At 48.5% G+C, this 71,852-nt stretch overlaps 1 long non-coding RNA gene across 2 annotated transcripts; it reads left to right on the plus strand.

Annotated features, from left to right (window-relative positions):
* Nucleotides 1-7,811: 7,811 nt before the first annotated feature.
* LOC118352659 (uncharacterized) lies at nt 7,812-38,683 on the plus strand. 2 transcript variants are annotated; one of them, XR_007406790.1, is made up of 3 exons: nt 7,812-7,925; nt 37,127-37,204; nt 37,420-38,683. It is a non-coding gene; the product is annotated as an uncharacterized LOC118352659 (long non-coding RNA). The 2 variants fall into 2 exon arrangements; XR_004810146.1 differs by lacking the exon at nt 7,812-7,925 and adding an exon at nt 35,627-36,002.
* Nucleotides 38,684-71,852: the final 33,169 nt, after the last annotated feature.

The following is a 71,852-nucleotide window of genomic DNA, read 5'->3' on the forward strand; positions in this document are numbered from 1 at the left end:
GGCTCCATGTACCGGGAGCCCGACGTGGGATTCGATCCCAGGTCTCCAGGATCGCGCCCTGGGCCAAAGGCAGGCACCAAACCGCTGCGCCACCCAGGGATCCCTATATATATTCCTTTAATCTCATATATAATATATATAAAATAATACTTATATATAAATATATTTTTATATATGGCACAAAATATCCATGATTAAATATATATACTACATACAGGGATTATAGATATTTCAGTGTATATATTAAAGTATATTTATTTGTATGTATAGATATGTGTGTGTGTGTTTGTGTAATGAGTGACATGTCTTAACGGTGCTTATCTCTCGGTACAAGGATTCTACAATTCTTTAATATACATACATCACTGACCCCCGATGCTACAGTACCTGGCACATCATGAGCACTCCAGGTATGATTAGCTGTTACTATGATGGTCTCTATTTTTTATGTCGGAACTTGTCCTTCTTCTGCTCAAACTCCTGTAGCACTTTCCTGTCTCCCTTAGAGTAAAAGGTAGCCCCTCACACAGCCCTCAGACACCCTGGGGTCTGGCCCTGCTGCCTCTTGGACAAACCTCACCTTCAAGCACTTTCCCCTTTGGCTCACCCTGCTCGGGACCCTCTGACTCCGACCTATCCTCAGACAACCTGGTATATTCCACCCTAGGCCCTTTGCATGTGCTGTTTCTTTTATTCTTTTTTATAGCTTAATATATATATATATATATATATGCTCTATTATTATATATTATTGTACATAATAATATATAATATATATATCAACTGAATCTAAATATATATTTATATATATTTTAAAATATATATAATAAAGTAATATTCTATTTATTATTAAAATAATATTTTAAATATATATCTAAATTCATATAATAAACTATATGAATTTAATATATAAATAATATATATTATATATAATTTATATATAAATAAATTAAATATATATTTAAATTCATATAATATATATATTTAAATTCAATTGATAAACATATATATTATTCAATTGAATAATATATATTATTCAATTAATAAACATATAATTTATATATATAAATTTAATATATATTTAAATTCATATATATTTAAATTCAATTAATAAACATATGTCATTGATTTCAGATGTAAAGGTCAGTGATTTATCAGTCTTTTTTTTTTATCAATCTTAAATAAACCCAGTGCTCATTATATCACGTGCCCTCCTTCATGCCCATCACCCATTTACCCCATCCTCCCTCCCCTCCTCTCCTCCAGTGACCCTCAGTTTGATTCCTATGATGAAGAGTCTCTCTCATGGTTTGTCTCCCTCTCTAATTTCATCTTGTCTTATTTTTTCCTCTCTTCCCCTGTGCTCCTCTGTTTTGTTCTTCATGTGCTGTTTCTGCTGAACCTTACATGTCAGCTCAGCCCCCTGCTCAGCATCACCTTATCAGAGACACCTTCCCCAGACCACCAACTTAAGAGTGCCTCCCTCCGTCTCGCTCTCTCTAGGCTATCCTGCAGAGCATTTGGAGCATATTGCCATACGACCTAGTGCTCTTGTACTCTTGAGTTCCTACATTGAAATGCAAGTTCCACAAGCCACGTAGTGACACTTTGGTGTCCAACACATAGTGTGTCCAATACGTAAAAGAGTGTTGAGCGTTTAGAGGAGCCACGGCAGGGATTTATGTAGTGAATGCGATGTGCCAACGGTGCTTGTCTCTGGGTATGATCTGTTTTTTTTCACTTACTTGGTTTGTATGCACTTTACTTATTCTTAACAATGAACATAAAGCAATAATAGGTACCTTTAAAAATCAGTTGAAGAATGAGGACGACCTGAGAGCCGGTAGGAGTCATCTGAACGTAGCACCTTAAATTTCAGAGCCAGTTATTCTTATGAATCTACCTAATGATAGACGCGAGTTACAAAGTGGGTCTTTCTTTTTCTTTTTATTTTTTAGAGAGAGAGAGAAAGAGTATGTGCATGAGCAGGGAGAGGACAGAGGGAGAGGGGGAGAGTCTCAAGCAGATTCCCTGCTGAGCATGGAGCTGGAAGCAGGGCTGGATCCCAGGGCCCCAAGATCATGACCTGAGCCGAAACCAAGAGTTGGACACTCAACCGACTGAGCCCCCCACGTGCCTCATGTGTGTGTTTCTTATTTTGAGGCTATTTCTGCCCTCAAATGGACGTGTCCTTATAGACCATGCTTTTTCACTATATATTTAAATAACCAGATTCTCTCTTCCTTCCTACATGCAAACTCTCTCTTGAAAGTAGAGACAGTTAACAAAGATGGCCAAGATACTTAATTTATTTTCATGTTTAGTTGTTTGGACCATGAGGCACGGGTGCTGTGCATAGAGTGGGAGTGAGGTTAGGAGAAAAGAAGGAAGACAAGGGGAGGGATCACAGTTGAGAGCTAGAGAAATTGCACTTGCTTAGAGCGTGGTTAATTTTGGAGAATGTTAGAAATTCTTTGCAAGAGCTGCTATGTAATTTTCTGGACCCCTGTTAAATAATTATCAACAATTTCAAGACAGTGGCAGGAGAGCAGACTTTTCTAAGTTGGGGGATCCTGCACAATCCCAGATTGCTGGCAGATTGAAATGAAGTGGCATCCGACCCTTGGCTGATAGTGAAGATGGTAGACATGGACCCGGCATATTGAGGCTTTCAGAATGTTCTAAGAAAAGGAATTGCCTCTGACATTTGGATGGAATCCATTCATTATCCTGACTTGTGGAAAGGGATGGGGCTGAATGTTGCTTGCTGGAGGCACAGCCCCTCCTGGCTGGTGACTAGAGGGAGGTGGTGCTGGTCAAGGCTGGGCGGCTTGTAGGGCCCCAGGCAGGACTGTGGGGGGCATGGCCTGTGTTCACCGCCAAGCCCACTCAGGGATGGAAGGAGGCAGAACCAGGTATATTGTGTGTGGCCCTCAAGCCAGATGCCAGGAATACAAGAAAGGACAGGATAGTGCAGGGAACATCGGGGAAGTGGTGCAAGCCCGTCTGCACGGCGGGATTCATGGCTGCTGGGGGAGGAACACATGGATTCCAAGAAACTCATGGAAAAATCATTTGGGGTGGCCCTTGCCTTCAACACTTCCTGCGACCCCAGCACAGTCTCCATCTTTCAGGAGTTTGGCTACACTATTGTTTGACTCTCTGTCTCCCTCCACCCCCCATTTTCATCTGTTCTCTTTAATTCCTGCATTTGGCTTCTCCTGGTTTAATTGCGTGGTGTCTGTCATGGGTGGCATCTCATTAATAGGACGCATTCTTCGGTTCTTATTTAGCAAAAGATGATCCATGACCCACTCTCAGCGTGCGGCTCTGCAGAGCTGGCTTCTGTTCCAGATGACTTGCTGAGTTAGCGGTCTTGGCTGGGCTAGTGAGCAGTCCTCCCGAGCTCCATATGCACACGGATGCTAATTAATGAGGAGGACCCTCCACAAGCTCACACGGGGCAACATCAAAGTTTCTGTGCTTCTCTCCAAAGCACTGGATCTTTCAAAAGCCCCTTTCATTCCTTCTTTCCCTCTGCCTTCTTGAGAGATCTTTCTCCCCCTCTCACCTGGTTCCCTAATCCACTCTCCTCCTAGCCACATAGTGGCCAACGCTTCCATCTGTCACCAAGTCATCACCTCACTCCTTAGACACCAAGGCATCTGTATAAAGTGACCACTTCAATGCCAGGCCTGAAGACTCCCCTGTGAGGAACGATCCCTGCTCTTGAGGTTGCTGTGTGGTTCCCATTATCATTAGGCAGATGGAATTCACCTGTGGAAAACTTATGAATGATCAACATTTTTTTTTTTTGAATTTGTAAAAGGCAGTCTGACCACAATGAGACCTGGCCTCACCCATGTTAGGATGGTGACTATATAAAAACAAAACAAAATAAAACCAAAACGACAGGTGTTGGTGAGGATGTGGAGAAGTTGGAACCCTTGTGCACTGTTGATGGGGATGTAAATTGGTACCGTGGCTGTGGAAAATGATACGGAGGCCCCACAAAAAACTAAAAGATACAATTACTATATGATCCAGCAATTCTACTTCTGGGTGTATACCTGAAAGGATTGAAAGCAGGGATTGAACAGATATTTGTACAATTGTATTCACAGCAGCATTATTCATAAGAATCAAAAACTGGAATCAAACCCAGTGTCTGTCGAAGGATGGACAAATAAACCTAATGAGGTTAGGTACATACATTGAACATTATTCAGCTTAAAAAGGATGAAAATTCTAAAAATGCTCCAACAAGGATTGATACTGAGGATACTATGCTCAGCGAAATCAGCCAGTCACAAAATGACAAATACTGTATTATTCCCCTTACACAAGATTCCTGGAGTTGTCAAATTCACAAGGACAGAGAGAAGAATGGTGGTTGCCAGGGTTGGAGGGTGGGGAGTGTGGCCAGGGAGTTATGGTTTAATGGGTATGGGGTTTAGGTTTGCAAAATGAAGAGTTTTAGGGATGGATGGTTGCACATACTCTACTTCATGCCCCTGAACCGGGCACTTAAACATGATTAAGATGGCAAATTGTATGTTTAGCGCATTTTACCACAATTGAAAAAAAAAAAGAAACCTGAATTTCCAGACAAAATCCTCACAAGAAATATATTTGTTATTTTTAAAAGATTTTATTTATTTGAGAGAGAGAGAAAGAGAGAGAGAGAGAGAGAACAGGAGGAGGAACAGAGGGAGAAGGAGAAGCCAACTCCGTGCTGAGCGCAGAGCCTGATGCAGGGCCCCATCCCAGGTCTCTGAGATCATGACCTGAGCTGAAATCACGAGTCGGTGGCTTAACCAACTGAGCCCCCCAGGGCCCCCATAGGAGATATTCTAAACGAATATAAATTAGAATGAATTCCCGAATGGCGGGCTGCCACCGTGTCCTGATCACGCCCCGTCCCTCACGCCAGCGCCTCTCGGTTATTAACCCAATCTCTCAGATGGTCTGTTCGTGACTGAGAGGCAGCCGAGGCTCTCCTGGTGAGGGTCAGGGGCTGTCTGGAGTTGTCAGGACAAAGTGTCCCTGGGCCCTGCCCAGGACAGTGCCTGGAGCTGGCGGCTGGCCTCCCCGCGGCTCGCCGAGGGCTCCTGGCACCGGCCTTGTGCCCCGCCGGGGGTGCAGGCGGTCACGGAGATTCATCTTCATTCTGGCACCTGCTGTGATGCGCCCAGCCAGCCCCACACTTGGTCAGCTCTGGTCGGGAAGCCAACCTGGTTCCGTTTTCAATTTTGGAAGCGTTGTTGCGGATTAAAAACCGGTCAAATGATGGGAAAGAGTCAGAGCAAACAGCTGCTCTGTACCCATCATCCTGCCAAGGCCTAAATGAGCCTTCCGGAAGCTTGAGAGAAATGAGGGTCCAGCTCCCAGCAGGAGCGATGCATGGCCCGGGCCCGGCAAGTGTCGCCCTGGGGAGGCCATTCCGCACGCAGCGGACTCCCTCCTTTCGCCCACGGAGACCTGTGGAAACCGGGTTGGTCTAGTTTCTGATCAAAATTTAAGGACGGTAAAAATAAAGACATGACAAGCTTGACTCTTCCTAATTAGCTGGCTAATCTACTTAGCTCTTTGTAAAGAGCTACCCAAGGACACAGAACACAAAACAATCCGTCATTTTCTCTTGCATGCGTCTTGGTACATTTTCTTCACTTCGTGTTCATCCCTGTGAAAACCGTCTTCACGTGAACAGCTTGAAAAGCCCCTGAACTCTCTGGTATGAGTCAAGCGTGGAATTTCAAGATGGTCTTTTCCTGATCCACTTTGGGGGCGGGGGAGGGCCAATTGATAAGAAAAAAAAAAAAAGTGGAAAACCAAAAATGCCCTATTCTTGGTTGTCCAACATGGGCCAGTCTCAAAGCAAGAGCTCGGGGAGGGAGGGGCGTCTGTTCTGCTGTGGAGGGAATAGTAAGCGCACCACAATCTCAGCTGGGCCTCTGTGGAGTCTGGTGTGGAACGGAAACTCCCTTCCCAGGCATCCTCAAGGGACGTTCTGTAAACTCGCTCTTTCCAAGACTGTGTAGAGTTCAGTGCGAGTCTCTTTTGATGGGGGGAACCATGTGCTTAAGCGGGTCTTGCAGACAGAGAAAGAAGCCCAAGTTCCAAGGATAGAGTGTGGAGAGGGGCACTGTGGTGCCCACCTCCCTCCAAGCGGGGCTTCTGTGTGTGGAGTGGCCACTGCATGCAAGGGTGGCAGGCCTGCAAGAGACAACAGGGTGAGGGAAGAAGGAAAGTCACCGAGGGTTTGGGGGAAACAGGTGGAGCTGGGAGCCATTGGCATCTGCAACCAGCAGTGACAAATGCTTTTGGATATGGAGATCCGGATAGAATTTTCGGTGCTATTCAACTTCATGCATTTGTCATTCAAGGATAATTTAAAAGTATTTTTTTTCTGTTCTTTCCCACAAAGATGTTAATGCTGGGTGTTTGTTCCTTAGAGTCCTTATTCATGGATCTGTGCATGGTGGCATAAATGTTTTGTAGACTGTGCTTGTCATGCTTTCTTACTTAATATGAACAAATGATCAATAATAATTGTTAGGATATATCTTAGGATATATCCTAACATCCTTTAGATATTACAAAAAAATATCTTAGGATACAGATGTAATTTCAAATAGCTGCAAACATTCCTTCCAGTCAGCATGCTATATTTAACAGTTCCCTCTTTGTTGAATATTTTAGGTTATTTTTCATCTATAGTTGTTATGAAAACATGGGAAATGTGTGTATCTTTGTAAAAGCAGTTTTGTTTTTTTGAATTAATTCCCGGTACCAAATAATTGTTACTGGGCCACAGGTGTCGTGCTGCTTTCTGCCACTATCAGCAATGAGTTTATTTCTCTCTTCCTGCAGCCTCATCACCATGGGTTTTAGGATTAACACTTACTTTCTAATTGATTTTTATGCCTATCAATTTAATGAGCACTTCCTTGCGAGGTAGCGGACTGGAGCAGTGACCCATGTGTTTGCAATCCTTGTATCATTTTTGCTGCGTGACTATCTGTTTCTGCTAGCGTTTGGAGCCCTGTGCTGGACTCAGCTTGGGCTCTTTCCTTATGAGCTCAATCTAAGAGTCAGAAACTAGAGAGGTAAGTACATAAACAATGACACAGTTATAAATCATGATGTGTTCCACAAAGGAAAAGAGTCTGTGTCGCATGAGGGAATATCAAGGTGGATCTGGTCCAAATGGGATTTTAGGGAAGGGCCCTCGGAGGGAAGGAGAATTAGGCTGAGGCCTGACAAGGAGGAATTGACCACAAAGGGCGAGAGGGGCAGGAAGACCTGAGGGCTGGGAGGTGGACGAGGGCCAGGCACACTGGGGGCCAAGGGATGAGTGAGGGAGGAGCAGTCTGTGGGACCAGATTATGGCCCTGCAGGTTGGCTTGTGTTGGGGGTCCCTTGGGAAGCACTAGTATCACCGGAGCACAGGAGTTTGAAGCTTAGTCTGAGTGGTTCCAGCCTACTTGAGTGGTGGCTGGATGGTTACTTGAGGAGCTCAGATGCTCCAGGCCTCAAGAATGGCTTTCTACTTGAGATGGTGGCATTGCATGGCTAGGACGTGGTCAGTTTTAAACCCTTCATGCCAAGCTGTAGACCTACTTAGACAAGGCTTGCAGGTGATCAGATTGATCTCTTGCTATACTTGCAGACAGCCACAAGGCAATTTAGAGCGCTGCTGTAGAAGTGGAAGTCCCAGGGACGTTGCTGGGTCCCCTCTTCAATTACCCAGATAGTGTTATTCTGCCAAAGATTCCTGAAGAGATTTTCTCTAGACTTTAAAAATAATTCCTCCCTCTCTCTGGGAAGTTCACTTAGTGTGATCTTCTGCTTTTTTACTCCCACCTGTGTATCCACCTTAGGACTAGACTCCCGTTATAGAGGACAGACACCAGGCCTTTCTGGTAAGTGTGCCAAACCTCTTCTGCCCGTGGGTCTGCAAAATGACTCATTTCTCCATGCTTTGGGCTTATCACCCTGTGTGATTATAGAAGTTATCCTGAAAAAGAGCCTGGGCTGGAAAAACAGCTGTCACATGAATTACGAGTTATTATAAACCTCTCACTGAGCACTCCTTGGTTATCTGCTACCTGCCTAAGCTTCGTAGGTGAAAAATACTAGCTGTGTATCAGTATGGGCTTGGAGAGCCACATCGACAAACAACTGTGTTTAGAATCTCGGACGGCTGATTTCAATCAACATTTATATTTCGTATTATATTATTGTCCTCAGGTCTAACTTTGAATTTTAGTTTGTTAATCAGGTATAACACACATGCCACAGAACGCGTACAGGGGACAACTAACCTTCAGTGTACAGTCTGATGATGTTTTGCATGTGTCTACACCAGATCGAGATGTAGGACATTTCCAGCCCCCAAGGGTTGTCTTCGTTCTCATTTCTACTCAATACAGTCCTCCCCAAGGGAATCGCGGTCCTGAATTGTCCCTCCATCCATTAGTTTTTCTTGTTCCCGACTTTCATATGAATAGAATCACGCAAGGTATAGTCTTTTGTGTTTGGCTTCTTCTTTTCAACATGAGAACTGAGACTCAGCCTTGTTGTTGTATGTACCAGCAGCTCATTCTTTGTTAAATCCCACAATTTGTTTATCACCCTGTTGATAGACACTTGGACTGTTCCCAGTTCAGAGCTATTATAAGCAGTGCTGCCTTGGATATTCTTGTATGATTCTTTTTTGAACATATAAACTCATTTCTCTTGGGTGTACCTCTGAGTGGAATTGCTGGGTCATAGGGTAGATATATTTTAGTTTTAGTAGACCCTGCCAAATCCTGTTCTAAAAGTGGCTGCACTAATTTTCCCTCCTGTATGCAGTGTATTTATAGCTTCAGTTGCTCTGCATCCTTGCCAACACTTGGCTTTGTCTCACATTTAATTTAATGTTGGTGTGTGTGTGTGTGTGTGTGTGTGTGTGTGTGTGTGTATGTTTGTGTGTGCTTTCAGGGCAACTAGGAAGAATAGGACAGTAAGTATTGAGATTAAACTGGGTGCCTTTCTGAAACAATGGTCAGAGTTTATGGGTGGGGTTAATCTGGAAGGTAGAGTTAGCAGAGGGCTCACAACTCATCTAGAGAGTGAGACCAGAGGGTGGTGCAATCCTTGAGGACAGTGAGGCAAGGAGGTTTCACGTGCCATTTTGGAAACTTTCATAAGGAAACCAAATACGTATAGAAGATATTTGAAGAAATTGTGGCTCAAGTAGTCTAATCAGTCAAAGAACTGGTAGAAACTAACTAGACTGGACACTTTAACTGAGTATTTTGAAGAGAATTAAATAAAGGACTATTTGCAGAGATGTGAGGAAGTTGAAGGGAAATCATCTGAAGGGAAGTGTTACTTGATTTAGAGAAGACAGTTGTGTGACAAGATCCTCCTAACAACGTGGCCTTCAGTGGAGGCCAGTCAACCCATGAGACCTGATAGGAAGGGACCCACGGCAAAACAGGTCCAGATCTTACTTTCTTTGCTCTGTTCCTCTGATCTCCTTCCAATAATCTCATGGATGAGCCCCTCCAGAAGCCAAAGGGTGAGAATGCCTACTTATGTAGATATCTAAGCCCATATCCTTGGGCAGAGCTTGCATGGAGAAGGGAGGACAGTGGATAGTACCCAAAGAGGCAAAAGAAAAATACATAGTTCATTGTGTTTGCATAAAGTTCATCATTTCCCATTAGAGTTTGTTGTAAAACACTGACCAACCAATACCATAAATCCTGTATCTGTGGAATGACACTGAGCTAAGGAGTATTTCTTTCATTATCTATTTGCCTTTCTAAAACTTGTTATTTGGTTTCTACCCATTTATAGAGAGTCACATAGGACTGGAAAGGACAAATAGATATCCCTTTTGTCTCAGATCATTTAGTAGCTGACGTGAAGTCCTTCTCTACAACCTGACTTCCTTGAAGGTGGGCACTGGTTCTTACTCACTTCTGGATGCCCAGAGCTTAGCGCAGTACCTGGGCTGCAGCAGGTGTGAGGGGAATATTGGCTGAATAGTGATGGGGGAATGATGATCAGGACAAATGGGCTTTGGTGAGATACACGATCGGGAAATGTACACAGGACTAATTTGTGTTTGGAGATGACAAAATGTAACAAGAATGTCACGTAGAAACCACAGTGCTCTCTGTTCCACAATGTGGTCCTGAAGCTAACAGGGCTTTGTGGGGAAGCTGAGAATCAAGAGAATCCAGGGAAGGGGGACTGAGAAAGGCATCCCAGCGGTATCAGCCAAGCCCAGGGCCAGCCACCTGTATCTCTGGACCCTCTGCTACATGAGATGATTCTTCCTTTGTTTTGGCTCAAGTCAATTTCCATTGTGTAATCTGTGCTTTGTGATCAGAAGAGTTGTACTTAATGTAGATGTGGTTGGAAGTTAGACGGTAGATGATGCCTGTATTCTCTCATTCTCATGTTTCATGATCTTAATTAAACACTGGGTACAAAATGTATGCTCCTCACCTCCTACTGGTGGGCTGGGGTTGCCCTGGTGATGGAAGATTTCACTTTTCCTCCATAACCACTCATCTAGCATCACAGATCAGTGGGCGACACACTTGTAAGAGCTTGGCTGTGGCCACAGATAAGAATAAAGATGGCTCCAGGGAAGCCAAGGCTCCAGTCACAAGCCATCGTCTACACCCAACATGACCAACCTCTCCTGTTGAAGACTGGCTTTAAATAGCATAGCTTATACTGCACATGGGGACAGAGAGAGCCAGAGCAGCCCATGAGAGGGGAGGGTGCAGCCTGCAGAGAGGCAGCCTGCGGTCCAATGAACGAGTCTACACATTGAGGCCAGGAAGTACGAGGCTCAGAGCCTTCCCAGCCTTCTGAGCTCCTGAAACCTCATTCAGTTCTTTCACCAGCAAATGAGCAATGATGCCCTTGTTTTTAACAGTTTGAGGATTATGAGAATTCAAGTCAAATGCGATCTATGGGAACCACGGGCACAGAGCAGATAGAAAAGTTTCCAAGGGGACTCTGGTACCACCTCTGTCTTGTGTGTGCGCACGCGTGTGCCTGGGTGCATGTGTGTGTTTTGTTTGTGTTTTTTGTTGTTTTGATTTCTCCTTCTCTCCTGTAGTTGACTTTGCTAGAGGGGCTAATACAGTTTCGTTTCCACTCCTCCCTGTCTCCATAATATTTTGCTGGGGATAAAGAGAACTCCTTGGTGAGACACAGGCTTTCTGGGTGAGAGAGAAGTCATAACAATATGCGTGAGGGTGGGGCTGGCTGGGACTTTCCCTTTACAGTCTTCATTGCTATTCCATCAGCATTGCTGAGGTGTAGACGGTCTGGCGCCCTGGCTGGAACAGCCCGATCCGTCTTCTTGCTTCAGTGTGGAATGTTTATCCACCTTTCAACTCAGTTGGGCTGCAGATGATGCGCCATTTGCCTATTAATCCTCATTGTGGTGGCGAAATGCAAATGAAGTTGCTTTTGATGTATTAGAAGCCTGATAGCAATTTCTGACTTTTTTTCCTGGAGCCAAAGTCTTCCCAAACCTCAGCGCCAGGGTGATCATCTTAGGAGTGGCGGGATCACGCAGGAGCCTGGCTGGTGAGCAGGCTGCCTTTTCTATGAGGGTGCATTCATTATCAAATTAGACTGTCAGTGAGTATCCTTGAAACTCCAGGAGGGAAAAGGAAATTTTATTTTATTTTATTTTTTTTTTTAGGCAGAGAGAAAGTTAGAAAGTAATTAGTATGCACTAATTAAGAATAATAGTAATAGCATTTTGAATTGGTGCCTGGAATGAGAGCTGATTCGGGCTCCTTGCCAGACTTGGTATCTATGGCTGCTATCTTTCAAAGTTGTCGTGCATCTATTTTGAGATATGACAGTGATGCTCTGTTTTGAAACATTGAATTGCTGGCATTGTTTGTTGAGAGAATTTCATAGCCGCGCTTAGGCGTCTAATTCCACACGGCACCTGCTATTGATGCCACTGATGTAGGTATCGAGAAAAGAGAGAGGAAAGTAGGTGAAGAAAATAAAAACAGTAATTCATTGCTCCAGGTAAGGGTGGAAGGGGGGAGAACAGAGCTTCGCTTGGACATTCAACACCTTAGAAGCCATCGTACCAGCAATCGAATGTGTGCCGTACTTTGCCAAGTATCCTGGGCAGGACACATCTGCCATTGCCACCTGTGATCATTTTCTTCCTCTTTTGCACTAAATAATCAATTACAAGATTCTGGGTTTTTCTCCCCTCACTCATTTATTGCTGGCTCAAGACCTTGCTTCCAGTGGTGCCAGCATGAGAACATAGCGCTTTCTGCTCCCGAGGACAGGGTGGGGATTCGCGTGAGCGTTCTTAGCTGGGCCAAGGCCAAACGTGGCCATTGGCAAAGCATGTGAATATCTCCCTTGAAAATGGTTTTTAAAATGTAAAAACTCATAAAGCTCAGAGCTTCTGAAGGAGTCGGGTTGAGCCGGGCTCTCTCGGGACTGTTGCTGGCTGCGTCAAATTGACACCAACGTCCTGAAGGGTGATGCACTATGTGCATCTCCTTACTATTTAGCTTGGAATTTCCTGACCTTGGAAGCCATCCTAAGAAAAAAAAAAGGAAAAAAAAAAGAAAAAAAAAAAAAAGATCAGTACCTGACTCAATGGAGAAGCTCAAACTCAGTGAACTGAATAAAATGTAAAGAGTGATACATCATAAAAAAGAAGCTCTACAGCATTAAACCCTGCCAAAGAAAGCAACCTAACTGTTGGGTGAAAAGGTGAATTATTCATTTATAATGGAATGCTATGTGGCCATCAAAACCGAGGTTTACTTAATTTCTAATGGGGCCAAGATACTGATAAAATATCAAGTTAAAAAAAGAAGGAAGGCTATAAAACCATGTACACTATGACCTCAAGATTTTTATGCATGACAATGAGGTGGATGGTGAAATTAGACATGATTTCTGACTTGTTTTTATCCTTCTGTATTTTTAAAAATTTCCACAATGAACACACATTGTATAGACTTGTGTTTGTGCATGTGTGATAATATAACATTTTAAATGTGTATGCAGAGTAAAATATTCTTCAAAAAGATCCCATTACGCAGGGCAGTATAAAGAGATATCAAGTCCTCTGTATTATTTTCAGATCTACCCTCATTAGCAGATGCTAGATTTTCTTTAGATCTTTCATAGGCAGGAGGCAGGCACCGTATCTGATGGTCCCTGCGGTATACCCTTGGTCCTAGTTATGTGTGAGGCAAATATGAAATAAGGTTGAAACCCTGTGTGGTCGTGTTGGGTATCTTAGTGGCTCAGCATGGAGTCACACGAATGTTCTCGTCGGGATGGTACAGCAGCACTGTTCAAAGGAGCGCTTGGCCTAAGATAAACTTGGGATTGAGGTTATCCGTGATTTCAGGTGTGGGTGTGCTATAGATCTCAGATCTTAGATGATGAAAATGTGGTCCATGGGCTAATAGCACCAGCATCACCAGGGGGCTTGTTAGAATTGCTGACTATGAGACCCCAGCCAGGGGTACTATATCCGGATCTGCTATCAGTAAGGCACCCGGAGGAGTCTTGGGTGTGCTCCAGGCAGAGAAACGCTGCCAGAGAATGTGTCCTGGGAGAGTGATGGCAGGACTTGGAAGCCTGGGGAGAGGGCGTCTGTTGACCGGCACCCCTTTTTGAGATGGCGGATTTGGTGGTGATGGTGGTTGGTTTTCTGTAGGTGAGAGGAAACGAGCTTCACCAAACATCGTAACCTGCATCAGGCCTTTGGGGATGATGTCAGAAACAGAACTCACTGATTGGTCACGAAGAAGCGAGGTTGGGCTCTTGTGGGGAGACCCTGGGGGGCTCGTGGGAGGTCCTGACCATCCCTTGCTGGAGAGTGTGACCTCAGGACCCAGGCTGCAAAGACAAGCTGCTCCGAGGGACGCATCCCTGAAACCCTTGGGGAGTCCTGCTTGCCTCAGAATGATGAAACTGGCTCATCTTTGTTGTTTTTTACCTGAAGAGAGAAATGGACAAAACACATGCCATGTAAGTTTTATGTATTTTCGGTTGTGGGGGCCATCCCTCGGTTTTGGGGTTTCTCTCTAGATAGCCCCCATCAGGTGCCCCTTGTCTCCCGGACCCAGTGTAGGAAACCCACGTATGACTCCAAGAGTATCCTGGTTGGTAGCAGACACCCGTCCTCAGACCTCCGTCAGTTCTGGGAGGAGAAACCTGGAAAACCAGGAAGGACGATGGTGAACTCAATGGATTCATTCTGCACGGCTGTCGTTTAGGAGATGCAGATCTTTTTTTTGGACATTTTTTTTTTTTTTAATGATAATGAACCACCTTTCGATGTTCCCCACCAAAGAAAAAAGTGTGAATTTGGTGCACCAGGACATTGAAGATTTTCCTGGAGATCTGATCCTGGCTCTAAGCACAAAACCCCTCACTTAGCTTGAGTGGACACTTTGCACACTCCGCCTCCCCACCCAGCATCCCCCAAGGTGTCATCAGCCAGAGACTCCTCCGTGGCCAGCGGAAACTTGACCCCCTTCTAACAGATTTAAACAGCATTATTGGAATCTCACAGCAGCAGGAGGCTGGCTACTCTGTGGGGTATCAGCAGTTACGTGTCTGAAAGTACCTCTGTTCCATGCCCGTTGGAAGCCCAAAGACTCTTCCAGAAGGATGGCAGCTGCCAGGGCTGGGGGTTTGGAGCTCAGCTCACTGGGTCACATCACTGTCGCACCCACAATTGTCTCTGTTCTGAGCCCCTCTGTCTCGTCTTGTCTGTTTTCTGTCCCCAGACAGACTCTTCAGAGCCTCTCATGCCCTGGGAGTCTCTTCTTCCCCTTAGGGGACTCACCAATGTCTTCTGGTGTCTTGTCAACCTGTCGCCAGCTGTTGAGATAACAGATTTCACCCCGCCACATGGCCACTAGCAAGAGGTGAGCTGTGGCACCTCACCCCTGATGGTGACGGGCTGGTAGACCAGGACCCTCCTGGGGCCCACGGTCCAGGACTGGTCCTCTGATTACCTGCTGTCATCTGTGCACCACAGGGGCCTGGGCCTAGCACCTGTGATCTCTGCGGGACTGGGGGGACCCGACCCTTCGGAGCCTTGACTTTGCCTTGAACTGAGTAGAGTGTGTGTGGCAGCATCAGAGCCCCGAGGCTTCTCAGACTTTCCCGTGTGGACATGGCTGGAATCATCATCCATGCGGGCTGCGTGTGGCTTCCCACAGATCTGGAAGGAGGCCTGGCTCCCACGCCAACTCGGCCTCAGCGTGTAGGCTCCGCTCAGCCGAGGACAGAGCTGCCGTCCTGCTGGCATTTGACCTGCTGCCAACAGCTGCTTGGGACCTTTCTCACTCGCGCAGGCTTCCATTTGAGGACCCTTCCCAGGCCTCAGTGTCCCTGTTATGGAGAGTAACGTCCTGCCCCAGCACATGGCCGGGCACCAGTGCGGGGCACTGGGAGTGACCCGAGGAGCTTGGCACAGCTGAGGCCGGCTTGGGCCTATTCCCGAGCATTCCGCAGCTTGTTCTCGCCATGGGCGCCTCTGGGCTCTGTGGGGCGGGTCGCGTTCCCCGTGTCTCCATTTTCTGCCACGCTTGTGGCACAGACAGACACAGAAGACACCTACAACTTGATGTTTCAAGGCAGAGCATGAACGTCTCTGAGGCTCCTGCCAAGACGGGAGATGATGCAGCTGGATGCGTTCTAACCGGTGGCCCCCGTGGTGCCCTAGAGGCCATTTTGCTGGGGCCCCGAGAAGGAGAGAGCAAGTGTCTGCTGCATCCCACCCTCCCTGAGGTCCTGGGGTAATATGATGGGTAAAGGCCAGGGGGATAGACACATAAGTATGTTTAGTGTGCAGCTTGCACAGAGAGAAGGGAGCGTGGTGAGTCTGGGTGCGTGGATCAGAGTGGGGTAAGTGCTCCCTGGGGAGGAGGGGTCGGTTGGGATGGGCCAAGCTGTACAGCAGTAATAAGCACCCAGATCTTGGAGTCTAAGCACCCCAGTGGCTTGGAGTGTAAAGGTTATTTCTTCATCTCCTGGAGGGAAGCAGGCCTGCCTTGCTCTGTTATGTTTGGTCCAGGAGAACAGCTACTTAGGAATGACTCATGTGTCTCTCACTGTCACACCTTTGGCTGAGGGGCCCCGGGGCACGAGATCCTGGGAGTAGACATGCAAGGACATTAAGACAGCCTCCTGCATGAGGTAGAGCGAGCAGCAAAGATGGCGCTCATATCCCAATGTGCTTTCAGCTGGCAGCTCCCCAACCCTCCAAGCTGGCCCTTGGGTGTCCCTGTGCCCCCAGCCCAAGTCAGGGACTCAGGGCTTGACACCACAGCCGACAGGAGCTCAGAGAGCTCTGTGGGTCAGGGCACACTGCTGGGACAGAAGGGCAGACTGTGAAGACCTGGCCCTCCTCAGTGATGCATTTAATTAAATAATTCGGGTTTCTCGATCTCAGCATAGAGTGAAAGGCGCTGTCACGGCCCCAGTGAGCTAGTCTGGAGTGGCAAATGGCCAAAACTTGAGTAGCTTATGCCAGTGGAATTTGATTTCTTGTTCTCATATTGATCCCGAGAGAATGCCCAGGGAAATCTGGGTGGTGTCTATGTGAGGTCTGTATCTGGGCTACTCCAAGGCTAGGTGTGGAAGCTACCTGAAAGGGGCCAGGCACAGACTAGCACAGGTTTATGTGCCAAGCCCAGATTACTGCCCACACTGGCCTGTGCTCCACAGTGGAGAACACGGTCATACAGACCATGTGTTTACCTACAGGTAAAGGGAGCTGGGAGATGAGCAGTCTAACAGGAGCCCAAAGAAGGAGCAATACTTGGTGTCTTTAGGAAGTGGGGAGCACCCAAATTGCAAGGGCTGGGTCAAAGTCACAGGCTATCCTGTAGCTCTTCTTCCTTCTCTGCTCGTCTAGGAAGATAGTGAACTGAGTCTTTCACTGCTGAGAAATGGTACATAACATCTTCCAGAATGTTGCCTAAATTAGGATAAGCATGGTTCCCCCTTGAAACCAGGCCTTGTTCTTGTTCCTGAATGTCATGTTCCAGAGGAAAGACCTGTCATTTCCCAAGAACAAATCCCTCCACTGAAATTCAAAGCTGCTCTCACCATCCCGGTTGACTCATGTCAGTCTGAGCAAGTAGGGGACCAGGGCTTCCTTGTCCTCATGGTCATCCCTGCCAATTCCAGGGTGCAAGGCTGGGGCAGTGTTCCTGGGATCCGGGGGCGACTCAATGGCACATTGTCAATGATGGCAATTCTGGCCACCCTCATGGTCCACACCTCTGAGGAGACCCTTGAATGTAAGTCCATCCCATGAAGTACAAATCCCTTGCTATGGTGGCTGAGAATCAGCAGTCGACTTTCTACCCAGCAATTCAGAGAACAGACATCTTTTTAAATTGTTTGTTTTCTTAATTTTAATTCCAGCATAAGCACCATACAGTGTTATATTAGTTTTGAGTGTATAATATAGTGATTGGACAGTTCTACACATTATTCAGTTCTCATCATGGTAAGTGTACTCTTCACCCCCATGACCTATTTCTCCCACCCTCCTACCCACCTCCCCTCTGGTGACCATTAATTGCAGACAACAAGTATTATTACAGAGCAATAGGAACCCCTCTATTTGTTGAATCCACTTGAGTTTGTTAAAAAAATATTTGTAGTATGCATGGAAATGCAACTGGTGTTGCTGCTTGTGGCTTGCCACTGGAGTCCTGCCATACTGCCACCTGTATGAGGGAGCTCGGCCACCCGATTACGGGGGATCTGGGAAGTATGAAAGCACCGCCTGCTTTTATATATGTTCTCACTCATCTAACATCATCAGAATTTCATTGAATATAATCACGTTGAGGTAAAATGTGTTTAAACTGCTAATGGACTGGGTCATTGACTTTAACGATGTTCTCAATACTACATTTAATTATTGTACAAGCTCTTCTTTAAGATCATGTTTCCTGGGATCAGTTGGAGTTATGTTAAGTATACTTCAGCAGATAATAATTAATGAAACACCTCTTTCACAAGCCAGGAGATGTAGATGATGCTCTCTGCCATAAAGAGGAGGAGGCAGGTGGTTCTGCACCCACACACAAGCACACAGACATGCCAACAAGTGTCCTGTGCTGCAGTGAAACATTTGATGATGCACCAGAGAAGATGCAGGTGCCCTGGCAGCAGGTGGCACTGAGCCAGGCAGCACCAGGCTAGGTGGGTCCTAGAAGAGCACTGCAGGGAGGAAGGACCCCTCCAGAGGGGGTGACTGCTGCTCTTTTTGGGTGGAAACAGAGGGACTGAAGCCATCTTGTAGAGAGGAGAGGTGTCCTGAGCCCAGCCCAGGAGGGCTCTGTATCAGTTTGGACTTGGAGGGAAAGAGAGACCCCACTCACTTTGGGAAATTTGAGCAGGATTTAGGAAAGGGGCTGTTAATCCATGTGGGCAGGGTTTGGGGAAACTTCAAGGGAGAGGGAGGTATCCCTGGGTTTGTGCCCCCAGGGGCATTGTCACTCTTAGGCTGGGTAGCAGGGGAGAGTGGTCCCCAGAATCCAGAGAAAGAATTGCAACCATACAGCTGCCTGACAAGCTGTGGTTGTAGGTGAAGGGAGGCATCGCCCCAAGGTGACCTGATAGGGAGGGATCTGGGGTCATTAACACCCTAGCCCACTCTCCCCAACCCTCGGGGTCTCCTGCAGGTGCTTCTCATTGATTAAACCCCATTAAAAGTTGAAGCATAAAGAAGATACCTCGTCTACCTCCTGTACATGGAGCAAGGAAGATAGTGGATGTGAAAGCCAAGGGCAGACATTCAGCACAGTCCACAGCCCCTGAGCAATCAGGCCAGAAGCATTCTTGCTGTCGGGCTCGCCTGCAGAAGTGAAAGCAAGAAGAGAGAAACCGACTGCCCAGGGAAGGAGAGGTGGAAGGAGAGCACATCTGCTTTCCCAAAGTCCGAGCTATAGTGGCAGTAGCATCACTCACCAGCAGTGGCCCTGGATCACTCATTTCATGACCCTGATTTTCCTCCACTTGAGAAAAAGTGTTGGTGCCGGGGCTGTGCTCTCATCTGAAGGCTCAGCTGGAGAAGCTTCTGCTTCCAAAATCATGTGTTTGTTGGCAGCATCATTCTCTTGTAGCTGAAGGATCTAGAGTCAGTTTCCTGTCGGCTGTGGCTGGAGGCACCCTCAGTGTGTTGGCCCCTCTCCTTGGTCAGCTCACAAGACCAGTCAAAAGGAGAACGTTGTAGCAAGGCAGATGTTATAATCGTATGCAACATAATTACACATAGGTTATCTCACGCACGCTGCCACTTTGCCACATTTGATTGGTTAGAGCAAGTCACAGGTCTGCCCACACGGTGAGGGCAGAGAGGGATGCTGAGGGTGGGGGACAGGGTGAACAGCAGCTGGAGAGGACCACGGGCCACCTGGGCATCTATCACATACCCCCAGACATGACAAGTTTTGTCATTAAAAAAATTTGAATAACTAAATATCCAATATAAGTTCTTTTTTTTGTGTAGGACTAAATGTTCTCTCTTTTTTCTTAAAAGAAAAAGCGGCAAATAAGGATTTCAGTTTCTTGAGGGGCCTGTCGATTTGAAGTATATTATTTCCTTAAGTTGTGGCATCAGAATCCAATTATATTTCTATAAGAGAAGGAGCCAAGGAAAAATCCCAAAAGTATATTTGAGACACCCTGGGGGATTCCACAGGCTTCGGTAAGAGAAACAGTCACTTCAGAAACTGAAAATTTATTCCAGGGATATGGATTTTGATGGGAAATTATCATGGTAAAAGAGAGGTTTTTATATTACAAAAATAATTTTTTAGACCTTCAGCCAATGACAATAGAAAAAAATTAAAAATTCTCAAGTAACTCATAAAACTCCCTGGAATATGTTTGTGAAACCCTGGTCCTGGACACAATGATGAGAAATATTATTTCAAACCATTAATCTCATTGTACACAATTTTAATGATGTCAGATTTATGGAGATCATAGCATTTATGTTTTAGGATATGTGCAAAGTATCATGAACAAATTGAGTGTTGGCTTCCAACATCTTCCAGGTTGGACATAATATACAAGAAAGACTAAAATTATTACCCCAAGAAGACCATGGGAAAGACTTTGGATAGTAGCTAGATATTTTGCTCATGTTTTAAAACTGAATTTAAAGCATTGGCCTATCTGCTTTTATGTAACTAGAGAACAGGGTGATTAATTAACCCTCCAAGTTTCTCAACTTCATCTGAACTTTTAATAAAACATATTCATTATTTTCTCAGCTATTTGTTTCATGTATCTGCATGATGCATGAGTTAAACATATTAATTATAATAAATAAAAGATAAGAGAAGCAGCAGGTACTGTCTTCTACGTTCCACAAATAAACTTAATTCTTTAAATCATTTCATGTTTTTTGGGTCCTGCTGAGCAGCCTGTGGGCTCTACACAGGGAATCTTTCTATGAGTTGTCCCTGGACATTCTGCCAAATGGGTGGTAATTTGTCCCAGAAACTTTGGGAAGTGTCCCTTCCATCCTTCTCTGTGAGCAGTTGGAACTGAGCCAAAATCTCAGGCAACTTTGAGGTCTCAGTAGAGGGACATATTTACAGAGAGTTTGTGTGTCCGGCCCCTGGAGGGGAAGGGCAGGAGAGTCAGGTTGTGTCCCCCGGGCCTGCGGCACCCCCTCTGGGCCATCAGGCACTTCTGGTGGGGAGCTCTAGGGTTCCTTCCTCTCATGCTAACAATCCCAGCACCAAGGATTTCAGAATGTCTGAGCCCTTTCCTTCAGAAAACTTTGCATTTAGACTTGAAAGAAACAATCTAAACAAAACTGAGGGAGATGTTCAACCAAAAAGCATCTTAATTACTTGTTTGCATTGAGCTTCTCTCAGGGAGCCCCGGGTGGAGGGCCTGCAGCCTGATGGCCTCTGCATGGTGCTTATGAAGACCCTATTGAGACACTGGGACACTTGCTCTGGATAAGCGAATGGCACCGGAGTGGGCAAGGTTGCCCCGTAGAAATTGTTCGCCTGAGGGGGAAGCTATCCCAGGAGACTGAGTCACCAGATTCAGTCTCTGTGCCACACAGCTTCCGGGGTGCCCTTGGCAGAGAGCATGCTGTGCCCGGCACCCTCTGGAGGTCACCAGTGTCCCGCCCCGTAGGGTCTGAGGTAGGAAAGTTGAAGGAGAAATGGGACCCCATCACTGGGCTTAGGCTTGGGCCATGGCCAAGGGGAACCAGGAGAGGTGGGCCGCCCCCCATCAGAGCTGGGGGTTGGAGCTAGTCTGTGTGGGGGTGGCTGGGGGAGATCTGCCCTCTTCTCCCTAGACATGGGAGCTATGCCCTCCCACCTGGATGCCACGTTCCCTTCAGGTTGGAGGCTCCCATTCCCCAGCTTCTAGAATTGTTGGCTCATACCAAAGGCCCACAAAGGAGTCCTTTTCTGCAAACTGCCCTTGAAAGCTGCTCTTTGGGACATCCCCCCACCTCCCTGATGGCTGCTTGCTGCAGGGGGATAATGGCCTGGTCCCCTGGCCTGGGTCCCACTATCTCAGGAGGGCCATCCCCTTGAAGGACCCCTTGGATCTTCTGCAGCCCCTCCACAGCCACACCAGGCTCACCTCCTCCCTCTGGATCTCACCGGGGCTGGTTCCCGGGGCTCTTCCCTGAAGTCACCCCTTGGCCTGCAGAGTCCAGGGTCTCAGAGAAGAACCCCACACAGCAGCTTCTGGCACCAACTCCAGCTCTTTCTCCATCTCAGAGCTTCACAAGGGCATCTTCCCCGACCTTGAGGTTGAGCTTCTTCCCCAGCCCCCCCCCTCCTCTCTTGTCCCTTCTGCTGCCAGAAGTCCCTACTGGCTTTGTTGACTGTCCAGTCTATGTATCTTTCATTTCGAGACATTCTTTGGCCCTTTCCAAATCCGCCAAGTCCCTTTTTCCTATTTCTCATCCTCTGCAGATTTCGAGCTGGTGGCTCATTCCCTCCACAGGGGAGGCATAGTGGATAGTGAAGTAATGATGCCCAATTCAATTCCAAAACTGAGTTTGCAAGGGTTGGTTCACAGTTGGCTTTTTCTGTTCCGTCTTGCTCACCTAGCCTAACTCCTCATGAGGCCCTGTGAGCATTTATTCTAAAATTTTGTATGACTGTGCCCTCCTGGAAGAGGCTCTGTGGTTGTTTCTCTAGGGGCCATTTGGGGCTCAACTCAACCCACCTTCCTCTCTGGGCTTTGTTGATACACCTGCGCTCCTGAGCCTGCCCAGGGTCACCATCTCTGAGGGACAGGACACCTTTCCAGCTCTTTTTCTTCTTTGGCCAGATCCAAGGGCCTCTCTTCCATGGTTCCCTCATCCTTAAAAGCAGCCCATGTCCAAGAGTGTGGGCTCCTCAGAGGTCCTCAGAGTTCAGATTCCTCCCTCTTTGAATAATTCCAGAATATAACTTGAGGCTCCCTATGACCATGTCAACTCTGCTTTTAAGAGGATGTCTAACTTGTGGAGCATTTTTCATTGTTTTCAATCAGTTAATTCCAATCATTGAGCCACCATTATAGGTAACAGAATCTTACCTCTGGATCTTCCCTATTGACTGATATGCTTTAATTCTGAAGTGTCTGCATTTTCAAGTTTTAACACTTAAATTAAATTTTTGTACTTAAACATTTAAATTAACTTGAAAATTAAATTTAATTTTAAAACATATATTTAAAGTATATATATTTTTAATATCAAGCATAAAACATGGTCTTTGGATTTCCAGCTCTAGAGTCGGAAGACATTAATTAGTCTTAGACTCTTTTCCATCCTTCTGGGATTCTAAACCCTCCAAAAGCATAAAGACATTTAATATCACAGAGGAGAAACCTGAGGCCGACCTGACTAGCTTTTTGTAAGCAACCTCTTTTTGCTTTTGCTTTTGTTTGCTGCATGGGTGCTTGCCATATGGTTTTATTAATCCTTAAAACTTCAAACTTTTATCAGTATAGACATACCTATAGGTTTCTCTTTTCTTTTTCTTTTTTTTTAAGTGCAAATCTGGTTTTTGCTGGCAAGGAGCCCTTTTAGATTTCAGATCTAAGCTCCCCCCCCCCCCCCACACCATTTTGAAGAAGATATATTCTGCAGCTGTTGCTTCTGTTCCATTTATTCTGGGCACTTTTTCATGAAAAGCAATCGTCTGCATATCCAGTCTCTGTTCTCTGCCATTCTTAGCTGTCACGTTCTCTCTTACTATTTTAATTGTTTGGCTCTTTTCCCTGCATTCTCGCCCTTTGGAAGGTCATAAATCCTTGACTCGCTGATCTGATGTTTTCTTGTGGGGTCACTTCCCTCACTTAGAGCCTCTGGTCCTGTTTTATTCGGAGTTGACATCTTTTCTTTCCTTTAATTTGTTCTTGATTGACTCCCTTTAATTATTTACTGCCTTTCATTCTGTTGGTTATTCGTTCATCCTTCATCTCTTGCTTCTGAGAGTTCTTCTATTTTGTAAGGACATTTTTGAGAGCTCCAATAGATTCTACCCAACTTCCCTGGTCATTTTTGTAACGTTTCAACATATTTTTAAAAACTGTTCTTTTTTTTTTTTTAATAGTGTGATTCTTGTCCTTTTATATCACAGTATCTTTGGATTTTGTTTTTCTCTTCACTTATTATTGAAAGCAGGTCTCTCCAGATCTGGTAAATGTTCATAAGAGGTGAGGTGGTGAGACCAGCAGGCTGGGGTGAGGGGCGGAGAGGGAGCCCTGGGCAGTCCAACAGGTGTGTTCCTTCCTGGCAGATGGTCTCACTCTACTCATCCATTCAATGATTCCCTCATCTAGTATTGATCTGGCATGTCCTTTGTATAGTTGGTGCTGAGCCTGGAAACCAGACAGTTATGGCTCCCGCCTGCATGGAGTGTATATTACCATAGAAGGAACAAATATAACAAATGAATTACATAGTTCAATTATATAGAACTATAGGTCACACGAGCTGCTATACCACAACCTAGCTTTGGATACTCAGATCTCTGCTCTTGGCTGGACTCCCTCCCACTCCTTGACCAGGTATGGATTCTTGATGGAAATAGAATTCCTTCAGGGACACCTTGGTGCCACTTATATTCTGCTTGTATGTACAGGTAGGACTCTTCTCCTCTGTTGAATTTTACTTGGTAAAGCAGTTGCATAAACCATAGGTCTTTTGAGTAGAGAGCATTTTCAAAATTTTCATGTACCAAGGAGTGGTGCTTTCCAAAGGGAATATTCCTTAACTGTGCCCTGGGTCACACACAGCCTCAGCCTGCCCTCAGCATACCAAATGCAATGCGTATGGATGGGTGACACATACACACATTTTCTTCCCTATTTATAGTTTCCTTTTGTACTCTGGGTGGCGTTTTGGTGAGATGAATAGTTAGACACTTTGTTCTGAGACACAACTTTACTCAAAAAATTTGCTTTTTTTTTTTTTTTTTATACTGAGGAGACTGTGGTCACCTTTCCATTATTGCCAAAGACAATGACCCTTCATTTGGAAGAACTCTAGGAGATGTATAGAGGAGCTAACTGAACTGTGGTTTGCTCTGCGTTTTTCTCACCTAGCCTCTTACCTCTTCTCTCTGTGTCTCACTTTGCTCATTCATAAACAGAGGACAGTTGATCTGGGTATTAAAGTTAGAAAGGATTGTGGATATTTTGTTGTTTACTTAAGAAAGAGCTTCTATCAGAATGAAGTTGTCATGTAGAGAGAAGAGCAGAAGAAGAGAATAAAAAGGCAGAAAAGTAATAAGAGGAAACAGGAGAGGGAGGGAGAGCAAAAGTCCAAGGTGACATCTAGGAGGACAGAGTGGCAAGTGGAGGTCTGGTGGTCAGTGTCATGAGGAAGGACCCTCAGAGGAAATAGCAGTCCTTCAGCTGGCACATCTGTGCTAATTCTGCAGGAAACTGTAAAAGCAAAGGCACTGTATTCCATAGTTCTAAAGACAGATCTCCTCATGCCTCTGGTTTTGCTAGCTGGCATGATTTTCAGATACAAGATTTTAACAATACCAATTTACATAATGTTTTTTTTTTCTTCCTTGCTTGATCTTTTGGGAGTTGCTTTGCGTTGGGACAAGGAGGATCTAATTTTCATTTGGATGCCTTATTCTTGTCAGTTCTATGGGTTTGTCCTGGCCCTCACAAATGTTGATATTTATTCTGTAGAAATTATGAATTTTCTTTTCAGAAGTTACACATTTTAAACTCACATTCCTTTTAACTCAGTGATCTCCACTTTCAATATGTAAGTATCCATATGCTCCAATAGGAAATCTTTTTGTTTGCTAAGAATGTCTCAAAAAATGTTGTCCTAGGGTCCATCTGTGGGACCACCCTGTTTTTCAGGTACTGTCTGGCCTTTCTTGGGTGACTGCTAGGTGTGTCTCTATAATGTTTTTTTAGATAGATTCAGTGGGGTGTCTCAGGGGTGGCATTGGTGGTCTCTAAAGTTAGGTTGTAGTGCTTAGAGGTACTACTGACTGGAAAGGGAAGCAGTGGCTGATGCATATGTTCATGGGCACCTGGAAGAGGCCTGAGACCTTGTGGTCAGTTGGTTTTGCTCTAGTCTATGGGGGCAGCACCCTCTTCTTTGGCTGGCTGCTTCCTGGAAGTGTATGTCATAGTCTGACACCTGATGTGTGTGGATTGGTAGTACTTGCCCTCCTTGGGCTTTTCCTCCCAAATAGCTCTTTTAGGAGAAAGGAGAGACAGATATTTGTCCAGACCCCTACACCCTTCTTGACTGCTTGGCCTTGAGGAGGGCCTTCTGTACTTATCGTGGTCTTAGTTCTCATCTGTGAAAATGAGGTAAGAGGTGGGGTAATTTCCAAAAATCACTGTGATTCACCCTCCCCCTGTATTTTGGCCCAGAAGAGAGTCATGTGCTGTGTCAAAATTATATCACTACTTCCTCATGAAAACGGAGGCTAGGACAAATCCTGGCATGCTATGGATTTGGTTGAGGCTGGCTAGAGGGCTGGCCTAGTGACAAAGCCAGCTCAAGCCCAAGCCCAGATCCCCATGTGGGTTGAATGCTCAAGAAGGCAAGTCTATTCTGCATCTAATGACGGTTCTATAAGATTTGAGCAGTAAAGAAAGCACATGAGAGATGGAAATTAAAAATATGAGAAATAGGAAAAGCTTTTGGGAGAGAAAAATCAATTATAGTCCAACCAGGGTTACACACAACTTACCTGTTCCCCAGATGAGAGACTTTCTCAGTTTTAGGGAAATTTGTATGCAACCAACTCACATCAGAAGCTTTAAAAAGCCATTAATTTTGGCATTATTTTTCTGTTTCAAAACCAAAGTGAGGATTATAAACAGTTTAAAGAGCTTTAAAATGCTAGCACCATCCATCAGAGACCCCAGTGAATACCCAGAAGAATATGAAAATGGACAAGGTTCCGTTTCATTCCTGAAAGCTCCCTGAACCTTCTACTTTCTTCCTGCCTTGATGTTTGGTGCCTATGAAAGGCAATGGTCTCCTGAGGGTTCTGTAAGGGGGTTCACTGGAAGTAAAGCAGATTGGGTGAAGGAACTGACTTGAGTTCTTTCTGTGTTTCTGATGGTAGGAAACTGACTTCTAGATTATCTCACAAATACATAGAAAACATAAAAAGAGGCAAAATTATGCAGAAGCACATAAATTATGTAGATGATGGAAAGCCTATGCAAAACATGATATGTGCACATAATAGCATATTTCCCCAGAGGCTAATTGCATCCTTTGGGTACCTTTTGAAGCATCTGAATATTCAGAAGAAAGCAAATGTATTATAATTTGAAAAATACCATAATAAATAAGGCTGAAAGAATAATGCATATTGTATTGAAAACTAGGAACTCACAATCTGGCCATTTCTTCCAGTTTGACCAAAGCCCAGAGCTACCAAGTAATTCATGCATGGTAGTGTTTCGTTTTCTCCAAAATTTTTTCTCCCAGCTATACAAGTTGTGAAAACCCACTCACTCATTCAACAAATATTTATTAGTTGTCATGGCAGCACTCATCATTTTCGCCATCTAAAAAGTATTTCCTGAAACCTATAATGTGCTTTCCCTTCATGGAATTTGTGACATAATATGGAAGTTGGACTGTGGAAAGAAATGAAGACCACCCAGATGAGAACAAACAGAGGGTATTTACTCAGAGCTTGCCATGGCAAGGGACTCAGCCTCCATCACCTGCCTTTGGTGGAAACTCAAAGACAGGCAGAGGAACAGGAAAGCTTTAGAGTACAAGGAGGGATGGCTTCAGGTGGGCCGGGTTGGAGGTGAGCCGTTGGCCTGGAGAAGCGAGAGGCAGCCCACTAGAAGCAGAGTATCCTACGTGATTCACTTGGCGGCCTATTTGGTTTTCTCTGGTTGGTCCTGAGATGGAAGCAGCAGCAAAGATAAGGAAACTGGCAGTTATTGATCACATCCTGAACTTTATGGGCAACCACCATGGACTGTGTGGTTTGGCTTCCTAGGTTGGACACTACAGAGCTTAGGGTCATTGTTCTGTTTTTGTAAAAGGTCTGGCCATCATCTATTCATGTATTCAGTCTCCCAAGACTAATCACCCAATAACTTCCCCAAAGAAGTTCAGGGTCCCTGAGGACACGGGAGGGGGGCCTGCCCACCCAGAGGATGGAGCAAGCATGGGCTGCCCAAAGTGTAGAGGTGATAAGGGAGTAGACTGATCAAAGGCCTTGTGCTCAGCCTCCATAACAAATACTACAGACTGGAAGATTCAACAACAGAAACGTACTGTCTCACAGTCTGGAGGCCATAAGTCTCAAGATGTCTGCAAGGTTGGGTCTTTACGAGGCTGTGAGGAGAATCTGTTCCAGGCCCCTCTCCTGGCTTCTAGTGGCCTCTTCCTGTGTTTTTATATCATCTTCCTTCTATGTGTGTCTATCTCTGGCCAAATTTTCCCTTTTTGTAAGGGTGCCAGTCACATTGGATTAAAATGCACCTCAATGACCGTGTTCTCACTTGTTCAGCTGCAAAGACTCGATTCCCAAAAAGGAACACATTCACAGGTACTGGAGGATGGGACTTCAGCATTTTTTGGGGAAATGAAGTTCAACCCATAGCACACCTGAAGGAAGTTTGGTCTAGTCAGAGCCTGGAATTTTTTAAAATGTCAGTTCTAGTGCCTAATTACTACTATAAAATAGATTTTGTGGGCACCTGGGTATCTCAGTTGGTTAAGTGTCTGACTCTTGACTTTGGCTCAGGTCATGATCTCAGGGTCCTGAGATCAAGCCTGGAGTGGAGACTGCTTAAGATTCTCTCTCTCCCTCTGCCCCTCTGCCCACCCTCTCTCTAAAAAACAAAATAAAATAAATTTTGTAGCTACAAAAGATACTTAGTTCTAGGAAAACAGACTTTGGTTAGAACTATTTGAAGCTTTTTATCAATAAGACTTAAGTGGAGATTATCTGTCTCGCCATTTAGAACAATTTGTGCATAATTGTGAAATGGTCAAATGATAATTGTGAATCCCTGAGGACAGTGGAGGTAGGGGGTTTCAGAGACACGGGCCTTGGGGGTCTTTGCGATATTTATGAAAAGCAGCACACACAGGATGGATATTCTCAGCTTCATTTTCATTTCAGGAAATTGGTCTTTGTACCTATGTAAGACATGACCCTGAATTTAAAACCATCCCATGAATTCCATCGAAGGAATGGGGAAATCTGTCTTGCCAGTTGGATTTTTGGAGGATATTTAAAAGAAAAAAAAAAAAAAAAAAAAAAAAAGCAGAGACTGGAGGAAGGAGCTGCCTTCCCTTAGAATTCTCCATCAGGGATCCTCTTGGGCAATAGGAGTCCAGGTAAAGATCCCAGGCCAGTTAAAAATGTCCTCAACTGTGTCCTTCCTGCTGGGGTATATGCATGCAGGAACCCATACATGCCCCCCCACATACACACAGAATGTCTTTGCTTCTTAAGTGAAACAACGAAAATTTCTAGGCAAGCCACAGTGTACCCCTGTTCCAGGGCCACAGGCCTCTGTTGACAATGTTTTGTCAGCACAGGTGAGTGATGGCTCCTTGTCCCACCTTGGGGGTCTTGTCATTAGAGTCAGTCTGGCAGGGCCGTGTTCTTAATTCTTTTCACTGGGCACGGAGACGATCTCTTCTGTGACCTCTGATGGCCTCACAAATGGGCAGTGGCTTTCTCTGGCTGATGCTACTTGCAGATGGTGAGATTTGTTTTGGCTGTGATAATAGACCCTCACCGCTGAGAGACCTTTTTCTTCTATGCAGTGAGCCATCCGCTAATGAAGTTTGGTTCTCCTCAGAAAATGTCTGCTGGCCGAAGCCAACGAGTTACCTTCTGGCATCTGGAGGTTAATGCCCTTGGTCACTGGCTGGTATCAGCCCCTTCACTGTGGAGCAGGGTCCAGTGTGTACGATGCTGGCGGCTACGGGAGCGCAGGCACCTGCATCTCACTTTCCTCTGCTGGGAACCAGGGCATAGCCTCGGCCCAGAATTATTGATGACACGCTTTAAAAAAAAAAATAGGCTGAAGGCATCTCTTTCTTCCCTCCGAGGAGCTCAGGTGTCCCCAAAGTAAAAAGCTTGACTACTTCTTCCTTCCCAGTTGTGATGAAAATAGGGATTAGTGGGATGTTAGAGGCAAAACCTCATCTATGAAGTTATAAATGAATAATTCTAATTTCTTTCCGAGTTGTAAGAAATCAGTTTGTTTTACATAGAAATGCAATACGTTCTTGATCTCTATGTATGCGATTAGAATTTCTCCCTCTACTTGGTATTTGTTTCATTATGGAATGACATTTTGAGCTTATATTTTCAGATGCACTTCGCCTCATGCATTTCAATGTCTGTTTCCCCCAAATCTCTGCTTCTATAGAACACAGGATGCCTATCTTTTTTTTCATATTAGCTTTAGGATGTGGGAAAGTAGGTGGAGATGCTTTCTTTAAGATTCTGACTCTCATTGGAGTGGACACTCAACCTTCTCATGAATGTATTTGGAGGAATGTGCCAATTTTTAAGATAAATGATGATTGCTTAGCGCTGCTAAGAAAAATGGAATTGCCACACCGGCCTCGGCATCACTACGTAGATGAAGCTCATAGAGTGGCAACGCGCTGATGTTGAAAATACCCACTCTATTGAAGGGCGATCAAGGTTACGAGTTCAAAATGAATGCGGATTTCAGAAGGGAGCAGGAGTCCTGGCTTAGGGAGAGGGATCAGGCCACTATGGGGTTGGAGAACAGCAGTCCGAGGGGACAATGTGAGCAGCTGGTTCGTGTGGGCTCTGCTAGCCCTTCAGGATGTCAGGACACCCCATGGAGTGTGAGGTTTGGGGACTCACAGGCAGACTGGCCCCGGCTCAGGGCATAGAGACGCAGCAACAAATGGACTCCAGCCCTGACCAAAATATCCATCATTCCATGAGCCGGATGTCTGGGAACAAAGTGATTCTAATCATAGCATCCGTGTGTTTTACTTTTTCTTTTTTAAATGTATGAGGACGTTGGGGGGTTGCTGGAGCACCATCTTGTTTTTATGCCTGGAGCCTTCAAAAAGAATGTCTGTGGGTGGTACACATGGGGGGTGAGGACGCGCAAGGCCCTGGAGACACTGAGACGCCCGGATATGCCGTGCTGCGGGGGGTGGTCAGGGAGGCCCAGTAAGGTGGATGGATTTTGCATAGAAAGCATCATAATCCACTTCACCATTGTCCAGAGGTAGATTATCCAATTTGTGGCTTCCCCAAATCTATTTCTTCTCCCATTGCACTCTTTGGCCACTGCCCTGTTCATTAACACCTCTGCTAGTGGAATGGGGAATTGGGAGAAGGCAGTTGATTTATATTTCAGCAGCCTCCTTGGCTCAGGGGGCAAAAGCACTGTGCTAATGAAGCCGAGGTCAAAGGTAGGAGCCCCAGGTGGGCCAGTTAGCCAGGCCGCTGTGGCGGGCCTCAGAATAGAGCCCCAGCCTGGCCCACTGGTCTGCATGTGTATTTCTGCTGGTGGAGAATGGTGGGGAGGCTCCGGCATAAATCTGTTCAGGCCATTGGAAAAATAACCCCGTCCTGGGGACAGGTGCTTCAGTGGAGCAGGTTGGGGTGGTTGGGTGTGATTTGTAGAAATCATGTATTTTCAATCACCACAGATGATTTGGGCTCTGTGGTCAGTAGATCTTTCTAAAGAGTTTCAATATTTAATAAGCTGTGTGTGCAGCGTGTATCAACCAGGAAGGCCTGATTGCTTTCTCTCTCTGCCATTAACTTATTTCAAAATGACCCTGCCCTTTGCACTGGGCTAGATGCGATTTCATTCAGGGAGACAGAGTCCACGTTTTTATATTTATGCATCTTTTTATTAAGAAGAATGTATTTATTAAGCAGATCCCATGCAGCCGGCATTCTACACAAATTAAGGCCTCACAATGGAGAATTAGCGAATTCTGCAGAACAGCTACATTGGCAACCTTTCCAGCATTTTAAATAGGGTGAGTCTTATCAGCAAAATATAGATTCAGTCGATAAGCTTGGGATTGCAACGACCCCAATATGGAAGACCCAATATTTCTGAGTTTGGGCAATAGAGAAATGCTTGGCAGTTTGAGGCCAGGTTTACACAAGTTGTATCAAAGCCCAGTGGCCAAGTCTCTGATGGCCAGGTGGTGTTTGCACACACGGAAAGATTTGGCAGGAAAACAGCACGAGACAGGTTGAATGCAGTCAAGTACCTGGGTGTTTAAAAAATGATCAGTAGCTCTTTCGCCCCAACGTATTTTGTGTGGAGAGACACTTATAAGATGAGCTGTTCCCTGAAAATGTCTCCCCGACCCCTCCCCCCCCCGCCAGTTGAATGATACTACGATTATGTCTTGCTTGTCCCAACTACAAATAAAGCAGCTGTGTTTCTTCATCCACTGGTCACAAATACGACTGTTGTAGAGTCCATAGGGATAATGGGTGTTCCCAAGACATCCAAGGGTCAGATGGGCCTGGCTCAATGATGTGCAAAGGTCTTAAGACTCTATCTGTTCTTTAAGATCCTAGAAAGGGTGATTTGAACATTTCATATTCAGGTGGAGAACCTGAGCTGAGCCGAGAGACATAGAGTCATCACTCAGTTTTACTAAATCGTGGCTCAGTGTTGAGCCGTAGGGGGTGGGAGTGGGGCCCACCGTTTGGACCTGTTGGATGAGGTAGGGAAGGAAGAGTCAGGGGGTTGACAGACCAGGGGCAGCAATCTCGGAGACCGAGGATGAGCTGTCTGAGGAAGTGATGTGCGTGGACTACGCGTGCCATAGAAGTACCGAGTGCAGTTGGTGCAGTTGGCCCCAACTGGGGCCTGTGCCGTGCTGAGGCCTACTCTACAACGTGCTCCGGAGAGTCCTCCCCCACACAGCTTATGGGGTTAGCTGGGTGGCAGCTTCCCCATCCTCCTGATACAGGCAGTCTCCTTTGTGTCTGTGCCGAGCACAGCTCTGGGCTGCCTGAACAACCTCCAGCCTTGATAAGGGGGGGCTGGTCACCTCTAAACCTCTAAAGCCGACCAAGGAGAGGCGTCCAGGGGTCCAGGCTTTAGCAAGTGCACCTCTTCAGACCGAATGATGCTCCATTTTCCTTCCAGAAAAGCCAGGAAGTAACTGGGTACCAGCCAATGGACACACACACACACACACACGTACACGCACTCAGCTCTACTCCTTCCCCCTCTGTGAATTTTGGATCACAGATCAAGCCTGCAGCAATCCAAGGGTCGGACAAGGGACAGGGACATGTCTTTCTTCGGGAATGTTTATAGTTCAAAGGCTCACAAAGGAACATGTAACACAGACTCCGTTGTGAGAGGCAAGGGGGACGGGTCATTTTTTTCCTCCTGAAGGGGGAAAATGCAACCAAACCTCCGACAGGATTTTCATTTTTCTTTTCATAGACATTTTGTTTTTTCATTAATTTTTTCCTCCAGGGAGGCAGCAAGAGTGGGCAAAGGGAGATGTGTGGGGAAATAGCCTTGCTGAGATTAAACAAATCTCTGTCGCCGTGTGTCCATCTGCCCGTCCATCTGTGAATAACCTGTAATTATTAATAATATGAGTGATGTCATGAACATTCTGGCAGGAATGCGGAGCCCCAGAGACCACTCTGGAACCAGTGAGCGCAGGACAAAGCCGGGGAATGATCAGCCGTGTTTGCACTGGAGCCGCGGATAAATCTGGCGAGCTGGCTCGCGCCCTCTCGGCAGTAGGACGGGAGCATATTGGATTTTCTCATAAACTTCCAATGAGATCAGATTGGCGGCATCTCAAAGGAACACCTCTTATATAAAAAAAGGTTGAGTACATAATCCAGCAAAAAATGTCATTAAAAGGACACATGGTGCTGAGTGGGGCAACCTTAAATTCACTGGGAACTGAGCATTTTGAGACAGCACAGGAGAGAGGCACCCGGGAAGATGACAAAGGCCGGGAGGGGATATTAGAGACACCCCCTGTTTCCCATTGAAATGCCCATGAAATCATCTAGGGGGTCGAAAAGGAAAAAAAGAAAAACCGTTCTCAATAAGAGCATCCCCTAACGAAGCTAGAATTCCAGAATATTCCAGAAAGACTTGTAAGATATTCCACACCAGGGGCCGAGCAGAAGACTCAGCACAGGGCCGGGCAACACTCGGGGCTGTGGCTTGGGAAGTCTCTGACCCGGGCAGCTGTGGCCCCGGCGAGGGCAAACGGCCGGCCACTCGCTGCGGGGGGCCTTCGGTCACGGGTAGGGCCCCAGCAACCAGCCCCCAGTGTGGCTTCCGCGTGGGCCCCCAGCCCCTTAAATGAGGCTAAGCAAAGCGGGGTTCTGTTGGTGCTTTTCCCTGACGGCTGCCTGGCTCCCAGAACGCGAGCACGAGGGCAGGTGCTCCAGAAAAGCTTACTGTGTGAATCACCCCGAGAGTAAGGGGGTCCCAGGGGGCTTGGGTGCGCATCTGCACCTGGCCCAAGTGTCCAGCCCAACTCTGGGGCTGCTGGCCAGGGCCTGGCTGGTGGGTGTGCTGGGGTTAGGGAAGGAGACGCACTGCTCCTGGGCCATACGGGCATCACACGGGGTCCTTTTGTCAGGCCACAGAACCGCCTGGAACCGTTCCTTCGACAGTGTCACCCCCTTCCTGCTCCATGAAGGCTGTCCTTGGCAGTTCCCCATGTTGTTAACTGAGCAACCGGAGACTTCGCAGCTGCCTCCCAGACGGCCCACTCTCTTACGTATTGGAAAGAACAGTTGATCCCGTTTCAAAACTTCCTTTGTTTCAAAGAAAGAGGGAAAAAAACCCAAACAAACAGAAAAACCACAAAGGCTAATCTTACTCTGGATTGACCTCCCACGAGCCACGGAAGAGGATTTCGGCAAAGGGCTTTGAGCCACTCGCGGGAAGGTACGAGAGGGTGTCGTGGCTCTGACGCAAAACCAGAGGACGCTGAATTTTGCCGGTGAAGTCCGACCTTTCTTGGGAACACGGGGGTTTGGAGGGATGCTGGAAAACCGCAGAGGTCCCAAAAATAGACTCGTGACCGTGATGACAATGAGGCTGTCACCGACTAGACACAGGAGCGGCCAGCTTTCGTGGGGCGGCTCCTGTTTGCCAGGCATCTCATGTGATGTTTACCGCGACCCCGCCAGGCAAATGCCATCATTGCCATGACCTTATAGACAAGAACACCGGGGTTTAGAGAGATGAGGTAAACCGCCAGTGTCACAAAGCTGGGGCGCGGCAGCACGGGGACGGAACCCGGGTCATTCTAAAAGCTTGAAGCTGGGGCGCTGCCCCTGGAGTGGGCGCCGCATTAACAGAGGCTGACACGTGCGCGACGAGGCCCCTGGCGTGGAGCCCTCGGGCCCTTGGCGAGCCCACGGAGGAGAACCCGTCATCAGGAGGACCCGTTAGGGTTTAGAGAAATAAACTCAGTGAAAGAAAATCAATACCGGGGAGCTCCGAATAAAAGAAGCGAAAGCCAGGATTGGAACAGGGAGAGTGATGATCCAGGGAGGTCGAACAGAAAGCACCACCAGGGCTCGGGGTCCGGCTGCGAGCCCCGATTCGGGGTCTGGCGGTCTCGGCCCTTCTGTTCCACGCAGGACGCTCCCTCCCCCCCACCGGAGCCGCCCCACCTCCTGCCCGGCGCTCCCGAGCCCCCCGCCTTCCTACTCCTGACAGCGCCGTCCCGTAGGGGTGTCTGCCCTCCTCCAGGGCCTCGGTTGCCCCAGAACGGGCCACCTGGTGGCCCCAGGCCGTCTGCACGCTCCACTTGCCAGCCGAGGTCATGCTCGGGAGTGGGCGCCGGCCAAGGAGTCCCCCCGTGCACCCCAGGCTCCCGCCCAGGAGGCTCGAGGAGCATTTTCTCTCAAGTGGCCCATTGTGCCCGGATGCCAGGCCCAAGCTTGTAGCCTAAGCATGAAGCCCACCACCAAGGGAAGGGTGGGTGCCCAGGGGGTGGCAGGGGTGGGGGTGGAGGAGAGGAGTCTGGGAACAGCTGCCCGCTCCTGACCTGTCGCTACTGGGATGAACACACTTCTTGGCTTGTTTAAGCCGCCTGAGTTTGGCGGCAGGTCTGCCAAAAAAACGTCCTCACTGCCTCATTTCTGTCTCTGCAGTTGTTGGATTGTCCCATGGGCTGGTCTCTGTGGCGCAAATGCAAATTTGATCACCATCCGACCCCACGTCCAATGTGACCCCACCTCCTAGCCAGGCCCACGCCCCGGTGCTCGGGGATCCTGGCTACACCAAATCTTGTTTGCTTCGGTTTTGAACCCCTGAGCTTTTGCAAAGGTCCCACTCTTGGAAGCCCTCTCCAGGCTCACGGCAGCCTCTCACATACTCCAGGTGACCCCCACTTGTATGTCCAAAGATCAAGAGCCCTTCTCGGCGAGTCTCCCTGCAGTCTTGCTTCCGTAAGTTGGGTCCCCAGCCAGCTCCCTCCCTGCACCACCCGCGTGCCTGGCCCTTCCTCCGCTACGGCGGTGGTCAAGCCTCACGATGTTTCCCTGGCTGACCCCTGGCAGGCCCCCAGCTTCTTGAAAGAGGAGCCGTGTTTGATTCCCCGGACTTTAGTGACACTTTGCAGAGAGCCCTGCGTGGGGGGACAAGGACTTGCGAGCCACAGGTCGGATTATAGTCCGTTATGGTAACATTCTTAAATTGTCAGGAACAAAAAAAGGATTTCTCTAAGCTCTTCAAAAGAAAAATGGAACTCCGTTCAGAGGAAGTGAAAATCAAGGTAGCTTCAAGCTCCCCAGCTGCAACAAAGCAGGAGGAGAGTGGAACAAAGGTTTGGTCGTCCTCGAGGAAGGATGTAAGCTGGTGAGGTTGGCTAGGCCATGGCAGTAGACCTCGACCTAGGGCGGCATAACGATGGAAGCTTGCTCTGTGGCAGTCCCGGGGGCTGGGAGGCCACGATCAAGGCGTCCAAGGGCTTGGTTTCTCCCGTGGCCCCTCTCCTTGGCTTGCCGAGGGTCTTTCCTCTGTGCACTCGCTTTCCTGTCATCTGAGTGTCCATACTTCCTCTCCTCATCAGGTCACCGGATCAGGGCCCACTGTGTCCAAATACAGAACCATATTGAGGTGCTCAGAGGTAGGGCTTCAACACAGGAGCTCTGGGGACACAGTGCAGTCCGTGACGTAAACCCCACTCTCAATCTCTCGCGGGAACAACAGAAAAACCCTTTAGGACCCTGCCCTTTCCAGAGCTTGCCTTTCCAGAACATGCCTTTTTCTTGGGAGATCACAGGGAGGCTTTTATTATGCACCTGAAATAAGGAAATCTTGAATAAAAATATAATTGCAGGGACACACCTTTGCCGACCGCTGAAACTACCGATTTAAGAGACACGTAAACCTATTGGCGGGAGCCAGGGAGCTGTGGGTAGAGCTGGAGCAGGTGGGGCCACGGGGGCTGGTGGGGTTACCCAGGTGCGTGACCTATGGGCAATACCCAGAACAGTGGAAGAGCCCACAGTGACGTCTGCTTCCTTTCTTCTCTCCCCGCTCATCCAATGCATCAACCGATCGCTGGCAGGGCTTTGATGCATCGCCAGGCTCTGACCACACTTCACCGTCTGCTGCTGCCACCAGGACTGCGGTCACCTTCTGCCTGGTAAGAAGACTTCCCTCTTCTATTCCAGCTCTTCTCTGGAAGAGAGCGAGCTCACTGGCTTGGCCAACTGCCTTCTCTCAGCTCCAGCCCTACTCATTTCCTTGTTGATCCTTAACAAGCCGCACATGCCCCAGGGCCTTTGCCCTGGCTGCCCCTTCCGCCTGACAGTCTCCACACCAGCTATCTGTGTGGCTTATTCCCTTTCTTTATTCCAGTCTTGGTTCAAATGAGGGCTTGACCCACCAGCTTCCCCAGCTACAGCCGAACACAGCCCTCGCTCCTGCTCTGCTTTTCTCCATGGTGCTCACTGCCATCCGTCCATCTCCTCTGCACCTGTCTTCCTCTGCTAGAATTTCACGGCTCAGACGAGGACTTTTGTTGTCTTGCAAGAAGAGTGGATGCGGGTGGCGAAGGTGGAGAACACCACCTGTCACGTCGTCCTCCATCAGAGAAGACAAAAGGACAGGGTGATGTGATGCTAATAAATCCTGTAGCTGTTAAGTGGTTTGAAAATGTATGTAGGAGATCTTAAGATCACAGTATTGTTAAGGAGGGAATGTTGTCTTCCAAATAAGTTCTAAGTGTTAGATCCAGGCAGATCATAGTCCGAGTGCGTCAAAAACCATCAGGGATGAAGCTTCTCTAAATGATAATGGCAACAGACTATGTTCGCGGGGTTTTAAGTTCACCTACCAAAGAAGTCAAGTCTCTGGTTGATGAAAAACTAAAACTGTACAATGTGTTGCTTACTAGACATCCATCGACACAGAAAGGAAGGATTAAAAACAGAAGGAAAACAGATAAGGCATACCTAATTTACAAAATTAGATAAAAGGTCAATTGATTTTGATAAAAATATTAAGAATAATGAATACATGACATTAATTAAACTTTTTGTATAGGGTCAAATAATATAGCATCAAGGCATCTTAAAATCTATTGAAAAGAACAGTGAAGATGGTTGGATAATAATTTTAAAAACCCCATAATAATTATAAGGAGAGACATTAATTCAAGAAACACAAATAAAATGAGGGCAGGGGGAAAGATGTTAGTATAAATTAAAAAAAAAAGCAAACAGGCATATGTAGGACTCTTGCCAAGCAGGAATTACTCATCTCTGTGAAAAATTTTCTGTAACAAGGGAAGATATAAATAAAAATGATAAAATCTTCCAATTAAAAGATTACCCTTTGATCCAAATACAAAAGCAAATGGACACTAAACAAAGCCCCGAAGAAAATCTAAATGAACTTCAAAGAGCAGAAGCTTTCAGAGGCTTCATTCCTTAGTAGGCAGAGGGGAAAAAAAAAAAAAAAAACCAACAGAAATTATAGAAATGAGAAATACAACCAAGCACTAGTGCTTTCAAAATAAGGGCACGACCAATAACATGCACGCATCGGTGCAAATCTAAAGTCAGAGCAGAAAGTCCGTATAAAGTGAGTTAGAAGTGAAAAGGGGATAAATGATAATAATGGCTTTTGGGGGCTTCTCTGCTCAGTTGTCTCTTTCCAGGTTTGCAGTGGAGGTCCCCGCCTGTAGGGAGCAAGGATGCGTGTGTGCATGAGAGTGTGTGTGTGTGAGTATGTAAATGTGTGTGCACGCATGACTGTGTGAATGTGTATGTGTGAGTGTGCAGCTGTGTGCGTATGCGACTGTGAATGTGTGAGAGTGTGCATGTGTGTATGTATGATTGTGTACGTGTGTGCATGATTGTGAGTGTTGTGTGTGTAAATGTGTGCGCATATGTGAGTGTGCAAGTGTACACATGCGACTGTGTGAATGTATATATGTGCGAATGCATGACAGCGTGCATGCATGTGTCTGTGTGTGTACATGAATGTGAGTGTTGTGTGTAAATGTGTGTGTGTGAATGTGTGTCAGAGTGTTATGTGTGTGATTGAGTGTGTGCATGTATGTGAGAATGTGTGCAGGTGTGAATGCGAATGCCTGTGTGAGTGTTGTGTGTGACTGTGTGCACGTGGGTGAGAGTGTGTGTGCCACCGTGACCTGCTTGTCTTCAGCGCGGGGAGTGGTGGGGACGGCTGGCAGGGGACACGGGGGCCGGGGCAGCCCAGCTCGCGCCTCAGCAGAGCATCCCCGGCCTCGGTTTCCCTCTGGGCGCCACACCTGCCCGGGAAGGTGGCTCCTGGTCACCCAGGCTCCCTCCCGTCGCTGGGAGACCGTCCCCTTTCAGCTCTTGGAAGGACACGATTCACCGTGTGGCAATAGGGAAATAATGTTGAAAACCACGTACAGAATGAAGAGGTGCTGAATGGCACCCCGGACGGCAGGGGCTCCCCCCAAGGCGAAAGCACCGGGCGCAACCTGGACGTGGACTCCGGCTGCACTCTGTGGTGCCCGGCCCTGGTCCCCGCTGCTCGTGGCTTGGTGGCTGGGGTGGGCTTGATGGCTGGGGTGACTGGGGTGGCCAGGGTGGCTGTGGCAGCCGGGATGGCTGGGGTGGCCGTGGCAGCCAGGGAGGCTGGGGTGGCCGGGGTGGCCGGGGTGGCTGTGGCAGCCAGGGTGGCCGGGGTGGCCGGCCGGGGGACTGTGTTCGGTGCCTGCCTGCGCCCTCTGTCTTTGCTGACACGGGTGGGGAGGGTGCGGATGGCAAGGGCGACTCTAAGCGCTGAGCCGCCGACGCTTCCCTCCCCCTGAGTGAGACTGAAAAATAATGGATAGACTCTGAGACGCCGCTAGGCCCCCGGCCCCCGCCGCCTGCACCGGGCGCCCCGCTGCCCCCGATCGGCCACCCTGTGGGGCAGGCGGCCTGGGGCCCGCGCCGGCTGGGCGGGGAGACGGCGGGGACGTGCGCCCTGCCGGGGAAGGAGCCTTCCCGCCGGTGTCTGGCCGCCGCCTCCCCCGCTGCAATCCCGGCTGCCCACACCTCCGGCCCCATCCATTTATGTCGGGGCTCCGGGTCCCAGGTGCCCCGGCCCTCGGCTCAGGCTGCTGCGTGACTTTGAACTCCCCACCTCGGGGCCCTCGTTGCCAGTTGACAGCTCACTTGACTGACCTCCTTTTAAGCCTCCCCAGTTTATCACGCTCCACGTGTGAGCTTGATCATTTTTCTCCCGCCTCCCTTGTCTGCTGCTGTTGCTTCCAGGGCATTTGCAGCAAGGCGCGCACAGCCCCTCTGTAAGCTGCAAGGGAGCGAGGCCAGGAGAGGGCTGAGCAGACATTTAAGTGCTCTTTGGCTGACAAGGATCCCCAAAGGGGAGATACGAGCGAGAGCACACACGGGGGGCGCCCGGGCTCCGCTGGCAGAGCCGCATCTCGTCTCGGCGCCACGTAGGCCCAAACCTGCCCGCCAGCCTCCCCCAGCAGGTGGAGGTGTGAGTGTCGAGGGCCACTGAACACGGGGAAGTGTCCTAATGCATCACAATTACAGAAACACCTGTGCTAAATACCTTTGTGTGGGTCCGTTGTGTGAATTCACGGGGTGTTCAATTGCCTCCGAATTTCTCATTTCCACACCGTCAACAAGCCGCAGGTGTGCACGGCGTGAGCCGGCGAGGCTGTGATATGGAGGTCTGTGCTGACAGATCCGCAGCCAGCCTGCATTTGTCCTCCCCGGTGCCACGCACCCCGGATCTATTCCAGTACTGACGGAGGGCTTGGAGGCGATTTGTCACATCAGAGCCGCCTCTCGGCTCCCGGCATCCGGAGAACGGAGGTGAGAGCGAGAAGGGAAATGCGTGGAGAGGACGGAGCTCGTGGGGCTCGTGGGGCTCGTGGGGCTGCTGCCAGCTGAGGCCTCATCTGAAGGGAGCTGGGGAGCCAGGGCCTGCCCCACAAGAAGCTTCCAGTCAAGGGAATTGCTGGCCCAGGGGACACGGGCCTGTGGCCACATCTGGCCTGTGGACTGGATCTCACTGTTTAAAAGCATGTTGCAAGGATCCCTGGGTGGCGCAGCGGTTTAGCGCCTGCCTTTGGCCCAGGGCGCAATCCTGGAGACCTGGGATCGAATCCCACGTCGGGCTCCCGGTGCATGGAGCCTGCTTCTCCCTCTGCCTACGTCTCTGCCTCTCTCTGTGTGTGACTATCATAAATAAATAAAAATTTAAAAAAATAAAAAAATAAAAGCATGTTGCAGTCCTTACGAACATTAGATGCCAAGCTCGTTCACCACTTAACCAGAGATCTCTGGCTTCTTTCCACCAATCAAATCCATCCCAGGGGATCCGCATCACCCCATTTAAAGCATCGGCGTTGATCCCCACTTGGCAGGTGTCCACTCCCTTAGATGTCCTTGCTTCACCCCTCATGGGGCCCCGCAGGTGGCTGGGTTGGTGGCGGACAGCTAGGAACACTGTTCCTTCCACACGGGCATGCGGGCAGCCTGCTTGGTGAATGGCACCCTCCCCGGGCAGCCCCTGAGAGAGGGCTCAACGCCTCCCAGGGCGCTGACTGTTACACGCAGATCCGTGCGGATAATTGTTCTTGAGGCTGTCCTGATTCAGAAATATGATCTTGGCAATCACGGCTGGCGGCGTCCTGGATCGGTACCTACATGCTTTCTAGTTGGTTCCTATCTGACACCAGTGGTGCTTCTGTGGCCGCCCTGGATGCTCCCTGCGTGGCTGAGACGACTCCAGCAGCCATGAGACCTTTTGTGCCTGGGGCCAGCACTCCTTGCGGGCTGGGGACCTGGGGCCGGCCTGCGTGACCTCCGACCTCACGGGACCCCTGTGGCGGGACGAGGGCACGGTGCGGATGAGGGTGGAGTGGTTTGTGTGTGCCGTCACCAGATGAAACATGGGATGCCGAGGTACATTTGGACTTGAGATAAATGAGTAGTTTTTAGTAAAAACATGTCCCAGACATTGCATGAGGGACGTATAGACACAGATTAAAAATTGCCCGTAGTTTAGCTAAAAGACGCAAATTGAACTGGCTAGCCTATATTTTTGTTGCGTCTGTTCTTTTACATCTGCCAACCTTATTTCGATTCTGAAGGATGATGCCCGAGGTCTGGAGGCTTCTTCTCATGCCCTCATTTCTTGGGCTGCGGTCCAACTTTGCACATCTGGATCGGGCACCAGGCATCCAGAAGAGGCTGTCGTGGGTGTCTGGGGGCCACCCTCCTCCTCTAATTGGCTGTCAGCGTTTCTTCCTGGGTGCCCGTCAGCTCCGTGCAGCTGCTCTACCAGGGCACAGCTTCCTGAATAAATAAACACAGCCCTTAAAGAGGTTGGGTTTGGCTACTTTGATGCAAGAGGAGGTTGCATGGGCCTCCAGAAGGTATGATGCCGTCAGAGCGCCCTTGGCTCGTCTTGGGCCTTCAAACATTTAACAATCTTGTGTTCACATCATCCTAAGGGCGTCAGGCTCTACGAAGACGGAGTATGTTTTCAATCCGATAGGCATTTATCGAGCACCTCCTGTGCATCGGGGACCATGCTAAACCTGGAAGCCCAGCGGTGAGCAGGACCTGAGGCGTGGATGCTACTCTTGGGGTGCTTCAAGCTCACCAGGGACGTGCATGAAGGTTACAGAATGGGGGTTGGGGGCAGGGCCGCAGCACATCCCACCAGGGGATCCTCAGAAAGGATGCTTGACTTAGGCTTTCAGAAAATGCTTCCCGGCAACGGTGGCATGTGAGGCCTGGCAGGAAGGGAGGCCAACTGCTCCAGGCAGAGGGATGATGGCAGCGTGGGTGGGTGCCCAAGGCCAGAGCTTTGTCTGAGAGGAGGTCGGCCTGGGGTGGGGCTGGGTGGGGTAAACCCCCCAACCCTGAAGGAAGAATGGCTGAGAGCCCCTGTATGTGTGCAACTCCTTCCTTTTCTCTCTGCTCTCCTGAAGGCATGGTCTCAAGTGGATCATTTGATGACAACTCAAGTGACTCACGTCCATGGCCAATATCCTTGCCTCCTTTCTCTCCATCCCCCTGCCGGGGAAGCTCCAGGCCTGGTTCAACCCTGCTGGCCTCTCACCCTCTGCTGCAGCTGCCAAGATGGATGTCACCCACCGGCCAAAGCCTACAATCACGCAATCATGGAGATTGGTCTCCACTGAAAGTCCAAATGACATCAGCCAGACAGTCAACCCACCTGCCCCCTCCTCTGTCATCTTTCACACTCATCAGCGGGATCACTTCACACCCTCTTCTCTCCCACGGAGCACACCCCCGCCCCCACTACCAATCTCCCAGGTCTAGATTTGGGTGGCTTGTTTTTTGACGTTCAAGGGTCAGCTGAAGGTTTGTGGATTTGCTCAGGAGTTCATGGCTCCTCTGCAGGAGAGCTTGGACCCCAGACTCCTGATAGGCTTTGCACTGACCGTGTGCCACCACCCTTGTGGTCTATACCCCGAGCCTACTGGCTGCACCATGCTGAAGTGACCTGGGCACATTGCTTAGAGCATAGAGAAGGATGCACTGGGCCTTTGGGGGCCTCTGGATCCTCATCATATTCAAGAATTGTCAGTGTGTTTGCCAATGGAGAAAGGGAGGAGGGGAAGTTGACTAAGAGGGTTGCCACATGAGGACAGGCAGAGGTTGGGGTGTTGCTGCCACAGCCAAGAGGTTGCTTGAGGTTGCCAGCCATCCCTAGAAGCTAGGAGAGAGGTGTGGGATGCTTTGTCCCTTTGAACCCCCCAAAGGAACTAACATTGCTGACGCATGGCTTTTGGACTTCTGAGCTAGAACTCTGAGAGAATAAACTTACTGTGTCAGGCCACCCACATTGTGATCAATTGTTACTGCAGCCCCAGAAAAGCTGATACGATGATAAGCCAACATGGTGGTGGTGGTGGTGGTGGTGGTGGTGGTGGTGGGCAGGCGGTGGTGGGGGGCAGTGGTATCATGGAGCTCATTGGCTTAAAGTAAACAAGCAGAAAATGTAATGCTTTAAAATTTTACTGCATTTGTGGTCCCTGGGTGGCTGAGCGGTTTAGCGCCTGTCTTCAGCCCAGGGCACGATCCTGGAGTCTCCAGATTGAGTACCACGTCGGGCTCCCTGCATGGAGTCTGCTTCTCCCTCTGTCTGTGTCTCTGCCTCTCTCTCTCTCTCTCTGTCTCATGAATAAATAAATAAATAAAATTTTTACTGCATTGGGACACGTTGGCTGATCAATTCTGTTGTTGACCCATTGAATAAATATGTGAAGATTGTATAACACAAGGGGGAAGGCACCTGGAGTGCCGGCACAGGGCAGGCAGGCGAGGTCACCCACAGCTGGGGCCCGGCTGTGCATTTCTAAGTGTTCCGACTTCCGTGGTGATGAAGCTGGAGTGCTAATGTTTTGCAAATTTTGTTCCTGAATCCTTTTTGCAAACTCTGTTTTGGGTAAGAGACAGAAATCTATCAAACGCCGCACAGATTAACTTATCACGGAGCTAAATGGGCTGTCAGTGTGGGGAGACCGTGCTTGGCCCAGTGAATTCAAATGCATGTAAATTTCCCTGGTGGCAAAGTTGAGGATGGTGGAGCTGTCAGATGGTGACATGTGGAAATACATTAACAGTGTTTAAAATATATTTGAAGGGGCCGCCTCATATTTTGATAACACGCTCACCGACAAATGATTTGTGGGGATGGGAGATTCTGACCTCCTCATCCATTCCAGAGGAATCTTTGTAATGAGCCCCCAGTATGTCGGGTGTTTTAGTTCTAAAACAATTACCGATGCCAGCCTGCACTGGCGAAGGTCCCCCGTGTCACTGATGTGTGGAGCTGGGTTCTGATAGCCTGCTTGTCAGCATCACTCTCGATTACAAGGAAAGTGATTAAAAACTTCAAAAGAACCAATTATATTGTGTTATACGCCAGTGCTGTGGCTCCTCAATAAGAAAGACACTAGCTCCTCTACCTAACAGGGCCTCGTGTTTTTAGTCTTGGGTATTTGTTTGGAAAGGAGATGTCCTTGACTTATTGTAATGATTCTCAGTGTTTAAGGGAAAGGCGTTCCTAAGAGCTGTACTGTGTCTGTTTAAAGGGATGGGAACATGTCTGTTTATGAAGGGAGTTGGTTTTAGTTATTAGAGGCGTGCTGACCTCCTGAGTTTTCAAGGGAGGCTGCAAAGATATGTGATACTTCACTGGTGTATCTAGGTGCCCTATAACCTCCAGCTTCCTGATAAGGTCTCCTCCACTTCCTCCCTACCCATGACAGGTGAGCTTCAAAATTGGCACTCATGGACCAGCCTTACCTGCCAGAAAAGAGGTGTTATGTAGCCGCTTGCCCCACCATGACCTAGAAATTAATCTACAAATATCCACCAGCAAAATAAACAGAACGTGTAGTTTCTTTCTTGATAAGTTCTTTTAAAATCATACATATTCATGTCTCCATTGATTTGACAGGACAATGAGATAAGTCTTGGTCTGTATCTTACTTGATGCATAAACACACAAGCCTAACACTACATGATGAGGACTATGATCGTGGAATGCACAGAATGCTTTGGAAGCATGGAAGAGTGGTCCCTAATAACCTGTAATAGGGCTAGGAGCGGGATTGGGGCAGGCTCCTGTAGAAAGGCAAGGAGTTGGCCGGATGTAGACGGGCAGAGAAGGATGATTGTGGCTGAGATCCACAAATGTGTAAATGTATGAGGGACTAACAATCCTTAGGCACATACTGTGGGCTAGGTCCTGGAACTGAGTTTGAGTATTTGGTGAAAAGTTCAATCTCCTTCAAGGATACCACTAGAAATAACGATGTTGACTAATGAATGAGTGGCCCATGATGAGGGCAGAAATAGAACACCACTCTTTCCAGAAGTAAGTGTGAGACGACAGTGGACACTGTTGACATCTGGGGCTGGGTAGTTCTTCATTGTCACATACATTGAAGTTTAGTCACAATGCTGGCCCCTACACGTTATGCCAATGGAAACCTCCAACTCCCAAATTATGACAAACAAACGTGTGCAGACATTGCCAAATGACCCTGCTTGGGAACTACTACTCTGCAGCTGGAAGAAGGGACGATGACACACTCTCACCTTCCTTTGCCCACCATTCAATGCTCAAGTAGGATATTAGGCTGTAATAAGGGGTTTGACTGGTTCAGATATGCAGCACAGTATTCCTTTCTCACAGAACAGTACAAATGGTCAGAGGCCTCAATGTAGGCTGCCTGTACTGCTCCATGAGTTGTGCAGAGACCCAGGTGTTTCTGCCTTTTTACTTCAGTCTGAAGTGTGGCCCCAGCTGAAGGTTTCACCCAGATCACCACCACCATATCCACTACCAGGTCTTGGAAAGGAATAGAAAAGCACTTGGGGAGCAAGCAATTTGCTTATAAAATTGTCATCAGGGAGCTCCACATCACATCTGTTTGCTTCTCAACAGCCAACACATAGCCATGTCACCATATCTAGATGCCAGTCTAGCAGGGGAATGCAGTTAGCAGCTGGGTTGCCATATCCCCAGTCAAAATGCAGGAGGTTAGCAATTCTAAAAGGAAGAGGGCAGTGTGGATACCAGGGAAAATAAAGAGCCTCTGCGACACTCTACTGGTACTTGGATGGAGACTAGCATGCAAGGGCATTGACATAGATAATGGGGACTGGCAATGGGTAAGAGAAGGTGGTCCCCATCCCAATGCGACTGGTGCTGTAGGGGGAAGGGGGAGAATGATAGGTAAGCAAAGAAACAAATACAGCTCATGATACATGTCTTGAAAGAAACAAATATAATAACTGGTTGAGAAGATTGACTTAGATAGAGTGGGTAGTGAGGGCTTTGCTGTGGAGGGGACATGTGAGATGAATCCTATAAGATCAGAGTGACCAGCCATATGCAAGAGGAGTATGTGTGTGTGTAAAGAGATTTATTGTGAGAAGTCAGCTCACACAATTAGAGAGGCTGAGAAAAGTCCCAGGATCTGCAGTGGACAGGCTGGGGTCCCAGGAGACTCAATGTGTAGCCTCTATTTCTCTCTGATAGGAGAAAACACCAAGGGTTGGCAAAGTAAGCAATACACTTTCATTTTATTTATTTATTTTTTAAAAAAAAGATTTATTTATTTATTTATTTATTTATTTATTTATTTATTTACTTATGAGAGATACAGAGACAGAGGCAGTGATAGAGGAGGAGGGAGAAGCAGGCTCCATGCGGGGACCCCAAAGTGAGACTCGATCCTGGGACTCTGGGATCACGCCCTGAGCCAAAGACAGATGCTCAACCACTGAGCCATCCGGGAGTCCCAGCAATAGACTTTTAAATTGCCAATGTGCCAAAGGAAAAACTGACGATGGGAATTGGGAATTGCTTTGGACAAAGCAAGAATGAAAAAATCTACATATTAAAGCCTGTGGGATGCATGTAAGGCTACAATTAGAAGGAAATTCATGACCGTAACTCTGTTTTCATTATTGATTGTGGTGATAATTCCACAGGTGTATGCATATGTCAACATTTATCAAAAAGTAAATTCTAAAAATGTAGAGTTTTATATGTGTCAGTTATATTTCAATAAAGCTGTTTATAAAAGGAAAAGAATAACCAAATAAACCCAAAGAAAATATAAGAAACAATAAAGTAAGGAAATAAAACTATGAAAACAGAAAAAAAATAGAGATGCTCAGTAAAAACCAATGCTCTTCCTTAGAAGAGACTAACAGAGAAAATTCTGATGATTGAAAGAAAGATGAATAGCAAATTAACAATGTCAGGGAGAAGAAAGGGAGATGTTATTAAGAAACTTCATGACAATACATTTGAAAACCTACATAAAAGAATCAATCCCCTAGATACATGATGGCAACACTGAATTAAACAAGATACGTTAATAGACCCAAGGATATTAAATAATTTGAAATGTTTGTTTAAAAGAAATACACAACATATCTGCTTGGATGATTTTATGGGCAAATTATACCAAATATTCAACATCAGCACACCAAGTCCAACAAGAAAAAATTCATGACAACTTGACTTTGTCCTAGGAATTTAAACAAATTTTGTTCCCTTTACTTTTCATTTAAATCTTTAATTTGAAATAGAGACTTTGTTTTCAGAGTTACTCATTTATTAATCAATGTTCACATCTAGTTGTGTTACAGTGGATTTTAGTGCTGGTCTTTGCAGAAGTGAGAAAAACTTTGATATTTACCCACATATTTCCACCTTTGATGTGTAGATTCATATTTCCACCTGGTATAGTGATCTTTCCACCTGAAGAACTTCCTTCTTCATTATTTTAGTGCAGGACTATTGGTTCCCCTCGCAGATTTAGTTTGCTGGGGGAAATCTTGATTTCATCTTTACTTCTGAAAATTCCCTTTACCATTTGTGTATTTCTAGATTTCCTGTTGTAATGATGTTATTCCATTGTCTTCTGGGTTACATATGGACCCTGGAGGTCATGATTTCTTTGTTCCTTTGTATGTAATATGCTTTATATCTCTAACAGTACTTATGGACGTCATTATATCACTAGTGTTCATATGATGTCCTCTGGTGTTTTTATGTTTACTCTGCTTTGTGTTTCTTGACCGTCTTGGGTCCCTGGATTTATATCTTTTACATCAGATTTGGTATTTTTTTTCAGCTACTGTTTTGTCTACTGTTTTCCATCTCCCTTTGTCTTCACCTTTTGAATCTCCAATTATAAGTGTGTTAGACCAGTTGGTATTAAATCACATATCATTGTAGCTGGGTTTTTTTCCCCAGTCATTTATTATCTCCTTGCCTAGATTGGGTAGTATCTTTATTGTTGTCTTCAGTGTTTCTGATCTTTGCTTTTGATCTCTTCTGCTCGTAATCCAGTCAGTGAATATTTCAATTCAGATAGTGCATTTTTATCTCTAAAAGTTTTGTTGTTATTCTTTTCTTTCTCATTATCTGTAGGTTGCATATTTTTATAGTAGTTTTTTGTGGAAGTGTTTGAATGCAATTGTCTGTATTCCCATTTTCTGATTTCTTTCCTGCATATGGGTAATATTTTTCTGCTTCTTCCCATTTTCAAATTTTTTAAAAAATGTTAAGTTAGACACTACATTTTGTGTTGTTGCATACTGGCTTTTGTTGTCTTCCTTCAAATAATGTTGGGATTTTATTTTCCTTGCAGAAAATTAAGTTACTTAAGGATCAACTTGATTATTACAAAGCTTGTTTTTAAACTTTAATGGACTTGTGTTAGAGTCTGATCTAGTTTCTCTCTGTTACCAGAGTGTAACTCATCTGGACCCTTCTCTACTCTGAGTGTTCAATGGGGACCCTATAATCTGGATCTCTGGAGCACTTGTGAGTTCTCCCAGGCATGTATGAATTCTCAACATAGTTATGCTTATAGTTTCTTAGTCAGTCTCTGAAATTTATCTATCTATCTTATTGAGCAAAATCTAAAAGAGTTCTGTACAGAGTTCTAGAATCTTTCTCTGTGTAGCTCCTTTGTCTTTGACTCTATATCCCACATATTTCAGTTCCTTTAGCCTTAAGGAACTTTGATCTGTTTCCTCAATGCAGCAAGACCCCTGTGCTCTATTTAGCATTTGCCTTCCTATATCAAACTAAAAAGGGCCTTGAGATAGAATCTCAAGGTGATTGTGGGGATTATCTATTTCTTTTTCCTGAGGCTTCTTAGATCTGGGGTGCCCATTGTCTGATGTCTGAAAGGAGCTGGTTTGTCTATTTTGTCTAATTTTCTAGTTTAGATGTATTGAGAGGATGTATATCATGCAGGTTATTCCATCATGTATTTATACAAATATTTTGACATTAAGAGAATAATTTTCATATTAACAGCTTAAAAAGAAAGAAAACCACAATTTTAATAAATGTAAAATAAAATTTGGGTAAAAACTAATGATAAAGATATCTTATGAAATGGATAGTGTTAGTGCCATGAATGGTAGATGAAAAATGGTAAGGCGATGTTGTAGTTCAAAATGAGTTAATTACTATGTTGCTCAGTAATATTCTATTGGACACAAGGAGAAGGAAAATAAAACATATTTTGGACAATAGAGAAATTTAAATGTGAATTACATATCAGGTAATATTCAATCAGGTTCAATGTCTTGGCAAAGAGAATTGTGCTGTGGTTATATGGAAGAAAGCTCTCTGACAGGAAAGAGACAAAAATCTGTGGGTGATTTTCATGATTCTACGACTTACTTTGATTGTTCATTAAAAGTGAATATGTGGTAACTATTGATAATTCATGAGTTTGGGTGGAGACTATGTGAGTATACATTATGCTACATTTTTTCATTTTTTCTGTAGTTTTAGAATAAATCAAAATAAAAAGCTTTGAGAAAAAGGGGTAAACTGGTAGAAAAAGTAAAAATAATTTTGATGAAGAAAACAAAAAATTATTGAAAGACATAAAAATAGAACTATTTCATGCTTATAGATGGGAAAACTAAATTTCTTAAAAGGACCAAGTCTACCCATAAGAATTTTGACAAAGCTTCTAAAATGATACTCTGTGGAATTTGACAAGCTGATCCAAATATTTATAAAGAGGGCAGCCCAGGTGGCTCAGTGGTTTAGTGCCACCTTTGGCCCGGGGTGTGATCCTGGAGATCCAGGATCAAGTCCCACATAGGGCTCCCTGCATGGAGCCTGCTTTTCCCTCTGCCTGTGTCTCTGCGCCCCTCTCTCTGTCTCTCATGAATAAATAAATAAAATCTTTTTTAAAAAGAATAAATATTTATAAAGAGAAATGGCAAGATAATTTTGAAGAAGAACAATGTAGGATAATTCCCTCTGCCTGCTTTTGGGACTATTTATAGATCTTGATAACTGTAATGGGGAGGATGGTCCGGTGGGTCATTGCAGAGAACACAGGAAGAGACCCCTATGGCATGTCCCTGGGGACTTTATATACAATAGTAGGGCACTATAAATTAATGGGAGACACTAGATCATTATATAGACAGAGCTGTACCAACTGGTTATTCCCATGGAAAACTAAAATAAAATTAGATGCTCACCTTAGATACATACAAAAGTAAATTCCAGCAGAATTAAATACTCATCTATAAAGAACAAAGCTTCATATCTTTTAAAAGAAACTCTTACGCTGTTGGTGGGAATGTGAAATGGTGCAGCCACCCTGGAAAACTGTGTGGAGGTTCCTCAAAGAGTTAAAAATAGACCTGCCCTACGACCCAGTAATTGCACTGCTGGGGATTTACCCCAAAGACACAGATGCAATGAAACGCCGGGACCCCTGCACCCTGATGTTCATAGCAGCAATGTCCACAATAGCCAACTGTGGATGGAGCCTCGGTGTCCATCGAAAGATGAATGGATAAAGAAGATGTGGTTTATGTATACAATGGAATATTCCTCAGCCATTAGAAACGACAAATACCCACCATTTGCTTCAACATGGATGGAACTGGAGGGTATTATGCTGAGTGGAATGAGTCAATCGGAGAAGGACAAACATTATATGTTCTCATTCATTTGGGGAATATAAATAATAGTGAAAGGGAATAGAAGGGAAGGCAGAAGAAATGGATAGGAAATATCAGAAAGGGAGACAGAACATAAAGACTCCTAACTCTGGGAAACGAACTAGGGGTGGTAGAAGGGGAGGAGGGCGGGGGGGTGGGGGTGAATGGGTGGCGGGCACTGAGGGAGGCACTTGACAGATGATCACTGGGTGTTATTCTGTATGTTGGCAAATGGAACACCAATAAAAAATAAATTTATCATTAAAATAAATAAATAAATAAATAAATAAATAAATAAATAAATAAAATGAAGTAGAATAAATAATAAAAAAATAAAAGAAACTCTTGGAAGATATTGTCACAACTTTGGGGTAGGGAAGGATTTCTTAAAGAAGATGTGAAAACTCTAAGCTATAAAGAAAACAGTTGATGCATTTGATCATATTTTTTAAAGGGGATGTAGTCTCCCAAAATAAAGAAATTTAAAGCTTAAGCCAAAGACTGGGAAGAATCATTTACAATATATATTACTCACTTTTTAAATGATGCTTTAAGATCAAATATAAAACTAGGAACAACCCAATAGTAAAATGGGCAATCTCAAGAGAAAATTGTTAGTCAAGGATGTAGAAATCATGATATATATGTGAAAAATGTTAACTAAAAATAGGGCCAATGCAAAGAAAAGCAAACTGTCAACACCTGAAATTGTAATAATGAGAGGTGGGGAGGCATGGATCAGAGGAACTTTCAAAGTTTGCACAAGGTGATGCAAAACTATCACTGAAGAGAAATTTTGTAGATACACACAGGTGGTGACCAGGGAGACCCTCTTCTGTGTGGGAACGTAGAGAAGCCCTTCGCATGCCCTGTACAGTATGATGGGAATAGCACACATTTGGAGACCATATTCCAACAAATGGAAAAAAAGTACATTTCATAAAATTTTTATATCATGTCTATCAACACAGAATTATAAGGAATTGGCTCATGTGGTTATAGAAGCTCAGGATCTGCAGTAAGAAAGCTGCAGAGCCAATGGTGTAGTTCCTCTTTGTGTCTGAAGTCCTGAGAGCCAGGTGAGCTGATGTTGTAACGTCTAGTCCCGCTCCCAGTCCTAAGGCAGATGGAGACCAATGTTTCAGCCTGAATACAGTCAGTCACTGAGCAAATGGTCTTTTCCTCAGCTTTTTTCTTCTACTCAGGCCATCATAGATCGAAGGAGTTCCATCCACGCTGGGGAGTGTGGTGTGCTTCAATCAATCTACCTACTTGGATGCTAATCTCATCAGATATACCCAAAATAGTGTTTAACCAAATAGCTGGGCACTCCATGGCCCAGGCAAGTTGACAGTTGACATACAAATCTAACCATCACTCTGTGTCTATCTATCTATCTATCTACCAATCACCAACTCTGACGAGCACTATACTTCCAGATACTGGCTGGATTTGCTAGTGTAAGGATCTTGGCCTGGTCCAGCTGTCAGTAAAGGTACCCTGGGAAAGGGACATCTCTGGGGGAGCTAGGAGACGAATAAGCATTCCAGACAGGACAACAAGCACAAAAGATCAAAATCCTGGCACCTTGAGTAGCCTGATGCCCATGGTGGTTCTTGACTTCATTCTTGAGTTTTAAAGTGAGCTTCTGGCAACATTCATGGGTTGCACAGTAGAATAATCCTGGGTGGTGGGAGCAGGGCGGCAAGTGGATCTCCAAGCGCAGAGCTGCTCTGGGGCTCTGCATGACTCCAGGGCACCATGGCAAGGTTGGAAACGTCCTTTTATCTGTGGCATGGAGTGGGGCCACCTCCTTGCCTGGGGAGCACCCATATCTTGGTGGTAGGCTTACTGTGTACTGTGTATATAAGCTGTGCTCTCTCCTTGCCCACAGCAGGAGAAGCTGGATCTTCTTAGGAAGCCGTCTGTTCCTGTATCCTGCCAGGAACCAAGAAGGTTGTTTCTGGGCCCTTTTGTAGTGTCTGTTTTGACAGGGGATGAAGACCCCTCAACACAGGAATCTCTAGAAGCAGCTCCGCATTATACTCCCCACTGTCTCTAAGACAGCACTGGGCAGCCCTGATGTGCTCACATTTCACATCAGACTTTAAAAAGTGGCCTGCAAGGAATTCTGCAGAACTAACTGGAGTTCAGTGCCATGATGTGGGTTTCCTTTTTATTGTTATTCTGCAAATGCCCCCCTCCTTGTCCAGCTGTAAACAGGTGAGCCCTGTGCTGGCCTAGGATGATGCTCTTTCTGTGGTTGGTATGCGTGCAAGAACCCGAAGTGCAGGGAAGCCAAAACATGGCCTGTGCATCACCACAACAGAGCATCAAGCCCACCTCCCACACCCCAGGGAGCCCAGGGCTCTAATAGTGGTACCCAGAGCAGGGACTCATCCCTGCTTAGAAAAGAATGTGGTGAGGCAGCAGTAGATGGATAGACAAGTGAGGTCCCCACCGACCTTAACCAGCCACCAGTGGCTGAAAACCTTGATGAATGAGCTCATAGACTTGAGAGTTGGGAGTAGCACACCTGTTTTCCCAATGTCAGCCCATGCATGGCATCATCGTACCTTCAAAACATCTTCCAGGTAGGGGCTTCCTAGACCCTTGCTGTCAGAGGCTTTGGTTGCACCCAGATATGGTCGCTTATTGATGTGGTTGTTGGATAAGTTGCTCTATCTCTGTGAGCCACGGTATTGCCAACTAGAGATAGAATACGAACACCCACGTCTCTGGTTGCTAGGAAGGTAAGAAGCCGAAGCACATGCTTTGCCTGGTACCCTGAGGATGCGAGTCAAGTCGTCATCAGTATCAACCATGCGACTATGTCAATATATGTTTTTCTCCTTCACTTATCCAAATAATGGTTTTGTTTTGTTTTGTTTTGTTTTTTTTCCAAAGCAGCTCCTAGATTGCCAACAGATGGATTGTTTGCCGGGATATTATCAGGTGAGATCTTAGGAAACTCGATTTCCTCTAGTGGTCGGGCATTGGAAAGCCCTAACTTGCACAATTTTCCTCCTCGAATACCCCAAAGGAATCATAATGCCCTCAAGGACTCACACTGTTTTTCTGGGTAACATAGGCGTATTCCGCAGTGGCATCCACGATTCCACTCACCAGGGTCCTTTTTCCCTACTAGAAGATTGGTTTGCACTGGCTACTGTGAGTCATCTCTGTCGCCTTGTCTTAATCCCAAGTGGAGGAAATGGGAAATCCTTGTAAAAAGCTGGTGCTAAAATCTCTGACAGTCCCCACTCCCTCCGGTCTGGCTTGGGCTCCCATGAGTCTCTTCCTTTCCTTCCCTGGTCCCCCGAAGGCTTTGAAATCAACAACTAAACCACAGGCTGCAGTGGAAATAAAATATAGTTCTAATTTTCATATTTATTTGTAAAGATTTAAACATGTTTTCCTGCAGCCCTGCAGCAAGCTCTTCTCTGTTCTCTAAAAACTATCGGGAAATGACATTTTAATTCTTCTTTTGAAAAACTGGATTGTAGATAACAAAACATGCGGCGACAGAAGTCATTAAAATGCATATTGTAAAATTGAAACTTAAGTGTCAAGTTTTTATAGCAGTCTGTCAAACGCTTGACAATTAAAATAGCTATTTTTAAAATTTTAATGAGACACAATAAGGATAAAATGTGCATGGAGATTGCATTTTCAAGACTGTACATTTTTAGCATAACAAGTCCATTCAGTATCATTACGATAATGCCCCATTTGTAAAATTCACCATCTATTTTTAATTAAATTAGTAAATGTCATTTATTATGGGTATTATATTTATTAATCTTTAATATTTAATTTAAGATGACTTTTCTGAGTAAAAGACAACTTAGCACAAAGCAAGTTGACACTCCAGGTTGTCATGGCTTTGCTTTTCAGGCGGCAATAAATACGTTTCATCCCTCATTTCTTATAGTTAAATCTTGAATCAGTTTAAAAATGTCTTTCCTCTCCTGCAAGATATAGACTAATGTTCTGCTGTTCTTGTTTGTTTGAAATAATCATCATTCCTCATTCTCTCATCATGTAATAATTTCCTGAGTTCTCCTATGACCAACATTTCTGCTGATGTCTGTTAATGTGCCTTTTTTGGTCCTTTTTTTTTATATCAAAATGACACTTTAGTTTAGAAAGTAGGCTGTTGAAGGTGTCACATGATTCCATCATACCTGTTAGACGAGCCCCCATGATCATCCTGGGCTTCCTGGACACTTGTCAGTGCAGCCCAGGAAAGGAGACCACAGGGGAGAAGCGGGGTGCCCTTCAAAACCAGTAACATTTCTCCTCTACAGATGACTTAGAACCTGTCTTGTTATTTAGAAATATATTTAGAATCCTAAGCTGGTTTCATTTAGGTGATAAGGATGAGAAAAAATCCAGTGGTGAGTAGCGTGAGGGAGGAAGTCTGATTAAAACTGCCTCTCCTTTATCCCTTCATCTATTAAAGACTGGAGTACGGGGAACCCTGGGTGGCTCAGGGGTTTAGCGCCTGCCTTTGGCCCAGGGCGCCATCCTGGAGTCCCAGGATCAAATCCCAGGTCGGGCTCCTGGCACGGAGCCTGCTTCTCCCTCCTCCTGTGTCTCTGCCTCTCTCTCTATATGTATGTCTATCATAGATAAGTAAATAAAAAAATCTTAAAAAGAAAAAGACTGGAGTATGTTCATGTCCACATGTCTGTGCATATGCCTACATGAGCTAAAAGGAACCCAGATGTTGGGGATTCCATATCTGGGTCACGTGGACTGTGCCCCAGGCCTTGGGGGTGTGCTATGGAGCTTTTGGGGCCACCCTGGAGCCATATCCCCTTCTCCTCTGCCTGCAGCCACAGCAGTACTAGTGACCAACTTCGGATTAAAGACAGGACCTCGGTACCTTCTCCTTATCATCCTCAGGTGGGCACCTCAGCATATCCCAGAAGTGATACTTCACAACACAGACCTCTCAGTGAAGGAACGAACCCCCAGACCAGGGAGTCCAAAGAACCAAAGATCTCATTGTCATGCAAATATTGGCAAAGTATCAAAAAGAAATGAAAGGGCGAGTCGGGAGCACACATGGATCAGTATCAATTTCCCATCATCTGTTTCTTACGGCGGATCAGATTTGAATGGCAAACCTTCTTGATTTCACTTGGAGAGCTAAAAGCACATGGTAATTATTTCCAAATAAAGGTAACTTATTTTGTAAATATGATCATTAGAGTGATTTGCATTTGCTGTATTTAACTCGGCACATTGATGGATCGTTACCTATTCATTTGCTTCAAGGGAAAAGCAAGAGCTTGCAAATTGCTACTGTTTTATGAATATGTGAATAGCTCAGAATTTGAAGAAGCTTAGATTCCAGGTTTATCTTCAATTTTACTTCCTCATAGATAACAAGAATCCATATTAAGGAGGAAGGATGGGAACTGGTTATGCTTTTCAAAGCTCTCCTTGGCATGAGTTGGAAAGCCAAATACAGATGATAGTGTAACTGGGGCATTCAAGGCATCTTCGTGGGAACAAAGAGCTGGCCATAGCAAGTGGCTGATGTCCTTGCCCCATCTCTTCATTTCTGGCTTAGGTTCCTGTTGGATCACATCTATTGAGAAACAGTCAACGGCAGCCACAGTAGATCCAAGTGGGGCCTCCAAGGTCAGTGGGTTCCTTGTAGCACAGCCTTGAATCCTGGACCAGTCTCAGAAATCCAGAACATGACTTTGGCCAAGGGAATAGACAGAGTGGGCCTCTGCATGGGGCTCTGGCATGAATCCCAGGATTTTCCCCCAGAGGAGAGAGAACTGAAGGCCCAGGGCCTAGCAACACCAAGAAAGCAACGTGACAAACCAAGAGCTATCGGGACTCAGTGATGGCATCAAGAAGTCTTAGCCATTTACAGGGGTGGGAGGCATCCGGCCAAATTAATAATAAAAAAAATAGCCAGAGGATTTACGAAAGCAAAACAAATGGGGCCATGTTGTGTGGGGACAAATGGCCCTACACACGTCAGCAACTCCTGAGGGCGCCCGTAAAGCAGAGCTCAGTACTATAATTGATGTTCCTAATTATGGCCTTGTCATTAAGAGGAAGTTAAATGATGTTCATACTCTGCTTAATTATATTGTTCTTTGTAAGGGCTCATATGCTACATTTTATAAAGTTTTCCATATAAATGGCTGTATTTTTTTAAGTTGCTATAGTTATCCAGAAACCTCAGTTATCCAGAAAGTTAATTTCTCCAGCCTCATTCACGAAAGAAGACACACAAAGGACAAATCTTCTCTGAGGCTCAGTGCAAATTCACTGGCTCATTGCAATGCATCAGGTACATTAGAAGAATCCACCAGAGCATACTAGCCCCGTTCAAAGGAAGCGCTCACTCGGGAGGGTGGTGGGCAGCAGAAGACACTGCCCATATCTCTCCGTGGCTTCCAGAAAGTCAGACCACAAAGACTCACTTGAGTGTTCTGGGCCCATGGGAAACCTTCTTCCTGTGCAGAAAAATCAGAGGTGGTGGCTTTCTGGAATGCAGGAAGAAATCAGGCTTCAGGAACCGCAGAACAAGGTGGATCCCAGTCTTCCTCTTACTCGAGGGTGTGAAGGCTACTTACCTTCTTAATCTCAGGTTTTCTCATGTGCCAGTGGGGGTGGTGACACTGCCCTCTCTGGGTTGCAGGTTTTTGGAGGTGTTTTGTACCAACCAGAGGAAAGTGCCCAAGAAAGTGCCCAAGACTGGTGAGAAGGTGGTCTTGAGACACGTTGAGGTGCTTTCTTTCTTCCCTCTTGGCATTTCAGGAGTGACGGGCTGCAGGGAGGGAGTGGGGTGCTGGACAGGTGCATGGCTGTGGTGTGGGCTCTACAAACAGATCTGAGTCAGCTCCTTCCATGGGACATGGTGGTGGGGTGACCTAGGGCATGTCATATAGAAGAACCAACTTGAGCTTCGAGTCAGATGCACTCTGGTTGACTGTAGTATTATATAATCTACTTATTAGGTGTGACCTTGCAGAGGTTGCTAAATGCCACCAAACGTCCACGTGCACTTTCTTTCTTAGCAGGAGAACCCAGATTTTTATTGGGGGTAACAATGTGCCCAAGACAAAGGCTCTTCTCCCAACTCCCTTGTAACCAGGGGCTGCCTGGTTTCAGCTAATGAGAAGGCAGTTAGAGATTGTTAACCTAGTTGGGAGCTGCGCCTGTGTTTTCCTTTTGTCTTTTCCTTCTTCCTGATGGTTGAAATGCATCAGGTACATTAGAAGAATGTACCTAAACCTAAAGGCAGGTACTCTGGCAGCCATTTCGGGCCATCAGGTAAATTTGAACTTGAAAGCAGGGAGCTGAGGATGACAGCAGAGGGATAGGAGGAACTCGGGTCCTGGAGGGTTTTATGAAACTGTTGAACCAGCCTTGAACTGCTTCTCTCTGAACTTAGGTGTGTTACAGCCACCAATACTACTGACTTCCTTTTCACCCTCGTTGAACCCAGTCTTAACACAGGCAATAAGTCACGGGATTTGTGGCCTGTCTTACTTCCTTCATGCCTCTAGGAGCTGGTAGACAGGGGAGGCACAGGCCGTGGAACTGGATGCTGGTGGTCTTAGCGGCTGTGCCCAGGCAGTCACAAGGATGAGAGCCTGACTGTTGTGCAAGAGAGCTCAGGAGCAGACAAGGAGGCCGGAGGATGGACACTGGGGCAGAAGATGCTGGACAGTAGGACCAGAAAACAAACCAAAGGAGGTAGGGGAGATCCTGCATCAGCTTCATCTCTGGGTGGGTTAGGGGCTCCGTGGGGACACTTGTCTAGGGGAGGATCCACCCAGTGTAGGAGTAGACCCAAGCTAGAAGGCTGCCCAGTATTTGCATTCACGTCAGATAGAAAGACGCCCTTTCTTTCCCTTGCCATTTATTCAAAGAAGTCACATGTACCTGAGTTTGCTTAAGCTCATCTCTACCCTGTCAGAGTAAAGGGGGACTCAGAGAGGTCAAGCATATGGTCCCCAGGTTGCAGAGCTTGTAAGTAAAGACACAGGCTCCTGCTCTAGACCCAGAGCCCCCTCCTCTCTGTCACAGCTGTCTCATTAATTCATAAGGGCTCCACTCCGCCAGGACTTTCCACTGGGGAGAGCCAGCAAGAGCTCAGGAAAAAATGACTTCATAATGATGAAAACAGGGGCAGGCATGACTCACCCGACTTGAGACCCCTCCAAAAAAGCACAGGCTTTCTAGGGTCTGCAGAAACTTCTACCTGGAGGCAGAAAAGGCCCTGCTAGCATGGGGCCCACAAGCATGGGTAGGGGGTTCCTCTGCTTGTTCCCCTTTATGTTCCTGGGCCATCGGCAGACAGGAGCTGACATCTCTAGTGACCTGCAGGGGTCAGGGGCGAGGTGACAGAGAGGAATATTGGCAGTGATGCCACACCAGCTGGGGGACCTGGTGGCAGGTGCGGGCTTCTTCCTCTGCTCCTAAGCAACTCCTTGAGGAGAGAGCCTTACTTGGAAGATAAGGGGTCTTCTTGGCGATTCAGGGTTGACCAAGATGACCCAGCTCTTGTGGGGTGGTGTTGCAGAGCGCGGGGTTGAAATTCAGTGTGTGGTCGGGATCCCTCTGGGTGGGGGGTGAGGGAAGAACGTGGTGGAAGAAGCATCTGGTAATGGATCTGAATGTGCTGATGTGTTCATCCGTCCCCCACGGGCTGAGCGCGTACCATAGGCCAGCTATGCTGCGAGACGTCGGGGGCACAGGAAAGAGAATCCTGGCCTGTTACCTACTCACCAGGCAGGTGTCACCTTCTGTGGGCTTCAGCCTGTGCATCTGGAAATAGGGAGAGTATATGGGGCTTCTTAGGGGCAAGGTAGATGGTAGATGAGGCCCTGGCATGAAGCATGGGTGCGGCCCCTGGCAGGTGGCTCGCCAGCTAGGTCTGGGTCAGCCTCGCCAGCAGCGCCGTCTTTGCCTGTAAGCCCGGCGCCCGCGTGCCTTGCACGGAGGGGGCTCTTGGTAGAAGTGTGACTCGAGCCTGCTCGGAAGACCCATTACCCCTCCTCCAGCCCTGGTCTTCCTCCCACTCTCAGAACCAGGGGCACAAGCCAGCCCCTTAAGGAACGACAGGCATCCAGCTGGGCTTCCCAATGACTCCCTACGGCCGTCCATTGCTCACAAGTCTCTGGGCGAAAGTGTGTGGTGTGTGCCCTGAGCCTCCAAGACCCTGGTCTTGACCCTGGGCGGAGGGCCAGGCCCCTGGCCTGCAGGCAGCTGGCTTTCCTGGGCTCTGTGGACTCTTCTGGCCCATGGTGGGGGAGGGTCTGTGCATGGGAGTAGGGGTGCTGGAGACTTGACGGGCATGCAGGATCTCAGGGTGGGAGGCATTGCAGGCTCACCTGGGCCCACCTTCCTTGATGACAGAGGAGGTGACTGCCCTGGGCACTGTCCCTCTAGTGGCTTCCTCATCCATAAAGCAGCCAGCCCCATTGGACCACACTCTGGGGTGCTGATGGGATGCTCCCCCCAGCAGCAGAGCAGTGTGGTCTGTGTGAGGTGTCTCAGAACACCAGTCCCCCGGGGGGTGCCCGACGCCCCTCCCAGAGGCATCTCTCAGACTGCACCAGGGTGCATTTGAATGTCTCAGCAGCAGCGGAGTCCCAGCACGAGTGGTGGCCAATGCCAGCTCCCCTCCTGGCCTCGTCCTGTCCGGGGTGAGTGAGCGCTCCATTCCAAGGGAACCTTGAGCTTTCTGCAAACCTCATGGTACATCCTCTCTCCTTCCAAGAAAAAGTGAGTGCTTTGGTCACCTTGTCGTCTAAGTTCTTGACCACAGGGACACTGGGTCTCAGCTTGGCTTCCTGGAGACCTTGCTGCCCTCCCAGCACCCTGAGAAGGAAGCAGAGCTGGTGAAGGCACCTCCCACCATCTGTCTCTCCCCAGCCAGCACCCAGGGAGACAGCGGGGACACATGTGACAGAGCAGGTGTTGCAGGCTGGTGCAGGCCCATGTGAAGCAGCCCTCTGTGCGACCACCATCAGGGTGGTGCCTGTAGCACTGGTTTGCTCTGGGAGCTCTGCCATTGACACCCATTAATGGATTAAGAAGTGAAAAACAAAGATTTTTAAAAAATTGTTAGATGGGACAGAAAGGTTCTTTGAGAGAAACAGAAGAAGGGCAGGTGGGGCCGGATCCCAGCTACTCACCTTCTCTGGGCCTACATGTCCACGTGCGATGATATAACAACAGCAATGCCAGCAGCATGGTTTGTTGAGAAGATTAAAAGCATAATCGATGTAAAATGTCTAGGAGAGGGTCCCAGCACAGCATATCAGTGCCTGTTGGTTATGGCCATCCTCCTCCTCCTCCTCCTCGCCGTCCTCCTCCTCATCTTCATCGTCATGGTCATCACGGTCATCCTTGTTGTCATCACACTCTTTGACACAAAGTTCAAGAGAAGTGGGTCCTTGGATTCTGAAGACCAAGTTCAAGCCTTGACTTGGTGGTGGAGTGTAGACTCAGACCCTTGCCTGTTGTCCCAGAAACTTGAGGAACTCCCCGACTGGGGTTCTGGCACCAGGGTCTGCTGGCCACAGGTTGTCATCCCCACCGACTAGTTTCCTCTCTGAGGTCTCCTGCTTTCCATTCCTCTTTCCAGGAACACGGTCTTCTCCTCCTCTACTCCTATGCCTTTCTTCTGGGGGGTCCTCTCTCCCGCTACTCGCCTCCCCTCACCCAGCCCGCACACCAACTTCAAGTCATGGTGCATGGGTTCCGCCTGGGACCAAGGATTGTCACACACAAGCAGGTGAAACTGAGTGTCCAGGTGACTCCCCCCGAGGTGCCAAGGCTGCCCGGGCCAGGCATGAGCTGCATGCTCCCTACCTTCACCGAGAAGCTTCTGCTCAATGTCCACACCCCAGCAAGCAAGGCAGACGGGGCAGCCAAAGTGAATAATTAGCCTCTGTTCCACTGTGTTCAAGCTAATATTCGGAATCCGTTCATTTTGGGGGGGCGGGTAGGGAATATCCTGAAGGAGATGGAGTTTCTGCCGAAGCCCTGGTCAGAAGCAAACGGGAGAAAGGCTTTAACTCTCCCAGAGATGTGCATGTCCTAGATGTTGTTTTTCTTAGCTATGGGCTAGAAATTGCTTCCTTTTGAGGCCGCCATCTCAAAACCCATCCCTGGGGACTCTGGGGCCTAGCTGGGGCCTAAAGACTTGTTGTTTTTCTTTTATACAAAGTCTGAGATTTCAGGGCCTATTTGTGTCTATTATGCAGAAAGACATCTCTGCCACCCGCAAAAGCCTGGGATTGTGAGCTTAGAAATGGAAATTCCCCTTCTCATCCTGTAGCTACCAGCCACCGTGATCCCTGAAGGGGGTGTCAGAGCATGAGGCCCACGACTGAAAGTCTTGCAAAGCACAAAAAAAAGCATGTTCTCTGCGTCTAGATTACGTCGCGACGCCAGAAATGCTGCCGGCACGGTTCTGGGCATGTGTGGCTGGAAGGGGAAGCGCTGCGGCCCCTCCGGCCAGAGCGCGTAGAGGGAAGGGAAAGATGCCTGGTCCTCAGTCTGTCCTCAGACCCTGGAACCCTTCCCTCACAGTGTGACCCCCAGAAGAACTGCCCCACGGGCAGCCCCACCCCCGCCAGTGACCAGCCTTTGTCCCGTCCTGTACACACCCCTTGCTCCGTCTTACCAAGCTTTTACGTGATTTATGCTCCAAGGCTTGCGTGTGTGTGTGTGTGTGAGTGTGTGTGTGTGAGAGACCAACCAAAATTAAAATTATAAAACCAAACCTGATGGTGAGTCTTGCTGTTCAGAATGTGGCTCAGATTATGCATTCGGTGGCTGGTCCATTGTCAGCTTCTTGCTCAACTGGGACGCCGTTCTCATGAGTCTGCGTCAGATTTTCCCGGCAATTTGGTGGAGCTAAGGATGCACTGATTGAGATAAACACCCTGTCGTGCTGACACATTTAGGAGCCTTATTAAGGACTGGAAAGAGTGTGCGGCTACGAGAGTCTCCCCAAAGTGAACTGCACACTTCTTCCTTATGGAGAGGACTGCGGAAACTTGATTAAATTATCCAAAACCCTCATCAAAGAACCAGAAGCTTTCCGTCAGAAGCGGGATGCTGGGCAGGCAGGTGCTTAAAAGCCACACGGAACAGGAGGATATCCGCTGATTCAAAGTGGTAGAGACTTTGGCAGCTTTTAATGACTGGAATGGACCGGAACCCCCATTGCTCAGCTGGACAAAGTGACCAATTAACTCTGTAGAGCCTGGTGGTGGGGCCACCGCGCTCAGCTGCCGTTGCTGTCATCTCAGGACTCAGCCCCGAGTTAACGTGTCCAAATATTGTAATATATATATACATTTGAGATTAGTTGTGGGATAAAACAATATTTGATGCTTTTGGAGGCTGGGAAAATATTAACAGCAGGAGCTCTGTGATTTAAAAATTTCATTATAGAGGTTTCAGCTTTCTCTTCTCTTCCCCTAATCTTCTCTCCTTCCGCTGTGAAAGGCCGCACAAAATAATAATTAGGGAGAATGTTCCAGTAGCTGCTGGGGAGCGCGGGGGACCTTGGGACCAGCACACGTGGCGGGTCGGAGAGGCGGCTGCCCGGGTGGGGAGGGCGACCAGCGGCGAGGGAGATGGGCTTCATCGCGTTTTGCACAAGTCGGGGCTGCACGTCGCCGGGTTCAGTGACCGAAGCGGCCTGTCCTGTCCCTGGTGGCCATGCAGACCTCCGTCGGCAGGGGGGCGGCAGGGCGGGCAGGGCCAGCCTCACGTGGCACAGCTGATCCGGGAGGGGCGGGCCTGGGAGCGGGAGCGGAGGGACCACGGGGCTGATGCTGAGGTCCCCACCTGCGACTCGGGACCCGAACGTCGGGGTTTCCAGATGTTGGCCGCTGACGCCAGGCTGGCACAGGCATGGTTGGTCACTCTGCCCCTCCCCTTGCAGCGGGGGACACTGGTGCCCACCCGTGCTTCCTGGCTCAGGGGCTTGTGGGGGCTCCGTCGGGGAGGCGTCCGACTCTGGGTTTCAGCTCAGGTCATGATCTCAGGGTCGTGAGACGGAGCCGGCTCCGCACCTGCTGAGGTCTGCGTGGGTCTCTCTCTCTCTCTCTCTCTCTCAAAATAAACAAAATCTTTTAAAAAGTGTTTCTAGTTCACCCCCCGAGGCCGTGAGGGAAGCCACAGTCCCAGGGAACCTCGGGCCCCTTGGAGCTGGCCGACCGCGGGAGGGTCAGCGGGAGTGGGCGGGAGGTGATCTTAACCCCAGACTGGACGTCCCCCCGCTGTGTGGGGCTCGCACCCGCTCTGTGCTCCCCCCCTTTCCGTCCTCCGCGCCTCCTTCCTCCCGTCTCCCCTGCTTCCCCGTTAGAACCCACCTGCCCTCACTTAACGTCGCCTCGCCGGTAGGTGACGGCCGATGCCAGTCACAGCTCCGTGAAATGACACCTTCCGTCCGCAGCGATAGGCTTGTGGCTTTGAAAAGGGCTGCTCTGCTGTGGCGGGTGGGGAAGGGGGGCTGGTGGGTGCAGACATCCGGGGCGACGGCGGTGGTCTCTGCGGCCACAGAGGGCTCTGGCCGGCCTGTGCTCCGAGTCGCATTCACACGGGGTGAGGGGGGGGTCCCCTTGTCCTCCGGGGCGCTGACCTGCTAAGTGGCCTGTGCTCCTCGTCACATCCTCGCTCCTGTGTTGGTTCGCCGGCCTCCTGACCCAGACCCCAGGGCGCTGCGGAAGCTCACCAGGAGCGAGCACGGCGGCCGACGAGCTGCCCACGTTGCTCCCTGACGGCGGCACACACAAGCTGTCCCCGCCGCCCCGGCTCAGAGGCGGGTTTGCGCCCCCTCCACCTCTTGGTGTGTCTTGGGGAGCAGGTCCTTCGTGATTCCTTACAAAGAAAACCCACTTTGTCGATGCAGAGAGCAGGGCCGAGGAACAGCACGTGGGGAGATGGGCAGACGGTGAGAGACGTGATGCTATGTTGTCCCGGGCCTCCTCCTTCCAGACCGTGGGGATGCAAGGACCGGGTCACACGCACCCAGGGCTGATGGGAATTCTCTCTCTGAGCAGCTTGGCCTGGTCACGACACATGTCACAGGGCGACGCCTTTGCAGGAACTTCCCCAAGTGCGTCAGCACCTGCGGACGGGCACAGTCCAGGACTGTGGATGGGCACAGGGATGGGCACGGGGACGGGCATGGGGATGGGCACGGGGATGGGCATGGAGACGGGCACAGGGACGGGGACGGGCATGGGGATGGGCATGGAGACGGGCACAGGGACGGGGACGGGCATGGTCTTTCTTCCCCACGTGCATGCCCAGTGCCGAGAACGGTGCGTACACGCAGCAGCAAACAATGACCGAGGCCATCCAACGGGCACACTTCTCGGGAATCTTCGAGTCGACTTCTCAAGGTCACTCCTGCAGGAGACGCCGTGTACTGGCGGGACGGAAAAGTCCACGTCGAGAGTTTGGATGAAAATTACGCAGACGGTTCTTTAGTCAGGTTGGAGAATACTACCTACGGCGCTGCTACGGACGCTTCAGCGGTCGTCACGCACGATCACGAAGGTGATACTAGTGATAGGGCACGTTTCTCTGGCACACTCACGTCTACGGCCTTCTCCCCCATCCTGCGAGGGGGTCCCCGGTTATCAGACCTACTTTGCCGATGAGGACAGTTGTGTTAAAGACTTCGAGCGACCTGCCCAAGGCTGCAGAGCCGGGACGTGGTGGCGCCGGTCCTCCACACAACCTGCATTCGCTTGAGCTCCAGTTCCTCAGGAGACACTGTGCTCAGTGCCCAGACTGATCTGAGCATGGGGATGGCGGTCATCAGCTCGTAGGCTCCCACCTCCTTCTGAGTCTCCAGGAATGGACAGGTGCCTTGCTGACCTGGTGGGTCACCTGCACGAGGGTGGATTTCTTTATGCCCCCCCTGACTCCTGGGGCACCCCTCTGGGACCTGGCAGGGGGGCCTCTGCAGAGGTCGTGGGTGCCTGCTGTTGCCTCATTGGGACAGGCCTCTTGCTCTTCCATGGGGCTGGCGGGAGCCCAGGTCCAGGTCCAGCTGTGGCTTCTGGGCATCAGCCAAGCCAGAAACGTCCAGGCCCCCTAGGTCCGGGCTGCCCCGGGTGCCGCCGTTCCTCCTGCTCGTCCGGTGCAACCTCTCCCCAGACATTTCTCGCACAGCCCTGCCTCGGGCTTTGATCCTAAAGAGGACACGTCACTTCCCGCACTGGATGGATCCCTGCCTGCAGAACGGGCGCTGCCGGCTTACCTGTGCTGGAAACCTCCTTCTTCTATCCGCGCCGTGAACCCTGCTTCATGAGAAATTCCTTTGTTCTTCACAGTATGTATTATTTAGTCATCCTTGTGGATGATTGGAGCTTTCCGCCCTAATTTACCTCTCTTCCTGACTTCTTTCGAAAGAACAAGTCAACTAGAGAAACGCCTTCTTGTCGAGGGAGCTCACAAAACCGTCGGTTTTAGTTGACAGTTTTTTGTTCTGTATGTTCTTGTGTTAAACCTTAGGTTTCTCAAGGCAAGGGGCCAGGTCCGGTCACACCTGTCATCTTTGTCACATGCGCTCCGGGGGCGAAGGTGGTGTCCATCGGGGCAAATCCAGCAGCCAGGGCTGCGCGGCTTGCCTGGCAAGTGGAGGGCTGCCCACTGGCTGTGTCCGTGCCGAGGCCCTTCCCGAAGCAGGTCAGGGCTGCGGAGCTGGAGTTGGTGGTTCAGACAGTGCTGGTCACTGCTGGTTTGGCGGTGATAGCGTGGCCGCTGGAGGCATAGTCCCCGGGACTGGAGGAGCCAGAGGTCAAGTCCCCATGTGGCCTGGGGGAGCACGGGCAGCCTGTGGGCTCTGCGACCTCATCCAGATAATGAGGTGACTGAGTGGACTCCAGGAGGTGATCGAGAAGATGCACGGGCAGTGCTAGAGTCCCCGCAGTCGGGGCGAGAGTCACTGCCATGCACAGAGCAGGGCATAGGGGAGGAGGCTGTAGGAAGCGGGTGGCCTTTCCAGCAGGGCAGAGGTCGGGTCGGGTGTGGACCACGGACACCTTGCCCTCTGCGTGTGTGCTGACATTACTTCTGTTCCTTCCACAGTGACACCAGAACGTGAGGGCGGATGTGCCCTGGCTGAGAATGGGGAGCTGGCTGACTGCCCCAGGGATGACCCTATTTCTGGGGCTTAGGATCCTGGGGCTGCACCATCTGCAGGCTCAGATTGGCCCCACTCTCTGTGGGGCCTCTGCTGTCCCCTTGGGCTTGGGCTGGAGGACCCCAACAGACCGAGAGGGATGGCCCAGGCAGGGTGGGCCGGGACTCCTTATGCATCAGACAACTGGCTCTGGAACATTCCAGCCCAGAGAGGTGCTGTTGGATGAGCCTCTGCACGGTCGTATGTGCTCCGAGTCACCGTAATGCTCTATTCCATGAACAAGGCCACGAAACAGTTACAGTGACGATAACCCTGCTTGTCTGGCACATGGAGGAGGACAGATAAATTTCTCCATTTGGAGTTTTGTAGCTTAAATACCACCGTCTTTATTTCTCTGGCCGCCTAACTTTTGTAGCAATAACACTGTTCCCTTAGAGATGGTCCATAAACCACCCTCCTGCTTCCCGTGCCAGGGCACAATTCCCAGTACAGAATGCTGAGACCCCAGATCGGTGGAGGAGGGGGTATTTTATGACCAGTTGGAAAATGCTGCTGCTTTTTAAATTAAGTGAGCTCGCCCCCATATTGGGTATTGATACACTCTGCATGGCAGACACATTCCTCTGAGGCTCATTGTGCACGGCAGGTGGACAGGTGCCATGTCTGTGGACCACTGTGGAAGGATTGGCGGAGGGGGGAGCCAGGGCTGAGGGCAGCGTTGGGCTTGGAGCCCAAAGAAGGCAGGAATGGGGCAGAAGTGGGACTCTGGCTGGGTAGGAGTGCCGTCTTTGCAAAGGCTGGTGTTGCTGGGCACCTGGCTTAGAGAGGGGGCCGTGTTCCTCCGGCTGGGGTGCCCTGTGCACCCAGATCACTATGCCAGCCTCACCCCACAGCCCATCCTGGGCCAGGATGGCTCTGAGACCCTGAGACTGTTTGCAGTCTACTTCTGAGCTGCTTGGTTGCTTTTCTGGTTGATTTTCAACGTGCTTGAAATTTCACTTTTCCTGGACGTCTGACATCCTAACCAGCCTATCCCTGAGGTAGAAGCAAATGCTTGTCGGAAGCAGGGAGCTGCCTTCCTAAGGAATCTAGGCGGTGGTGAATCCTTTTGGGAAAATGGATATTTCCAAGGGCACGTGACTGGCCAGTGGCCACGTAGGGCGTCAACCCAGGAGAGCGGCTTCCAGATGGTGGTGAATCCCCCAGGCCCAGCCTGGGCCCGGTTGTCCACATAATTCACCCAATTCTGAGTAAAGCAGCCTCCTGGGCTGCAGAGAGGCTGGGCTGTGCCTTCTCTCCCTCCCTCCCAAGGCAACTTCAGGTGAAAGACTGACAGGTTGAGGAGCGTTTTGAAAGTGGTGAAGACTTTACCCACATAACGTGTTGCTTCTGGAAAATTCTTAAAGCAGGTACATTTGTCCAGCAGGTACAAATGTCCATTTGTGCGTTTGTCGGTTCTTCCGGGCAAAATCAAACTCGGTAAACTGTGCCAAAATTACACTACTGGACAAACGAATGGACGGGGTTGGATTCTTGACGTAAGCTGGTGGCAAGCGCGTATGAGTAACCTGAACCCCCGTGGACATGGGCTTCTTCAGAGCCCTCTCCTGGGCCATCCCTGAAAGGTCTGGTCGTGTGCCCCATTGGTTAGAGTCGCAGGCACATAAGAGGTGATTTACCATCTCTTGGTAATTGGTGATGCCACCTGCTTTCCCAACGACTGATCACCAGTTTTAGCTTAGAAGGGGCTGTTCTGGGCAGCCCGGGTGGCTCAGTGGTTTAGCGCAGCCTTCGGCCCAGGGCCTGACCCAGGAGACCCAGGATCGAGTCCCATGTCGGGCTCCCTGCATGGAGCCTGCTTCTGCCTCTGCCTGTGTCTCTGCCTCTCTCTCTCTCTCTCTGTGTCTCTCATGAATAAATAAATAAATAAATTTTTTTAAAAGAAGGGGCTGTTCTACTCCATGGGGGAGGAAGCTGAGCTCCCAGGGGCCCAGGCCTCACAGTGGATGGTCCAGGATGTCCCTAAAGGGATCAACCCCCACCCCCCACTCCCCCCGGCTCAGCCTCCTGGGCTGGGGAGCCTCTTGGCACTGGGATGGGGACCCGGCTTGCTTTGTCATTATTGTTGGCCACAGTGAGAGGCCCCTCCCCTGCCTGGCTCACCTGTTTGGACGCCCTACCTCTGCCCTCCATTTGGTCCATGTGGGCTGAGCTCTCCAGGCTTGGCAGACGTCTCCACAAAAGCTGCGTCCTTGCCCGGAGCACCAGCTCCTCACTTCCTCTTGGAGTCAGAGCCGGCTGGTCCCTGGATGCTTTTCCAACGACCCTCCCTTTTGAGGCCTTCCTGGACTCCCGAGGCTCTGCCCTCTGCTCCTGCCGCCACGTGCCTCTCTGGGCGCCCTGAGCACCTGATCGGCGAGGTGACCGTCCCCATCCTGGGAGAGGGGTTTCTGGGAGAGCGGGGCTGCGTCCCCTGGGCCTGATCTCCAGCAGCCTGACAGTAATTGCAACACTGGCTTGCGTTATTAGCACACTCAGACCGACACCTCTCAATTGTAGGAGGGCCAGGCACCGGGCTGAGAATTTTACCTGCCATACCTCATTTATCCCCACCCGCGCAGGGACTTAAGGCCGTGGGCCTTTCCCAGGGGCTCAGGGGCTGCACCAACGAGGCTCAGCCAGTGAGCGAAGGAGCTGGAATTGGAACCAAGGCAGGCTGACTCTTGGCCGGGCTGTGTCCTAAATCAAGGACAGCAGCCGGTGGGTGCGGAGGGCCCGTGAGCCCGGGGAACCGAAGCGCGCCACCAGGCAAGGAAAGAACGTTCCAGCAGCCCGACCGGCAGGGGAAGGGGGGCTTCCCGGGGACAAGAGTGGGCCGCGAGCCACATGTCCTTTTGTTTATGAAACAGGGACTAATGTCACTTGCAGGCACTGCCGAGTTCAGAAGAGACTCAGAGCCCGGCTCGCCTTTGCCATCTGCGAGAGCGCCCACCTACCCCAGCCCCGGGGGGGCGGGCGCCGGCGACAGCCCAGAGCCCCCCGGGGACCCCAGTGTCCCCGCTTCCCCCTCCGAGGAGCGCCTGCGCCCTGCCCAAGCAGGCCACCGAGCGCCTTTCCAAATGGGCTGGCTAATCGGCCCACATCCATTCTCATTAGTGCCTCCGCGCACGCAGGTACGCCAGGGGCTGCCAGGCGCCGGCTGCGGCCCGTCGAGCCCGGGGCCACGCTCCGCTGCAGCCGGCGATGAGCAGCACCTGCTCCGGGGCTCGGCGGCGCCGCGCTCATCCTTCACATCTCACGCAACACTTGCTCTGGCAGCGCGGCTGGCGCGGGTGGGGCCCCCTTCCCGCCCCGTCCCCGCTCCGGCCAGCCTCCGGGGGCTTTGCCAGGAGCCTCCTAAAAACGAATCCGCCGCGTATCAGCCTTCCCGTCGTTATGGGAAGGGCTGCAAACTGAAGACCAAACAACGGACGTCACCTTGACAGCGAACTTTTTTGCACAATTAAGGTGGAGTCGTGAACTAGTCATCGTCCCCTCCCCCTCATGTGCTGCTGGTGCGAATTTTCTCAGGATTTTTTGGAAAGGGCCAGAGTGCGCGCCGCCTGGGCGACCGGGGATGTCTTCTCTTCCTGGGCACACGGGCCGTCCCTGTGTCTCGGGGGAAGTGGGGGGGGCTCACCCTCTGCTGGACAAAGGCCAGCGTCCGGAGACGCGCACCGGCCCCGGCCCGGCTCCCGGGAGAGGGGACACTTCGGCGGCCGGGGACCCAGGGACTTCACAGACCGTAAATGCCATTGATGGGGGGCCCTCGGGGCTTCCGTGGCCTGTTTCTGTCCATCCGCGTGGCGACCTCAAAACCACATACCCACGGGCACATCTATTTTTTTCTTCTACTTGAAGGATTTTTGTGCCTCGGCCAATCCGTGAGCCAGGAAATGCCCAGCTCGGGAGAAGTTTATTGCTGCTTATCTGGCTTGCTGCTTGCGGCCCGGCCTGCCTTGGGCCTGGCCAGGATCCAGGGGCTGGGGCCCTTTCTGACGGCTCTGGAAGCAGTCCCTCAGTTTCCCCCAAAAGCCCAGGGAGAGAAGCAGCCCAGCTCTCCTCTGGGAAGT

Source organism: Canis lupus, chromosome 28 (assembly GCF_003254725.2).
Source record: "Canis lupus dingo isolate Sandy chromosome 28, ASM325472v2, whole genome shotgun sequence".
NCBI classification, from domain to species: Eukaryota; Metazoa; Chordata; class Mammalia; order Carnivora; family Canidae; genus Canis; species Canis lupus.